A 71,290-nucleotide genomic window follows, 5' to 3' on the forward strand; every position below is an offset into this window, starting at 1 on the left:
TACTTTGTTGTCTGCCCGCACAACAGTCTAAGGCCTACATCACTAGGACCCATATTTGTAAGGGGAGACAACCACTATCCGCACACATGTACCCGACCTGCAGCACTTGGACCCGCTTGTCAGGTACCGACATGACCCTCCTGCGTGGGGCCGCCCTTTCCGATAGCCTCCCAGCATGCGAAGCGGACTAGACCTATCAGTACCATCAACATGGGCTCCACATGTTAGTTGCCATGCCAAATTTGTTTGTGCACGTGCGGTCACAAGTGTCCACCTGTCGTCAGTTCTTGATGTGTGGCCCCATGATGGCGTGTAACACACACGTTCGTTGGGAACCCCAAGAGGAAGGTATGTTGCACACAGTAGCAAGTTTTCCCTCAGAAAGAAACCAAGGTTTATCGAACCAGGAGGAGCCAAGAAGCACGTTGAAGGTTGATGGCGGCGAGATGTAGTGCGGCGCAACACCGGGGATTCCGGCGCCAACGTGGAACCTGCACAACACAACCAAAGTACTTTGCCCCAACGAAACGGTGAGGTTGTCAATCTCACCGGCTTGCTGTAACAAAGGATTAGATGTATAGTGTGGATGATGATTGTTTGCGAGAAAACAGTAGAACAAGTATTGCAGTAGATTGTATTTAATGTAAAAGAATAGGACCGGGGTCCATAGTTCACTAGAGGTGTCTCTCCCATAAGATAAATAGCATGTTGGGTGAACAAATTACAGTCGGGCAATTGACAAATAGAGAGGGCATGACAATGCACATACATGATATGATAAGTATAGTGAGATTTAATTGGGCATTACGACAAAGTACATAGACCGCTATCCGAGCATGCATCTATGCCTAAAAAGTCCACCTTCGAGGTTATCATCCGAACCCCTTCCGGTATTAAGTTGCAAACAACGAGACAATTGCATTAAGTATGGTGCGTAATGTAATCAATAACTACATCCTCGGACATAGCATCAATGTTTTATCCCTAGTGGCAACGAGCACATCCACAACCTTAGAACTTTCTGTCACTTGTCCCGGATTTAATGGAGGCATGAACCCACTATCGAGCATAAATACTCCCTCTTGGAGTTAAGAGTAAAAACTTGGCCGAGCCTCTACTAATAACGGAGAGCATGCAAGATCATAAACAACACATAGGTAATAGATTGATAATCAACATAATATAGTATTCTCTATCCATCGGATCCCGACAAACACAACATATAGCATTACGAGATAGATGATCTTGATCATGTTAGGCAGCTCACAAGATCCAACAATGAAGCACATAAGGAGAAGACAACCATCTAGCTACTGCTATGGACCCATAGTCCGGGGGTGAACTACTCACTCATCACTCCGGAGGCGACCATGGCGGTGAAGAGTCCTCCGGGAGATGATTCCCCTCTCCGGAAGGGTGCGGAGGCGATCTCCTGAATCCCCGAGATGGGATTGGCGGCGGCGGCGTCTCGATAGGGTTTTCCGTATCGTGGCTCTCGGTGCTTGGGTGTTTCGCGACGGAGGCTTTAAGTAGGCGGAAGGGCGGAGTCGGAGGGGTCACGGGGGCCCCACACGCTAGGGCCGCGCGGGCCCCCCCTGGGCCGCACCGCCCTAGTGTGGCGGCGCCCCGTGGCCCCACTTCGTCTTCTCTTCGGTCTTCTGGAAGCTTCGTGGCAAAATAGGACCCTGGGCGTTGATTTCGTCCAATTCCGAGAATATTTCCTTTGTAGGATTTCTGAAACCAAAAACAGCAGAAAACGACAGAACGGCTCTTCGGCATCTCGTTAATAGGTTAGTGCCTGGAAAATGCATAAATATGACATAAAGTATGCATAAAACATGTAGATATCATCAATAATGTGGCATGGAACATAAGAAATTATCGATACGTCGGAGACGTATCAGCATCCCCAAGCTTAGTTCCTGCTCGTCCCGAGCAGGTAAACGATAACAAAGATAATTTCTGGAGTGACATGCCATCATAACCTTGATCATACTATTGTAAGCATATGTAATGAATGCAGCGATCAAAACAACGGTAATGACATGAGTAAACAACTGAATCATAAAGCAAAGACTTTTCATGAATAGTACTTCAAGACAAGCATCAATAAGTCTTGCATAAGAGTTAACTCATAAAGCAATAAATCAAAGTAAAGATATTGAAGCAACACAAAGGAAGATTAAGTTTCAGCGGTTGCTTTCAACTTATAACATGTATATCTCATGGATATTGTCAATGTAAAGTAATATAATAAGTGCAATATGCAAGTATGTAGGAATCAATGCACAGTTCACACAAGTGTTTGCTTCTTGAGGTGGAGAGAAATAGGTGAACTGACTCAACATAAAAGTAAAAGAAAGGTCCTTCAAAGAGGAAAGCATCGATTGCTATATTTGTGCTAGAGCTTTGGTTTTGAAAACATGAAACAATTTTGTCAACGGTAGTAATAAAGCATATGTATCATGTAAATTATATCTTACAAGTTGCAAGCCTCATGCATAGTATACTAATAGTGCCCGCACCTTGTCCTAATTAGCTCGGATTACCAAGATTATCATCGCAATACAAATGTTTTAAGCAAGTGTCACAAAGGGGTACCTCTATGCCGCCTGTACAAAGGTCTAAGGAGAAAGCTCGCATTTGGATTTCTCGCTTTTGATTATTCTCAACTTAGACATCCATACCGGGACAACATAGACAACAGATAATGGACTCCTCTTTAATGCATAAGCATGTAACAACAATTAATATTCTCATATGAGATTGAGGATGTATGTCCAAAATTGAAACTTCCACCATGAATCATGGCTTTAGTTAGCGGCCCAATGTTCTTCTCTAACATTATGCATGCTCTAACCATTTAATGAGTGGTAAATCTCCCTTACTTCAAACAAGATGAACATGCATAGCAACTCACATGATATTCAACAAAGAGTTGATGGCGACCCCAGGAGCATGGTTATCGCACAACAAGCAACTTAATAAGAGATAAAGTGCATAAGTACATATTCAATACCACAATAGTTTTTAAGGCTATTTTGTCCCATGAGCTATATATTGCAAAGGCGAATGATGGAAATTTAAAGGTAGCACTCAAGCAATTTACTTTGGAATGGCGGAGAAATACCATGTAGTAGGTAGGTATGGTGGACACAAATGGCATAGTGGTTGGCTCAAGGATTTTGGATGCATGAGAAGTATTCCCTCTCGATACAAGGTTTAGGATAGCAAGGTTATTTGAAACAAACACAAGGATGAACCGGTGCAGCAAAACTCACATAAAAGACATATTGTAAACATTATAAGACTCTACACCGTCTTCCTTGTTGTTCAAAACTCAATACTAGAAATTATCTAGACTTTAGAGAGACCAAATATGCAAACCAAATTTTAGCAAGCTCTATGTATTTCTTCATTAATGGGTGAAAAGTATATGATGCAAGAGCTTAAACATGAGCACAACAATTGCCAAGTATCAAATTATTCAAGACATTTTAGAATTACTACATGTAGCATTTCCCGATTCCAACCATATAACAATTTAACGAAGAAGATTCAACCTTCGCCATGAATACTATGAGTAAAGCCTAAGGACATATTTGTCCATATGCAACAGCGGGGCGTGTCTCTCTCCCACACAATGAATGCTAGGATCCATTTTATTCAAACAAAAACAAAAACAAAAACAAACCGACGCTCCAAGCAAAGCACATAAGATGTGATGGAATAAAAATATAGTTTCGGGGAGGAACCTGATAATGTTGTCGATGAAGAAGGGGATGCCTTGGGCATCCCCAAGCTTAGATGCTTGGGTCTTCTTAGAATATGCAGGGGTGAACCACCGGGGCATCCCCAAGCTTAGAGCTTTCACTCTCCTTGATCATATTGCATCATTTCCCTCTCTTGATCCTTGAAAACTTCCTCCACACCAAACTCAAAACAACTCATTAGAGGGTTAGTGCACAATAAAAATTTACATGTTCAGAGGTGACATAATCATTCTTAACACTTCTGGACATTGCACAAAGCTACTTGGACATTAATGGATCAAAGAAATTCATCCAACATAGCAAAAGAGGCAATGCGAAATAAAAGGCAGAATCTGTCAAAACAGAACAGTTCATAAAGACGAATTTTAAAGTGGCACCAGACTTGCTCAAATGAAAATGCCCAAATTGAATGAAAGTTGCGTACATATCTGAGGATCACTCACGTAAATTGGCATAATTTTCTGAGTTACCTACAGAGAATTAGGCCCATATTCGTGACAGAAAGAAATCTGTTTCTGCGCAGTAATCCAAATCTAGTATGAACCTTACTATCAACGACTTTACTTGGCACAACAATGCACAAAACTAAGATAAGGAGATGTTGCTACAGTAGTAAACAACTTCCAAGACTCAAATATAAAATAAAGTACTGTAGTAAAAACATGGGTTGTCTCCCATAAGCGCTTTTCTTTAACGCCTTTCAGCTAGGCGCAGAAAGTGTAAATCAAGTATTATCAAGAGACGAAGTATCAACATCATAATTTGTTCTAATAATAGAATCAAAAGGTAACTTCATTCTCTTTCTAGGGAAGTGTTCCATACCTTTCTTAAGAGGAAATTGATATTTAATATTACCTTCCTTCATATCAATGATAGCTCCAACAGTTCGAAGAAAAGGTCTTCCCAATATAATGGGGCAAGATGCATTGCATTCAATATCCAAGACAACAAAATCAACGGGGACAAGGTTATTGTTAACCATAATACGAACATTATCAACTCTCCCCAAAGGTTTCTTTGTAGAATGATCAGCAAGATTAACATCCAAATAACAAATTTTCAATGGTGGCAAGTTAAGCATATTATAGATTTTCTTAGGCATAACAGAAATACTTGCACCAAGATCACATAAAGCATTACAATCAAAATCATTTACCTTCATCTTAATGATGGGCTCCCAACCATCCTCTAACTTTCTATGAATAGAAGTTTCAAGTTTTAGTTTCTCCTCTCGAGCTTTTATGAGAGCATTTGTAATATGTTTTGTAAAAGCCAAATTTATAGCACTAGCATTGGGACTTTTAGCAAGCTTTTGTAAGAACTTTATAACTTCAGAAATGTGGCAATCATCAAAGTCTAAACCATTATGATCTACAGCAATGGGATCATCATCCCCGACGTTGGAAAAAATTTCAGCAGTTTTATCACAGGCAGTTTCAGCAGTTTTAGCAGTTTCCGGCAGTTTTGCAGGCTTTGCACTAGGAGTAGTAGCATTGCCAACACCAATTATTTTACCATTGATAGTAGGAGGTGCAGCAACATGTGAATCATTAACATTACTAGTGGTGGTAATAGTCCAAACTTTAGCTATATTATTCTCTTTAGCAAGTTTTTCATTTTCTTCTTTTTCCCACCTAGCATGCAATTCAGCCATCAATCTTATATTCTCATTAATTCTAACTTGGATGGCATTTGCTGTAGTAACAATTTTATTTTCAATATCCTTATTAGGCATAACTTTCGATTTTAAAAGATCAACATCAGAGGCAAGTCTATCAACCTTAGAAGCAAGAATATCAATTTTATCAAGATTTTCCTCAACCGATTTGTTAAAAGCAGTTTGTGTACTAATAAATTCTTTAAGCATAGCTTCAAGTCCAGGGGGTGTGTTCCTATTATTGTTGTAAGAATTCCCATAAGAATTACCATAACCGTTACCATTATTATAAGGATATGGCCTATAGTTATTACTAGAATTGTTCCGATAAGCATTGTTATTGAAATTATTATTTTTAATGAAGTTCACATCAACATGTTCTTCTTGGGCAACCAATGAAGCTAATGGAACATTATTAGGATCAATATTAGTCCTATCATTCACAAGCATAGACATAATAGCATCAATCTTATCACTCAAGGAAGAGGTTTCTTCGACGGAATTTACCTTCTTACCTTGTGGAGCTCTTTCCGTGTACCATTCGGAATAATTAATCATCATATTATCAAGAAGCTTTGTTGCTTCACCAAGAGTGATGGACATAAAGGTACCTCCAGCAGCTGAATCCAATAGGTTCCGCGAAGAAAAGTTCAGATCCCGCATAAAAGGTTTTGATGATCATCCAAGTAGTCGATCCATGGGTTGGGCAATTCTTTACCAAAGATTTCATTCTCTCCCATGCTTGAGCAACATGTTCATTATCTAATTGTTTAAAATTCATTATGCTACTCTTCAAAGATATAATTTTAGCGGGAGGATAATATCTACCAATAAAAGCATCCTTACATTTAGTCCATGAATCAATACTATTTCTAGGCAGAGATAGCAACCAATCTTTAGCTCTTCCTCTTAAGGAGAAAGGAAACAATTTTAATTTTATAATGTCACCATCTACATCCTTATACTTTTGCATTTCACATAGTTCAACAAAATTATTAAGATGGGCAGCAGACATCATCGGAACTAACACCGAGAAAATTGCTCTCTCATAACAAGATTCGAGTAAAGCGAGGTTTAATTTCAAAGAATTCCGCTTGTAGTAGCGGGTGGAGCAATAGGTGTGCATAAGAAATCATTATTATTTGTGGTTGTGAAGTCACACAACTTAGTATTTTCAGGAGTACCCATTTTAGTAGTAGTAAATAAAGCAAACTAGATAAAATAAATGCAAGTAACTAATTTTTTTGTATTTTTGATATAGAGAACAAGATAGTAAATAAAGTAAAGCTAGCAACTAATTTTTTTGTGTTTTGATTTAAGTGCAGCAAACAAAGTAGTAAATAAAATAAAGCAAGACAAAAACAAAGTAAAGAGATTGGATTGTGGAGACTCCCCTTGCAGCGTGTCTTGATCTCCCCGGCAACGGCGCCGTGAAAATATGCTTGATGGCGTGTAACACACACGTTCGTTGGGAACCCCAAGAGGAAGGTATGTTGCACACAAGCAGCAAGTTTTCCCTCGGAAAGAAACCAAGGTTTATCGAACCAGGAGGAGCCAAGAAGCACGTTGAAGGTTGATGGCGGCGAGATGTAGTGCGGCGCAACACCAGGGATTCCGGCGCCAACGTGGAACCCGCACAACACAACCAAAGTACTTTACCCCAACGAAACGAGTGAGGTTGTCAATCTCACCGGCTTGCCGTAACAAAGGATTAGATGTATAGTGTGGATGATGATTGTTTGCGTGAAAACAGTAGAACAAGTATTGCAGTAGATTGTATTTAATGTAAAAGAATAGGATCGGGGTCCACAGTTCACTAGAGGTGTCTCTCCCATAAGATAAATAGCATGCTGGGTGAACAAATTACATCGGGCAATTGACAAATAGAGAGGGCATGACAATGCACATACATGATATGATAAGTATAGTGAGATTTAATTGGGCATTACGACAAAGTACATAGACCGCTATCCAGCATGCATCTATGCCTAAAAAGTCCACCTTCGAGGTTATCATCCGAACCCCTTCCAGGTATTAAGTTGCAAACAACGGACAATTGCATTAAGTATGGTGCGTAATGTAATCAATAACTACATCCTCGGACATAGCATCAATGTTTTATCTCTAGTGGCAACAAGCACATCCACAACCTTAGAACTTTTCTGTCACTATCCCGCATTTAATGGAGGCATGAACCCACTATCGAGCATAAATACTCCCTCTTGGAGTTAAGAGTAAAAACTTGGCCGAGCCTCGTACTAATAATGGAGAGCATGCAAGATCATAAACAACACATAGGTAATAGATTGATAATCAACATAACATAGTATTCTCTATCCATCGGATCCCGACAAACACACCATATAGCATTACAGATAGATGATCTTGATCATGTTAGGCAGCTCACAAGATCCAACAATGAAGCACATAAGGAGAAGACAACCATCTAGCTACTGCTATGGACCCATAGTCCAGGGGTGAACTACTCACTCATCACTCCGGAGGCGACCATGGCGGTGAAGAGTCCTCCGGGAGATGATTCCCCTCTCCGGCGAGGGTGCCGGAGGCGATCTCCTGAATCCCCGAGATGGGATTGGCGGCGGCGGCGTCTCGCAAGGTTTTCGGTATCGTGGCTCTCGGTGCATCGGGGGTTTCGCGACGGATGCTTTAAGTAGGCGGAAGGGCGGAGTCGGAGGGGTCACGGGGGCCCCACACGCTAGGGCCGCGCGGGCCCCCCCTGGGCCACGCCGCCCTAGTGTGGCGGCGCCCCGTGGCCCCACTTCGTCTTCTCTTCGATCTTCTGGAAGCTTCGTGGCAAAATAGGACCCTGGGCGTTGATTTCGTCCAATTCCGAGAATATTTCCTTTGTAGGATTTACGAAACCAAAAACAAGCAGAAAACAAGAATCGGCTCTTCGGCATCTCGTTAATAGGTTAGTGCCGGAAAATGCATAAATATGACATAAAGTATGCATAAAACATGTAGATATCATCAATAATGTGGCATGGAACATAAGAAATTATCGATACGTCGGAGACGTATCACCCCACATATCAGAGCTTGGTGGGCCTCGCAAGTCAGAACTTGGTGGACCCGACATGCCAGAGCTTGGTGGGCCTTGCATGTCAGAGCTTGGTGGGCATGTCAGGTCTACGTGGGTCCTAGGTGGCATTCCCGTTAGGCCCACATCTAGACGTGGGACCTACTGGATTCACTAGGTATCCCACCTATCAGCCACGCGTTGAAGTGTCTTTAGACCAGATTGGATGACTAAAGGCGCAAGGCCGGTTTATTTAGGTTGAAACAAGACACGCTGAGTAAATTAATCGGCCTATAGTGGCCCGTCTAGCGTGCGAATGTCATTTATTCGTGAAATTATTATGCGCTTATGGTGGCCCGTCTAGCATGCACACATCACTGGTCCTCTGATTGGGCCGCCTCAGCAGACTGGGAGCCACATCCACTATGCGGTAACTATCATGGACCCATGTGGACGTGTGACCTACAATATAGATTGATGGTCGCCTACCGTTGTGAGGATCTCAGGGTAACAAATTTACAAACTGGATTTTGAAAGATGTTAACTAATAGATGGTAATTAATATCATTAAAAAGATAATGAAATATATTTTCATACGATGTCTATACAATATCATACTACCTCCATCATAAGGCTTAAGACCTATATTTTTTCCAGAAAGTTAAACTATGTTAAGTTTGACTAAGTTTTTATCAAAAATCATTAACATGAAAAGTACAAAATCAATATCATTAGATAGATAATGAAATATATTTTCATATGGTACCTACAAAATATCATATTTGTTCATAAATTATTCTAAAAGTTTGGTGAAACTTTACTTCGTTTGACTTTTTAAAAAAATATAGGCCGGCCTTGGGATGGAGGTAATATTTGTTAGTAGATTTTTGTGAAAGTTTTGTCAAACTTCACTTGGTTTGATTGTTAAAAAAATATAAACCTTAAATTTTGAAATGAAGGTTATAACTTGCAACTTATATGCACAAAATGATGAGAGCAAGTACAAAAAGGCTAACTCAGCACGCTATAAGAATTAAAATAGTGTTGTTTTGCTTAGGTGGATGAGAGAGAAGTGGAGAGAGAGAAGAAAGATGGGCTCTCATGCAAGACCCATGCTTGCACGTGCTCACTTTGTGAGTATGTGTGGTGAGCCTTTTACACATAAAGTTATAAATCGTTAAAGCCAACTATTATACAAATTAGCTATAAGCTAACTATAGCTGACCTTGCCTTATAGCCAGCACCGGCTGCACTATTGGAATTGGCCTTATAGAATCAAACCGCGTAGGATTTCACGAGCATAAACTTAGTTCAGCTCAGAACTAACAAATCCTTACAAATATAGGTTGGAAAATATTAGTGTACAATATTAGCTAAAATCACGCTGGTCTGACCACTTTCTGCCACGTGGTAGCCTCGCGACAGATTGACAATGAGGCAGAAGTGCAGAACACATTACACAGATTACACGAAACCAGACGGGAGAGCGGCGCGGTCAATGCTTATCGCGCCAGCTCGCGTTGACCACAAGACGAGCACAGAGCAATCGCGCGGGCGCCGACGGGCACAGATCAATCGAGCGGGCACGCGCCGCCGCAGGCTCACTTGGCCTCGTCCTTGCGGCGACCGAAGTCGTGCACGGAGAGGTGGAGCTCGGCGGCGGCGACGAGGAAGTGCACGGCCTGCGGCGGGCGGAGCAGCGCCACGACGGCGCGCAGCGTGTCCATCCTGAGCCCGTCCGCCATCTCCAGCACCCGCCTCATCCCCTCCGCCTTCGCATCCATCTCCCGCTCCATCCCCTCCTCCGCCGCGCCGCCGCCTGCGGAGAGCTCCACCATCTTCACCGTGGCCAGCGACTCCTGTGTTTGCACATTGCTCGAGGCTTAGCTCCACGGCCAACGAATAGTTAACTGACCAATTGGTTACCTGCGCGCTGGCGGCGGCCTCGTCGATCTCCCGTTCGCTCCGGATGGTGCGGCGCTGGAGCTGGTCCGCGGCCTGGAGCTGGTCGGCGGAGAGGCCGCCGAGGTCGCCGTCGTGGAGGTCACCGCCGTCGAGGAAGGCCGGGAGCTGGGCCTCGAGCTGCGCGCCGGACTTGGAGTAGAGCAGCTGGAGCGCGGCGGTGGGGCGCCAGCCGCCGCACCACAGGTAGAGGGTCTCGGTGGCGGAGATCCAGGAGGGGGCGAACATGGGGAGCACGTCGTCGGAGGCGGCCGCGGACTTGGCGCGGTAGTAGTGCTCGTAGTGGCCGAGGACCCGGTCGACCAGGCGCCGGAGGCCGGCGTCGTCTTCGGGACCGGCCGCCGCCGCGGCACGGAGCGCGTCCAGGTCGCGGGACTGCTGCAAGATCCAGCACTCGAAGAACTTGGCGAAGGTCTCGGCGCCGTTGGTGGGCGGGGCCAGGGTGCCGTTGGCGTTGGCGTGAGCGGCGAGCTGTGGTCGCGAGGTGGCGGTCATGGCGATCCAAGTGGCTGCCTCTCTCGGTCGCTGGCTGGGTGTACAGGCGGTGTAGCGAGGTAGGTGAAGGCTGGAGTGAACGAGAGGGGCGGTCGGTTTTAAAAGTGGCAGGACGGAGGATACGCCAAGGTGGCTTTCTACATTTGGAGAGGTAGACGTCACAAAAATTAACACTTTACTAAGAGTGTAGTGTAGGTAAGAAAATTCGACAGAGTGACTCACACTTTTTTATCCTTTCGCATAAATAACACACTTTGTTAGTCGGTAGCCAACCTCACATATCACTGAGCTAATCGTCGTGTGTCATTTTTTTCAAAGCCAAAAGTGTGCGTGTGCCATTTTGTCAATGTTCGGTCCTATCAGGTACAGGGGTACAAAGTCTGTGATATTTTATTTAATTATAAGGCAGATAGACTATGAAAAACCAACTTTGCATCAAAAAGTAAATTTTGCCTTGTAACATTTGATTCAAAGGATTTTCATAAATTTTATGGAGCTTTCAAATCCTTCAAAATTACTCTACGATAGGATGTTTCATTCGTAGATTGTAACCCATAGAAAAAAAATGAAACACTTGCACTAAATTTTCATAGATAATATAACATCCACTAAATTTTCATAGAAAATTTGACAAATTGACTCACGCTTTTTAACACACTTTGTTAGTCGGTAGCCTGGTAGCCAACCTCACATGTCAGTGAGCTAATCGTCATGTGTCATTTTTTCAAAGCCAAAAGTGTGCGTGTGCCATTTTGTCAATTTTCGGTCCTATGATGGATGTTTGATTCGTAGATAGTAACCCATAGGAAAAAATAAATCATTTGCACTATATTTTCATAGAAAATATAACATCCACTCAAAGCATTTGTAAGAACTCTTTGCTTGCCCATAACAAAAACAAACAAGTTTCGATCAATCCAAAATCATGTAGTGCCGGAATGGACAGGATATCACAGTTGAGAACATATCTAGTGATACCACACCTTATTTGATACCATGATACCACTCTTCAAATTTAAATTTTAAATGTCAAAAAATTTAAAACCAATTTTTGGGGTTTTCACAAGATGCGTGTCTGCATGCCTTGTAACTTTCATAACCAAATTCAAAATACCCTAAGAGAAACAAAAATGTGAAATCAAGCATGAATAGTGTCACATAAAGACAAAAACACAAAATGCCACTATTCACATAGCATTTGTCTTTTTTGTTTCTCTTGGTGTATTTTAAATTTGGCTGTGAAAAATCTAAAGAATGTAAACACACATCTTGTCAACAACCAAAAATTTGTTTCGAATTTTTTGACAATTACAATTTAAATTTTATGAAGTGGTATCATGGTATCATGTAAGTTGTGGTATCACTAGATATTATCCAGTCATGCATTTTTTTCTGCTCCCACATCTTCGGAATCCAGCGAATCAAAGAGGTGCTAGTGGTTCAAGTAGATACCGTCCATCTATCTTGTTTCTTAAGGTGATCTCACAGGTTTAATGTAAGCATGGACGTTCACACTTTTGGGCAGGCTTAATGAAGGTGAAACAATTCTTTTTATGGCTTGGAACTTTTTCATTAAGGATGGGCCCTAGGTCAGGTTCTAGGAGGGCACTTGATATTTGATTGGAGTTGTTCAAATTGTAAGGAACAAATATGCCATATTCACCAATATCTAGGTGTCTCTCCTGCAAATGTTACCTTCAGAATTGATCTAATCGGTCCTTGATTTGTAGTGTGAAACCATTAATTTGTTGGCTCGACTAGAATATGTTGAAGGTGTAGATGAGTTTAGATGCAATCCAGAATGGAAAATCCTCTATAAAGTCTCACTACGTTGATCCACTTCATACTAACACTCACATGAATAGTTACAAATTCTGGAAGATGAATGCCCTATGAAGATTAAGATCTAATCTTTGGTCATAAAAAAATCTTTCTTTGGTAGCTTCGACGTGGTGTACTCTTGAAAAGGCTAATGCTGTGTTTGGATGCACTGAATTGAGCTCCGAATTGAATTGGCAATGGAATACCAAATCAACCAATTCAATGGAATACCATAATTGTTGTTTGGATGCGCATAGTATTCATCTGTATAATCAAAAGAGCAATGGAATTCTAAATCCTGTTTGGATGCACATTGTGTGGAATTGAATTGTTTTTTTAACTTTCACATAATAATCTTTTTCTTATTTCCTTTTTCTTTTCTCCTTTTATTTCTTTCCTTTTTATTTGCTTGGAAGGAACCGGAGGGATGGCCTACGGGAGGTTGGCGGAGCTAGGAGCGGAATCGGAGGGCCTCGCCGGCCGCATCCGGCGAGCAACGGAGGGGGCACCGATTCATAGGAGGCGGCGGCGGAGCTCGGGGGCGAGGAGGAGGTGGCGGCGGAGCTCGGGGGCGAGGAGGAGGCGGCGGCGGAGCTCGGGGGCGAGGAGCCAGCGGCGGCAGAGCTCGGGGGCGAGGAGCCAGCGGCGGCAGAGCTCGGGGGCGAGGAGGCGGCGGCGGAGCTCGGGGGGAGGAGGCGGCGGCGACGGAGCTCGGGGGGCGAGGTCAACTCCGGCGCTTCGGCGGCGGACGCCGCGGTCGGGCCACGCTGGCGGGGCAGCGGCAGCCAGGGGGAAGGGGAGGCTGGGGAAGAGGGGCGGAGGGGGCAGAAGAAGGCGGGAGGACGAAGGCGGCCGGAGGAGGAGAGCCAGGGCGGTGGAGCTTACCTGCGCGGCGCCGCCGGGGCGAGCTCCAAGCTCGTACTTTTTCTTCGGGAACGAACGGATGCGAGCTGGGACGGAGCACCGTTCAATTCCGAGCGAATACAGAGGTCTAGACCTCTGAATCGACCAAGGGGTAAGTTTGCCCCGCGCGGGGGTGGGCTCGGAATTGGACTACAATACCACGGATGAATACCAAAGACAACCAAACAGCAGAATTCGGGTTTTCAATTCTGAGAAGCCAATTCAGAGGCCAATTCCATGCAACCAAACACAACATAAGCGTAATTGGCGAGGAGAAACACAAAATTGTGTCTTCTGCCACCATGATGACCCAATAAACTTCTATTTTGTATTGGGCATTTGCTCGAGAGGTGTGGTCTATTTCTCATGTAGTTTCTAGTATGTTTCCACCTTATATTGTCTAAATTATGTTCCGATAATTCATGAGAAACATATCAATGGCCTAGAAGAAACACAAATGTGAAGACCAAAATAAATTAGTAATGCCTACTTAGGGCTGCATTTTTTTCCACCTGGAAATACAACATGTTTTAAAGAAAATTTTACAAGTTCGTAGAAATAATCTCCACGCATGTGAAACAACAAATTATATTTTTATTAGAACTCTTATATACGGAATACCATATGATTTTTTTATTATATATGCCCTTCTCAAATATGTTTCCTCTATGTGGTCAGTGGTCGTAGCAGTAGCCTATGCCGACGCTGATGGGCGATTATGCCTCGTTTCAGTGAAATACAGGTGTTCCATGCTAGTACCAATTCTTACATTGCTCTGCTGTTAGAGGATTTAGTTATATACTCCTCTGAGTAGAACTCAGGTTCATGGAATCTCTGGAGTATAACATAATGTAGCCCTAGCATCTTGCATGTCTCGATGAGGCTGAGCCTCCATGTTTGCAAGTGGACCTCAGCCAACGGAACAGCTGTGGATTCCTTGTTCAAAGCGTACTAACCTTTATCCACCAACGGCATGCATCTTTGTTGAAAAGAAAAATGAAATGTTATGGTGGGCAGAGTGCCACGCGACGGGTGACGAGTCGATTATCTTTAGCCGCGGCGCATGCAGTTGGCTGCCTGGGTCTGACTCTGACCTGGTGCACCGCCCCTCGGAGGCTGGGACGTACTATGTCGGCTCGTCGAGTTCCGCCATCACGTCTCTGGACGGACGCACCCCACGCGCGGAGCAAGTTGACGCCGGTTGTTCCTTTCCTTGGGAGCGAAGGCAAAAGAAGAGCTAGTAGATGCATCAGCGCGAGTCCGGGCTAGCTTAGCTGCGGCGCACACTGGTTGCACGGGCCCGGCTCGGGTGGTTTCCGGTGGGAGACGCGGTGGCACATGGTTTTCTCTTCCCTACGTACTCTCAGAGTTGGAAGTGGTAGAGCACGAATACCATACATGTACCATTGCCACTTCTGTTCCTATTAGTATATATAACTGCTGATTACATATACACAAGACAAGCTTAACGAGTCATAAACTCAGCTCGTTTGGCCCGTCTATAATAACGATCTAAAATGTTGCTCAGATTGGCATATGAAATTTCTGAGTTTTCCGTCCTGTCCTAATCAGGGAGGGTTTACGTATCCATCGATCAATAGTTTACATCATTAATTTTTTAATGCAAAGAAAAGGAGCGGAGATTTGTGGCTCCATCTATAATCAATCTCGAGGACTCGTCGGATTATTAGTCTTGAACTCGGTCTGTGAGAGGAAGTGCTCATAGCGGCATAGTGTGTGCGTACGTCTATACAAATGATTGTATGAGTGTATTTATGAACGTTTACGTTAGTGTTGTGTTTCATAATTTTTTTTTATTTGTGGTTCCAACATAGTTTCAAGTTTCCAAAGAAATGGGAATATATGTATGTATCCCAGGAACTGTAAAATATTAGGTTCAAATACTTTGTATTCGAAGCTACACAAAAATGGGAAAAAATTGTATTTGAGTATGCATACTTTCCAATGCAGAAATCTATGAGATTTTATCATTTTTTATGTAACCCATCATTTAAAGAATTTCTCATTGCGATTTTGCATGCTTGCAAAAAGAAATTATAGAATATCTCCATTTTTTCATATTTGAAAAAAACTAGTATATATTATCTAAAATTTTACAATACAGAGATCACCAGAGCTTGGGAACAAAGACACTTCTCGAAAGTTGGCATCGAATTTTCTGGCGGAGTACCATATATGTAGTGTGCGAAAAAATCGATACCGATACGACAATTCTAGTTTCTTCCGCCAGAAAATTCGATGCCACAATTTTAGTTTCACCTGCCACAAAATTCAAAAGTGCAGTTGAGGCTGTCTTCTCGTATAATAACTACTATATTATTTGGGAACTGACTTCATTTTTGTCATAATTTTGGGTTTAGTTTTCGTGCCCCTGTCCTGTTGACACGTGTTTTCATCTGGTCTGTTATTGTTTGGGGTGCAACTTTTGAGGCGTCTTGCAATTTTCATCTGATTTGTTACAATCTGGTGGTTCACATGGTGATGCTTTAAATTTTAGATCTGGGTGAGTGTAGCATATTCCTTTCTCTGGCTACTGTTCGTTTTGTTACTGCCGCACCGCTTTGACCCTCTAGAAGACTCCCATGGAGTTCCAGGCGCCATGGTCGGCTATACCTCCACCCATCTCCCCCTGCCCAGCAGATTCTCCTGCCCACACAAACCCTTCTGCGGTGTGGTTAGGTCCTCGGAGCAGCAGTAGGGAGGAGGCGCATCGTGGGAGGTTGAGCGTGCCGCGGGAGGCTCCGCCGGGTCGCCGCCGACAAGCGCGTCGCAAGGGGTTCCGCCAGGGCGCGTCCGATGGGCGCGAGGAGGCGCGCCGTGTTGCGGGAGGCTCCGCCAGGCCGCTGTCGACGAGCGCGACGAGGCCCGTCGCGGGAGGCTTTGCCAGGACGGCTCCGACGAGCAGCAGCGGGCGCATCGTGGGGAGGGTGGTTCCAGGCCGCCGTCTACTCCGCCATACAGCCGCCGACGAGCTCGAGGAGGAGGCGCGATGCGGGGAGTGTTGCACATGGGCTCCGTCGACTCTGTCGGGCCGTGAAGAGCAGCTACGATGTAAATGGCCGACTGCTCTCTCTCCCTCCCTCCCTCCCTCTACAGGCTAAGAAATCGCAGGCCCGAGGAGGAGCTTGAGGTGCAGCTTCAGGAGGATGGACTCCACTGATTTGGGTGTTCCTGTGATATTTTTAGGAGGAGGCGTTCCTGACGAGAAACACCCCTCGGGTATGCCACTTAATTTTTTGTCGCTCTTCTAGATGGTTTTTTTTCTCCATGCTCTTGATCTCTCCGTCTTGCAGGGCGCTGGTGCCTAAATGGATTCGATGGTTGTGGTGGTCTGTGGCATCTCTGTGTTTCAGGCCTCAATAAGAAGATGGGTCATGGGTAACGGTGACAAAAGGAAGAAAGAAAGGACGAAACCACGGATTTATTCACTGATATCATGGGTAGCGGTTTAGCACATGATCTTGTTGATCCCCTTATATCCATGAGGGACAATTATCTCCTATTTCTTCCATCATTTGCGTTTATACCAGTCCCTGCAAGTATTAAACCTGCAAGAAGTTTCCTTCATCACACTTCCACTTCAACTACATGCCTTTGCAGGTACATTTGTTATCTTAGATGTTAGCCCAATCCTTCATGGTCAATTGGCCATACATTAATCTTGTTCGATTAAATCAAGTTTAGCTTTGTTTATAAATAAGAAGGGTAGTTTATGTTTACCAATAGATGATACAGATTATATGTTTGTAATACTTGGGGCTGTGGATATTTTGCTTCACACATATTCTTCTCTGTCTAGATCCGTTTGATGCTCTATAAGGTTATATTTAACTACCGTGCCAACAGAGGAAATTTTCGCCCATTTTTCTCAATTGATCACATCTTCAAACCAGTTGTTGATTAGGGGGATAGGAGTGACTATAAACGCGTGGTATGCGACTGATGACTCGATTAGTTCACAACGCAAACCTGCTATGAGCAGATTGGATTGGAAATGTGCATTATGGTACTTCAACTAATTAGGTCTCAAGCAATATAGTTCTGGGTGCTGCACAGTTTTTATTTTGGGAAGCTCCACTGCATCCAACTTAATCTGTCAGTCTAAAAAAAATTATATCCATAACTGCTCTGACCATACACTGCAACTTCAGAATATTTTGGTTGTTTAGGTCGATACATGTATGGACTAACTAAATAGTATCGAAATTTGATGTTAGGTATAGAAGAAATGAGTTTACTATTGCACACACCTTTAGTCTTTGAACTATACTATTGCTCAATTACTAATTAGCAGTGTGGTTTCATCTTGCTACATCATGGTATGGGGACATGATCTTCTCTTGTTTGACAACTTAAACTTTTGTCTTCAGGGTTCTCTGGTGGTCTCTCCTTATGCTGCACACATGTTAGTCTGTAAAGGTTGAGCATCCATTTTTCTTTTGTCATTGCCTGCATCAGTTAATTTTGCTTCATACTATTGCGGCAGCAAGTACAGTACCGAAGCTTGCATTTCCGGATTACACTATCTACAATGTTAACTCTCATAACCATACAAAGGTATGCAGTCTGTTGTCATCTTCTTATAGTTTGGCTGCGATATATTAATCATTTTGTCTTGAGCACTGCATGTTTATGAAGTTGTAGACATTAAATAATCTAACTACATATGCGATTGTATTTATCGCGCCGTGCATTCATTGTCTCCTTATGATGCCTGGTCTTTTTCCCTGTAGGTACCCTACGAGTGTGCGTGGTACCGGCCGTCAGCGAGGCCGTACTCCTTCCTCGCCTTCTTCGGTTCCGCAGCATCATCATGGCCTCCAGGATGTTACTGCAGCCCGCAGTTTCTCTTTTTCCACCTGTGCCCATTGTGCCTTCGTCCAGGTCTGGTTCTCCGGTTGGTGTTAGGCCTTCATTACCGACGGTTGGGACTTCTTCCCGGTATGTTGGCCCAAGTTCTGCACAAGATTTGGTTCAGGAAGTGGCCTGAATACCATTGGATAATTTCTACAGAGTATTTGCATGTTCAGCTATTGCAAGAACTTTCCCTCATGTTTGGCAGAAATGGCTATTCTCTAGCATCCTTTAATATGTCCACAGAACTATCGGTACTGGAAGATTACTTCGCAATAGATTGATCCTAGAGGAGATACAGTATGATAAAGTTGATCTCAGAAATATGGCTCCATCAGAAGTTAGATGCAGAACAACATCGTTCGTTCACATGCAAGATCTTTTCTGTGGCTGTCCACCCTTGACATATTGTTGGATTTTTGTTATATGTACCTTGAACACTCAGTTGATCTACGCTGTTTATCACTGGTTTTTTCTCCTGCTGAAAACATCCAGTTTCCTGCTCATTCTAGCGGTGGAGTTCCTCATGGCATTAGGCTTTAAGATAACTAGCTCTGGAGTACAAGTGCTGCCAGTATTTTGTATTGGGGCCTTTTGAGATCATGTGTTATGTCTATAAATGCTATGGAGCTGTTTTAACTGGAATTATGTTTCAGTTTTAGCATATCATCAGATGGGACCAATTACTGAATTAGTGGTTTTTAAACACAGAATCATAGGCAAAACTGGAATTTTAAACACAGGATCGTCCAGCGCTAATAAGTAGAGAGGTGCTACTGATTGCAGGACCAAGACATTTCTCCGGTACCGAACTTCAGGGTATCTGCAGATGACAGATCCTTCTGTAATTCGCTTTCTTTTGCATGGTTCGAACTTGGAACATAATCAATATGTGTATTGGAGAACAGCTTGCACTTCTTTTGTTTCCATATTATCTTTTTGTTTTGCGAATTTGTTTCCATGGTATCTCTTACTGTTCTGCTTGGTTCCTTTGGTAGTAAGCTATGTTTTTCATATATAATTGGCTATTGCTTAGCTTCTCTAGATTTTATTTTTTTATGTACTGTTCAAAACAAGAATTGATCAATTTAGTAAAATTCAGAAGACCACGGTCACTTTTCCCCTGAAGCCTGTTCTCCTTTGTTTCCTATATATAACTCAATGGTACTAATTAATATGCAAACACTGTAGTTCTATTGTTAACATCGGAGTAGTATGATACTTTCAAACTGATAATCAAAATATACAGCTAACTTTTGAGATTTAGATAAGATAAGTTTTTCTCTTTCTCTGTAAACATTAAGCTTTCCCCGAAAACCCATGCTATTCTCTCCTGCCCGAGGAATGAACAACAAGCAGATTCCGATAGGGAGGAGCCATTCGTGCCTACCCATGGCATATCCTACCGAGAAGAAGAAAAAGAGTGTGCATAACCTGATCTAGAATAGTACACACCAAAGAAAATAGCACGTACCCCATCAAGGAGCCTACAAGGTACCGGCACAACAAGGGATATAACACCTTCATATACACCGCCAATAAGGAACCATTAATTGTCTCCTTGAACCAAGACCCATCCGTGCATCCGGCAATGGCTCAACAAGATCCTTCACAAAGAAACCAAGCCACCCTCCACGCCCACAGTCCTCAAGGAAGAACAAGGAATACATCATTATCCTTTCATCTGATGACGCAAACTGTAGCGCCAAGCAGTAGATCATAATGAAGACTTCTCCACCTCCGTAATGCACTCCACTCTCTCCTTAGTTTTTAGCATCTCCATCGTTTAATATGATATACACTTCATGTATGTTGTGTCCACACCTTTCATGTGCATTTCAGACATGTATTATTAGAGAATAGCAAATAAAGCTACTGGCCGAATGATATATACATTGTTAGTACAAACCCACAGATACTTATGACTACCAAAAAATTCCATCAGCCAGTCCCCATACTGGACCCAAAAACCTTACAAGAGCCCTGTTGTAGCACATAATTTATTTTTGGAAGATTATAGATGTGCATTGTGCAACCAACTCAAAATTGAGACAAAAGATCATTTGTTCTTTCAATATCCGTTTGCCTGGAGATGGTGGAAGTAATTTTCCTCCGATTTCACTGTATGTACAGTAATATTTAAAATATGTTGGCTTCCCTTTTCATATGGAAGTTATTACATAAATGGTCTGTAGTATCAGCTGCCGCAGTAAGCAATTCGTATACTGTTTTACCATCAAAAAGAAAAAAAATCTGGAAGTGGATATGGACCCTCAAAGGAGGGTAATTCACCTAGGCATAAACTGATTTTGCGCTTCAAGTATTTTTCTATTTTGTTTTCTTGATAGTTTTGAGAGAAGAATAAGAACTGCCTTTTCACTACTTTCATTTGTCCATACACACTTACACCTATACTTCTGTTATTAAGAAAAAATCATACATCCCATTTAGTTTGGCTTCCAAGCCATTGGGGGCTTGCAAACTGCTGTTTTTTGTTTGGATAATTAAAGACGCTATTTTTGGCTTGACTAACTGATGCAATTTTGCATGAACATTACTTTGGGTCAGGTGCTTTTGTCGTACTAAATATTTGCGGGTGGGATAAGTATGCAAGATAAAATTCTTGATACTTGGATGATTTTAATCGATATGGATTCATGTAGGTTGTTAGGTTTAGACTCACTGAAAGACATATACTATGGCTTCCTATTTTACATAGAATTATTTGTTCAAATTTTTCAGTAAAGGGATGATATTTGCATAAACAAGTTAGATGTTTTGTAAATTGCAAAGGAGAAGATATTTCCTGCTTATAATTTACATAGCAGGCCTCATAGTATTACATGAGTTATGGACAATTCTACATTGTTGTATCAAGAGTGACATCAAAGGAAGAGGGTTAAAAATACTCGCGGGGTGGAAACGGTGCACAACTACAAAGCTCAGAAATTTGGTGTACCAAATAGTTCTTGATTTGTTGAACATTTGTAATAATGCTCACCTTTTCCTATTCCGGTTATAACTTCAGGTATGCTCACACAACTTGCAATTTAGAGTTCTATACATATTTTATATTCCGTTACTTCGACCTTCTATATGCAAAATTTGACACTTAGCTCTTTTTACGTATCATCAATTTTGCTTATTGAGATTATGTTGTCCGTCTATGTGATACTTGTGTCTTTTAAACTTTCTAAAATACATGTCTTTATCATGCCAATGTTTTCACCTATTTAGAGCACAAATAGGGATGCACATCTCCAGGAGTTCTGATCGATCAACTTTTTTGAAATGTATAAACACGATTTGATTGACATCCATCGATTCGATCCTCTCAATCCCTGCTACTAAATAGGTGCTTTTGCAGTGTCTACACAAACTGTCAACATGCATTCGCGCACAAGTCTGCTCCATACTTGATTAGAGGAGTGCAGCCAGTAAAAAGGGGGAGAATGACTGATCTGACATGAAATGGAAAAATTAGAGAAACAAAGATGATATAGGTAAACAATCTCTGAGAAAAGGTTGGATTTTATTGAATCCACACCAAGAATTTCAAACCTGCAGCTCGGTAGCTCCCGAAGGATTCCATAAGCACACAAATATACTCTGTTTGGATCTTTCCAGCCTAATTATAAATTTCTCATATTTATTGTATAGAGTTAGTTAGACACCACATTCACAAAATTTTGTTCTGCATGTACGCATACATGTTATTCTTGTGAAATATAAAAAAGCCACTTACGATTTGGGAGGAGCAATTGTACAAACCTATAAAAAAGCACAATATTTCATAAATATTTGTGTCATTTAGAACATACTGACAAATTTAAATGCTTACAGTATTTTTAAAGGATTATCAAAAGAGTGTCACCACGGGGCGCGGCGTGCCGCCGCGCCAAAGCTTGCTAGTATATATAAATTGACAACAACCTTGTCTGAAACTAGGCCCATATGCCATTCGACATGGAAGCTTCTTACCCTACCATAAATTCGCACAAGCAAACCCAATACCTAGCGACGGGTTTCATGGCAAAGAGAGACACTTCTGACAGGCTCACGCATCCGCGCGGCGCGGCGCCGCGCCGGGCGGCCTCAGCCCTTCCCTAACCTCCCGCCCCTCCTCGGCCTACCCTCCCGCCACCGCTGCCCTGGGTGCCGCCGGGCAAAGCTCTAGTGGCGTGGCAGCAGCGGCGTCGGCGGTTACCTCGATTACGACTCGGCGCAGAGGCTCGTTCTCGTGATGACGTTAGTGCCCGCGCCTTGCCGGTGTCGACTGATACGTTTCCAACGTATCTATAATTTCTGATGTTCCATGCTTGTTTTATGACAATACCTACATGTTTTGTTCACACTTTATATCATTTTTATGCGTTTTCCGGAACTAACCTATTGACGAGATGCCGAAGTGCCAGTTGCTGTTTTCTGCTGTTTTTGGTTTCAGAAATCCTACAAAGGAAATATTTTCGGAATCGGACGAAATCAACGCCCAACATCTTATATTTCCCGGGAGCTTCCAGAAAGTCAAAGGGGGACCAGAGGGGGGCCCTGGGGCCCCACACGTGGCGGCGGCGCGGCCCAGGGGGGCGCCCCCCTAGTGTGAGGAGGCCCCGTGGCCCCTCGGACTCCGCCTCTTCGCCTATTTAAAGCCTCCTGACCTAAAACATCGACACCGATTGACGAAACCCGAGAAAACCTTCCAGAGCCGCCGCCATCATGAAACTCCAATTCGGGGGACAGAAGTCTCTGTTCCGGCACCCTGCCGGGACGGGGAATTGCCCCCGGAGTCATCTCCACCGCCGTCTCCACCGCCATCTTCACCGCCATCGCTGTCTCCATGATGAGGAGGGAGTAATTCACCCCCGAGGCTGAGGGCTCCGCTGTAGCTATGTGGTTCATCTCTCTCTCTTTGTGATCTAGTTGAATATCATCTATGTGCTACTCTAGTGATGTTATTAAAGTAGTCTATTCCTCCTCCATGATGTAATGTTGGCAGTGTGTGCATCATGAAGTACTTGGTATATGCTATGATTGTGATCTCTTGTAGATTATGAAGTTAACTATTACTATGATGGTATTGATGTGATCTATTCCTCCTTTCATAGTATGATGGTGACGAGTGTGCATGCTATGTTAGTACTTGGTATAGTTGTGTTGATCTATCATGCACTCTAAGGTTATTTAAATATGAATATCGAATGTTGTGGAGCTTGTTAACTCCGGCATTGAGGTGCTCTTGTAGCCCTACACAAATAGCGGTGTTCATCATCCAACAAGAGAGTGTAGAGTGGTTTTATTATGTGATCAATATTGAGAGTGTCCACTAGTGAAAGTAGGATCCCTAGGCCTTGTTTCCAAACATCGAATCTCCGTTTGTTTCATCGTTCCGTTGCATGTTTACTCGCTGCCATATTTCATTCAGATTGCTATTGCTACTCATATTCATCCATATCATTTGCATCTCACTATCTCTTCGCCGAACTAGTGCACCTATACATCTGACAAGTGTATTGGGTGTGTTGGGGACACAAGAGACTTCTTGCATTGTGATCGCGAGGGTTGCTTGAGAGGGATATCTTTGACCTCTTCCTCCCCGAGTTCGATAAACCATGGGTGATCCACTTAAGGGAAACTTGCTCGCTGTCCTACAAACCTCTCGCTCTTGGAGGCCCAACACTGTCTACAAGAATAGAAGCGAGCGTAGACATCAAGCTATTTTCTGGCGCCGTTGCCGGGGAGGAAAGGTAAAAGGTACTCACACTCCGGATCTCGGCTACTAAGCTATTTTCCGGCGTCGTTGTAAGTGCTCGAAGCTATTTCCTTTAGATCCTGCAATTGCATCTTTTTGTTTCTTGTTTACACTAGTTAGGCACAATGGACAACAATGAGCTTCTTATTCTATTTCCTAAGTTAAGACATGAATTGTGTGATGCGAAAATTAAAGAACCTATGGAACCGCATTTGCATGCTAGTAGCAATGTTATTATTATGAACGCAATCACTGCTAATGCTATGGAGAAGTCTAAGCTTGGGGAAGCTAGTTTATATAAAAATAATCTTTTTTGCTCCTCAGCTTTGGAAGAAATATTTTGCTCTGATAATACTTTATGCGATAACTCTAATGATGCTTGTGATATTTTAAATCCACCTACTGAAAGTATTCCTTTCAAGATACCCACGAAAATTATTGAACGTGTTAGGGATAACCCCTATGAAGGGGATGGAACTGTCCACCCTGGAGATCATTTAATGTTTTTGCATGAATTATGCGGGTTATTCAAGTGTGCAGGTATCTCTATGGATGAAGTGAGGAAGAAGCTATTCTCTATTTCGCTGTCTGGTAAAGCGGCGCATTGGTATAAATTGCTGAAGAATAGTCATTCTCTTGGTTGGGAGGAAATTATATCTCTCTTTTATTCTAAATTTTATCCTCCTCATGAAGTGCATATTGATAGAAATTACATTTATAACTTTTATCCTCGTGATGGAGAGAGTATTTCTCAAGCATGGGGGAGATTGAAGTCACTAATGCTCAAATGTCCCATTCATGAGCTCCCCCGTAATGTTATTATTAACAATTTTTATGCGAGGCTTTCAGGACATCACAAGGACTATCTAGATGCCTGTTTGGAGGGATCTTTCACAAGCAAGGAGGTTGAAACTATATGGGACCTTCTTGATCGGATTCAGGAGAATACTGAAGATTGGGAGAACGACAAAGGTAAAGAGTCAGGTATAAATTACGATTATGAATGCATTGAAACTTTTATGGGTACTGATAAATTTCGAAATATGAGTGCTACTTATGGTCTTGACTCTCAAGTTGCTGCAAATATTTATAAAGCTTTTGCCTCTCATTTTGAATTGCCTAGGAAGAATTTTGATAAGTATCATGAACCTTTTAAAGAGGCTTGCATGAAAAATGAAATTGTTATTAATGATTGCAATAAACATGCCCAAATTTCTGAAAATACTATTTCTTATAAGCATGTTAATTTTTGTGGAATGCATAGACCCTGTGGAATTAATCAAATCGAAGATGAATATTGTATCCACCATATGAATGAAAAAACTAGGAAGTGGTCTAGGGCTCTAGATGATCTTGGTAAAAAAGTCTGTGCTAGTTATTCTTTTATTTGTGAACTTTGTCATAAAGTGGGTCATTTTAATTTTCAATGCTCCTCCAATGATAATTTGAACCCCATGAGTGCTGCAAATTTGTATTGTAATGATGAAATTACTCCTAATCAGCATGATGAACTTACTTTATTTTTGTGGTGTGAAGAGCTATCAAGAAAAATCTCTTTGTTACATATGAGTGATCTTGATATTGATGATGTCCTGCATGGGTGTTTTTCTTATTGCATTGATAATAGCCATACAAACACTTACATACAAAATATTTTAGAAGATGACACCTTGCCAAAATATGATAGGACCGCTGTGTGTTTTGAACTTATTAATGAAAAGGAGGAATCCTCCCAAGTTTCTTTTATTGTTTCTGAAAGTAAATCAGGTTATGTGGACAAGCCTCCCTTCAAGCCTCTTCCTCCTAAAGAAGGGAACGAGGAGAAGGAAGAGAATAAGAAGAAGAAGGGAACGAAGAAGAAGAAGAATGGGGAATAAAAAGAAAGAGGTAACAGCATATCCCCGCGTATATGAGATAACGATAGGTAACCGTAAGTATGTTGCTCCTGATGATTATTATGATAATGAATCTGAATACAATGATCTTCCTATGCCCTTTACCTACATTAGTGATCACGATTTGAAAGAGCACACTACTTTTGATATTGCAAATCTCTGGGAAACTAATTCTGAAAATGATGATGTTAATAATTGCCATAGTATCAGTACTATCCATGCTTCCTCCCATAATGATATAGAAAGCTCTAAGCTTGGGGATGAGGTGTTTGAAAATCCTTTTGCTACTGATCATTACATGTTTGATACATCTCCTTCTTGCAACAATGATGGTATGGTCACAGATGAACCTACTATGAAAGATAACTATTCTATTTCTTATGATGACACTATGCCTCCGACCTTTGATGATTATTATAAAGAATGCTATGATATAGGTTATAACTATCCTTATGAAACTTGTCATAGTTATGATTGGATTGCCAAAAACAATTCCCTTAATATGCAACTTGTTTACCATGTTCAAATTCTTGATAATAATCTTGCTCCAAATACTATTAGCAAGAAGAACTCTTCTTATGCCAAAATTAATGATACTTCTATGCATAGGAACCATGATAAAAATGTTTTAAGTGATGGGTATATTGTGGATTTCATCGATGATGCTACTGAAAGTTATTATGAGAGAGGAAAATATGGTTATATGCATCTTAATAATATTAAGTTTCCCCTCTTTATGTTGAGAATCTTGAAGTTACTCCTGTTTTATCTTCCTATGCTTGTCACTTTGTTCTTCATGAATTCATTTGTGTACAAGATTCCTTTGCATAGGAAGTGGGTTAGACTTAAATGTGTTTTGAATTTGCTTCTTGATGCTCTCTTTTGCTTCAAATACTATTTCTTGCGAGTGCATCATTAAAACTGCTGAGCCCATCTTAATGGCTATAAAGAAAGAACTTCTTGGGAGATAACCCATGTGTTTATTTTACTACAGTACTTTGTTTTATATTTGTGTCTTGGAAGTTGTTACTATTGTAGAAACCTCTCCTTATCTTTATTTTATTGCATTGTTGTGCCAAGTAAAGTCTTTGATAGTAAGGTTCATACTAGATTTGGATTACTGCGCAGAAACAGATTTCTTGCTGTCACGAATTTGGGTTGAATTCTCTGTAGGTAACTCAGAAAATTCTGCCAATTTACGCGAGTGATCCTTAGATATGTACGCAACTTTCATTCAATTTGAGAATTTTCATTTGAGCAAGTCTGGTGCATCTAAAAAATTCGTCTTTACGGACTGTTCTGTTTTGACAGATTCTGCCTTTTATTTCACATTGCCTCTTTTGCTATGTTGGATGGATTTCTTTGTTCCATTAACCTCCAGTAGCTTTGTGCAATATCCAGAAGTGTTAAGAATGATTGTGTCACCTCTGAACATGTGAATTTTTGATTATGCACTAACCCTCTAATGAGTTGTTTTGAGTTTGGTGTGGAGGAAGTTTTCAAGGATCAAGAGAGGAGGATGATACAATATGATCAAGAAGAGTGAAAGCTCTAAGCTTGAGGATGCCCCGGTGGTTCATCCCTGCATATTTCAAGAAGACTCAAGCATCTAAGCTTGGGGATGCCCAAGGCATCCCCTTCTTCATCAACAACTTATCAGGTCACTTCTCTTGAAACTATATTTTTATTCGGTCACATCTTATGTACTTTACTTGGAGCGTCTGTGTGTTTTTATTTTTCGTTTTTGTTATTTTCATTCTCTGAATAAATGCTTGTGTGGGAGAGATACACGCTCCGCTGGTTCATATGGACACATGTGTTCTTAGCTTTACTCTTAATGTTCATGGCGAAGGTTGAAACTGCTTCGTTAATTGTTATTTGGTTGGAAACAGAAAATGCTACATGTGGTAATTGGTACAATGTCTTGAATAACTTGATACTTGGCAATTGTTGTGCTCATGTTTAAGCTCTTGCATCATATACTTTGCACCTATTAGTGAAGAAATACTGTAGAGCTTGTTAAAATTTGGTTTGCATAATTGGTCTCTCGAAGTCTAGATATTTTCTGGTAAAGGTGTTTGAACAACAGGGAAGACAGTGTAGAGTCTTATAATGCTTGCAATATGTTCTTATGTAAGTCTTGCTGCACTAGTTCATACTTGTGTTTGCTTCAAACAACCTTGCTAGCCTAAAGCTTGTATCGAGAGGAAATACTTCTCATGCATCCAAAATCCTTGAGCCAAACACTATGCCATTTGTGTTCACCATACCTACCTACTACATGGTATTTTCTGCCATTCTAAGTAAATACTTCGTGTGCTACCTTTAAACAATTCAAAATGCTTCTTAATTTGTGTCAATGTTTTATAGCTCATGAGGAAGTATGTGGTGTTTTATCTTTCAATCTTGTTGGGCAACTTTCACCAGTGGACTAGTGGCTTCATCCGCTTATCCAATAATTTTGCAAAAAGAGCTGGCGCGGGGTTCCCAGCCCCCAATTAATTAACTTTCATTAATAATTCTCTTCACATGTTTTGCTCTGATTCATCAGTAAGCAACTTAATTTTGCAAATAGACACTCCTCCATGGTATGAGATTGTTGGAAGGCACCCGAGGATTCGGTTAGCCATGGCTTGTGAAAGAAAAGGTTGGGAGGAGTGTCATCCATAAATAAAAACTAAAGTACATGTGTAAACAAAAGAGAAGAGGGGTGATCTACCTTGCTGGTAGAGATAACGTCCTTCATGGGAGCCGCTCTTTGAAAGTCTGATTGGCAAGGGGGTTAGAGTACCCACTACCATTCGTTGACAATAACAAACACCTCTCAAAATTTTACTTTTATGCTCTCTATATGATTTTAAAACTTGAAAAGCTCCAGCACATGATTTATCCCTGCTTCCCTCTGCGTAGGGCCATTCTTCTACTTTTATGTTGAGTTAGTTCACCTACTTCTTTCTATCTTAGAAGCAAACACTTGTGTTAACTGTGCATTGATTCCTACATACTTGCATATTGAACGTATTATATTACTTTATGTTGACAATATCCATGAGGTATACATGTTACAAGTTGAAAGCAACCGCTGAAACTAAATCTTCCTTTGTGTTGCTTCAATGCCTTTACTTTGAATTTATTGCTTTATGAGTTAACTCTTATGCAGGACTTATTGATGCTTGTCTCGAAAGTACTATTCATGAAAAGTCTTTGCTATATGATTCAGTTGTTTACTCATTACTTTTACCATTGCTTTGAATCTCTGCATTCATCTTATATGCTTTACAATAGTATTATTAAGATCATGTTGGTAGCATGTCACTTCAGAAATTATCTTTGTTATCGTTTACCTACTCGAGGACGAGTAGGAACTAAGCTTGGGGATGCTGATACGTCTCCAACGTATCTATAATTTCTATGTTCCATGCTTGTTTTATGACAATACCTACATGTTTTGTTCACACTTTATATCATTTTTATGCGTTTTCCGGAACTAACCTATTGACGAGATGCCGAAGTGTCGATTCTGTTGTTTTTCGCTGTTTTTGGTTTCAGAAATCCTACAAAGGAAATATTCTCGGAATCGGACGAAATCAACGCCCAACATCTTATATTTCCCGGGAGCTTCCAGAAAGTCAAAGGGGGGCCAGAGGGGGGCCCTGGGGGCCCACACGTGGCGGCGGCGCGGCCCAGGGGGGGCGCGCCCCCTAGTGTGAGGAGGCCCCGTGGCCCCTCCGACTCCGCCTCTTCGCCTATTTAAAGCCTCCTGACCTAAAACATCGACACCGATTGACGAAACCCGAGAAAACCTTCCAGAGCCGCCGCCATCGCGAAACTCCAATTCGGGGGACAGAAGTCTCTGTTCCGGCACCCTGCCGGGACGGGGAATTGCCCCCGGAGTCATGTCCACCGCCGTCTCCACCGCCATCTTCACCGCCATCGCTGTCTCCATGATGAGGAGGGAGTAATTCACCCCCGGGGCTGAGGGCTCCGCTGTAGCTATGTGGTTCATCTCTCTCTCTTTGTGATCTAGTTGAATATCATCTATGTGCTACTCTAGTGATGTTATTAAAGTAGTCTATTCCTCCTCCATGATGTAATGTTGACAGTGTGTGCATCATGAAGTACTTGGTATATGCTATGATTGTGATCTCTTGTAGATTATGAAGTTAACTATTACTATGATGGTATTGATGTGATCTATTCCTCCTTTCATAGTATGATGGTGACAGTGTGCATGCTATGTTAGTACTTGGTATAGTTGTGTTGATCTATCATGCACTCTAAGGTTATTTAAATATGAATATCGAATGTTGTGGAGCTTGTTAACTCCGGCATTGAGGTGCTCTTGTAGCCCTACACAAATAGCGGTGTTCATCATCCAACAAGAGAGTGTAGAGTGGTTTTATTATGTGATCAATATTGAGAGTGTCCACTAGTGAAAGTAGGATCCCTAGGCCTTGTTTCCAAACATCGAATCTCCGTTTGTTTACTGTTCCGTTGCATGTTTACTCGCTGCCATATTTCATTCAGATTGCTATTGCTACTCATATTCATCCATATCATTTGCATCTCACTATCTCTTCGCCGAACTAGTGCACCTATACATCTGACAAGTGTATTGGGTGTGTTGGGGACACAAGAGACTTCTTGCATTGTGATCGCAGGGTTGCTTGAGAGGGATATCTTTGACCTCTTCCTCCCTGAGTTCGATAAACCTTGGGTGATCCACTTAAGGGAAACTTGCTGCTGTCCTACAAACCTCTGCTCTTGGAGGCCCAACACTGTCTACAAGAATAGAAGCGAGCGTAGACATCATCGACTGTGGTGTCATGGATGGCGGCGGCCGATGGTCGACAGAAACAGGTGGAGGTGGTGTTCCGGGCCCCGATCTATGCCAAATGGGCCTAGACGGGCTGCGGGACAGTTGCTTGCTGCTTTGTGTCTCCCTCAAAGGTGGCTCGCAAATGATATGTCGGGCCATGCTCGTGTCACGAGGACGCTAGGGGCAACTGTCCCCGACATGGTGGTGATGGTTCCTTCTCTGCCGGAGGTGGTCGACCGGGTGGTCTCGCCGACAAGTTTGGGGTGACATGGCAGCCAGTGAAAGCCGCGCCTCGCCTTCGGTTATGGCTGACGATGGCGGCATCTTTTGGCCTCATTACCTTATCGAAGGCATCATCTTCGCTTGTCTTGTTATTCTCTTGGGAGCGGATCCTACAGGTTGTCGGTGGGTGGCGTGGGGGCTACTGGCTCGGTTTGAATAAAGAAGGCGGTCCTAGGGTCCCTCTCGAGCCTAGACGAAATTCTGCTTGATGCATGTATTTATTGATCCATGAAAGCTCCGCAGCTAATGACTAAGTCATGGAGATATAATCACATGTGAACGAGTCAAATAGCCTTGTCGGTAACGAGATCGAACTAGATATTGTGATACCGATGATCATGTCTCGGACAAGTGCCGGTATCGAATGAACAAAGGAGTAAGACTATATGCATAGGTTCAACCGACGATCATATCTTCGTGGAATTCATAGTGATCGCAATGGTTCTCCAGACCTCCCTAGTGATCATATGGTCGGTGACCTAGTCGCCGTTTTATAGCTATGTTATTCACAAACCGTAGGGTAACACACTTAAGGGTTCAACAAAACTACAGATGTTTTTGGATTCATCGGAGTTGAGAGATATATCTGGAATAGGGTCCCCGTGAAATCTGAAAGAGGTTCAGAATAGTTCGGGAGGTGTCTCAGATTACTAGACAATTAAGGATGTGTTAAATATTTGATTAGATGAATCATTATATTAAAATATATTTAATTATATAAATATATTAATTTATTTTAATTAAATGGCATCCCTATTTTGTTAGGCTCCCCGGAAGAAGCCAAATAAAATAAAAAGAAGAGGGGGAAAAAGAAAAAAAAAGGGTGGGGGGCTAGCCCGGCCAAGTGGGCCAGCCCACCAAAAGCGGCCACGAGACAAGGCTGCCACCTCCTCTCCTCCCTCCGTCCGACCTTGCCCCCTTATGAAACCTAGTACCCCTTTCCCCTATATATATATATAGGCCAATTGGGGTCAATTAAATACACAATTAATTGGAGAAGATCTCTCTGTAGTTTCCGACTCCGTGCGATTTCCCGAAGAACTGCATAGGTTGGAGACAACTCCACCCGATTCGCGGGAGCGCTGCCGGGATCTGGATCCAAAAGATCTACTTCCGCAACTTTGCTGGAACAGAGCCGGGAGCGTCGTTGAACACCGTACGTGTCTGAAACTACGAGGTGCTGCATTTGCGGTACTTGACGTCGTGGAGAGGACGTCTTCACGACCCTAAGGTCGGCGTCGCCTGTTCGACTACATCGTTCATGTTCTAGCGGACGTTTTCGATATCACACCCTTTACTGCATTAATACATGGATAGATCTTGAACGCATCAGGGTTTGCGTGTAGTTAGAATTATTTCTTGCTGCGAGACCCACTAGTTGCTTGGTTGCATGTTTTAAGTCAAAAAGGCACTTTTGTTTGTTTGCATGTAGTCAACCAACCCAAATGTTGATGGAGATGAAACTATACATGTATAGTACCATTCAGCAAGCGTAAGTTCACCTTTTCTTTACATAGATAACATTACCATACTATTACCTCCCATAACATGTAAATCACAGTTCATCAGTTGCACATTAACCTTAGCAGTTCATGAATTCATCGCTAACTACTACAAATGGTAGACCGTAGATCATAATCCTCAGCTACTACGAATACCAGTTTACCAGCGCAGGAAAGTTCAACAAAGAGGTGGTATTAAGACATGTACTGTGTAAGAACGCGGAGACGACCGGGCACCCAAACAGCTGAAAAAGTATGCCCCAATGCGAAGAGGTGCCCAGAATACCAAACCCGTCCGTATTAACTTCGCCGGCCGAGCGCGCCGTGTTGGCTCAACAACCACGAATCAACGATGAGCGTCCATGATTATCTATACATCTACCCTCTGCTCTTAGAGGCCCAGTCGGTTGTTCCTCACCATTCATTCTCGCAACTACCACCATGCCGCCCGTCGTTGAGCTTCGCTTGGAATTTGACTATGGAGGCGCGGTCTACTTCGCGCCGCGGGTCATCGAGATACTCAATTCGACGCTGCCCGTCGACGGCGCAAAGACGCCCGTCAAAGCCGCCGCCGCACTTGATGCCCTGTTCGGCGAGAACTACTCCGCAGAAGCCGATGATAGCGCAGAGGGTTTTCTGTGGTGGTTCTGGGCCCTGATGCACGACCTGTCGCGCCAAGTGCCATACAACAGCCCGGAGGCCGAGAGGCTGGCAAGGACGCTCCAGGCGCTGCACGATCTTCCGACGAAATCCGTGAAGCTCGGCAAGTCATGGGGCGGTGGAACCCTGGAGCAGTGGCGAGACATGCCCTTTTTCGGCCCCACCTACCGCGAGGCCCTCGACGATGGTAAGCAACGCGCTCTTTTCCTTGCTGTTCAGACTTCGATTTCGCGTGCGTCCACCATTGATGGGTGGCTGACCAAGCTCCGATCCTTGCGCGTGTGCAGACCCCGGAGCAGGAGATGAAGAGGGCAGGAAGCAGCGGTTCTTGAACCTGCAGAGTTACGCGGCGAGAGCGGCAGGTCTGGGAGTCATCGAGGTGGAGGGATGGTGCTTGTGGGCGCTGTGGACCCTGGTGGAGGCGCTCGAGGGCTCCATGACGCCGGTCAGAGGTGCTCCGGATGAGATCAACGACGATCCAGCTGCTGTGCAGGGCTACATGGTGAAGAGCGCCGCGGCATGGATCATCTTCGCCGGCAATCGTCTGTATGGACGAGACGAGGAGGTCGTTGGTGCCTCAGCCGGTCCACTCTGGAGACTCAGCAAGGAGGAAATAGTCAAGTTGAAGAGGAAGACGAAAGGAACAGATGGTTTTTGCCCGGAGCGCTGGAACCTGTGGAAGCAGAGATTCGCTCGGATAATGGACACGGAGAAATTAGAGGCAGATGTTCGGAGCGAGGCGGGCTGTGCGGTCACTGCAATGGAGGCGGCGGAGAAATTTCATACTCCTACCTAGAAATTAAGGGAGTAAACTGGAAAGGTCAAACACGGATGAAGAAATGTCAGCAAATGCCTCTGATGCTTGCTCGTTGGTACTATATTGTATATTGCGATAAAAATACCAGCGTCATGTCGAAATTGTCAAATAAGAATAGTATCTACTCGGCAAAGCTTACATACATGTAAGCGAGTTCTAAATAAATGAGGAAAGAAGGCAGCGGATGCGTATTTACTTTTGACGAATGCGCGTTGAGTCTCTTGTGTCAGAGTTAAGTTAGCGGACTTAGGGTACATTGGTTTAGACAATTTGGGTTTGTATAATTACTCCATGTCATATGCGTAGTATAAATAATGATATATACAATAATCTGCCTGTAATTTGTCTATTTTTAGCCATATCTACGTGTGAGTTTAAATTAAAGACGCCGTTCATACAACAACAAAAGTGATGTTTATAAGATATCCGTAAGAAGACTATAGACTGCCTAGAACTTTATAGCTCTCTCTTTCATCATTTTATTTCTTCCACATCATCAAAATCACCTACAACTACCCTTTGCAGAAAGTTAAATCATCACCATTGTAGATGTCTTAAGGGCATGTACAAGTCATAATGAGCTCTCTGTAAAATCAATAATTCCTCCTATAAAAGCTCCAAGACTACCCGGCCAACCAGGCTATCTGAAAGGGGCAAATCAATCTGGTTCGTCCAATCAGCATGCAACAGTAAGTCTTCAATCCCGCTTTTCACCACAGCCGTCCGATCAGTCAAATTTTTTCCCACTCGTTGAGCTTCGGAAAGACTCCATGACGGGTAGGACCTTCTACATGCGGGGCCCGACAGCGAGAGACAGTCAGGTTCGCTCGTTCGGTCACTTCCTTCTCATGTCCACAGACCAGCGGTGAAAACCTAGATCGAACGAGCTCCCCAATCCCGTGCGCTCGCCTCCACTCCTCTCCTCCCCAATCCCTCTAGACAGCGGCGGCTCGGCCCGGCCATGGAGACGGAGCTCAACGCGCAGGAAGGGGACCTGTCTCCTCGACCTCTCCTCTTCAATGTCGGCGCAGGGAGGCGGCCGTGCCGGCGTTCCGGCGAGGAAGGAGCGCACCGGGGCCCTGCGCGGCGCTCGCCTACGTCGCGGCCTATGGGCAGGACGGGGAGGCAGCCGTGGCGGCGTTCCAGCGCGGGACGAGCGCGCTGAGGCCGTGGACGCCGCCGCGCTGATCTCCGAGTTCCTCCCCGGCATGGTCTACATCTTCCCCGTCAAGATCTTTGGTGGAGTTCGTCCCCAGTTTTTCCTCGGTCAGCGGCAACTCGCGGCGGAACGAGGGCTCCCAAGACGGTGGCTCACGCCTTGCGGAGGATCTGGGTCGAAGTCGCTGCAGCGGGGAGACGCCGCCTCCACTGAGGCAAAGAGGTGCCTGAGTGGGCCGACTGAGGTGGGGACGGGGAGAAGATGCACAAGGAGGATGGCACACAGGGGCGTGCTCTTCCTAGCTGGGAGGAGAGGATGCGGGAGGAGGAGCACGGAAAGGGTGAGGGTGCCCACGTCCTGCTCGGCCGTCCTACCTCCGGCGACCTCACCATCTTGAACGGATTTGCAGGTATGGTAAATCCTCCTTTCCTTTTTGATTTCTATGCAATGTCAATCTCCTCTCCAGTGCATATGCGATGCCTATTGTGTGTGGTTTTTAATTAAGATACAAATTTGTTAATTTCCTGATCAAATATTAGATCTGATTTTCAAAAGGATGTGGTTCAGCCTGCTGTAAAACAGGGTCTTTTATCATGTCCGATACAACAGCAAATGGAGATTCTCACAGAGAGCAAATTCGGTTAAATATGAGGGCAGCGCACAGTGTCGAGGGTACTCCTCGCCAATGCCCTCCGATAGGGGCTTAGGGTTGATGGAATCCTGTAGGCTAACACGAGACATCGGTTCACAGACAAGCGGGGAGAGCGATTTACCCAGGTTCGGGGCCCTCGATGAGGTAAAACCCTTACGTCCTGCCTGTCTGTTCTTTGATTATGATGACAATGGGTTACAATGGGGTGCCGAATAGTTCGGCTGAGATTTAGTCGAGATTGCTATTGCTAGGGTTACCTAGCTCTAAGCTTTTCCTGGCTAAGATTGCTAAGATTGTTCCTGTCCCTCGGCAGCCCCTCTCCTGACCTTTATATAGGAGGCCAGGTCTCAAGGGTCCTAACCGAGTACGACTGGTGTTTACAGTACTTTTAGATCTAATCTTTCCTTGTTGACTGCTTCCTTGTCTTGCCCGCCAAGGTTTCCTCCGGTGCGCTGTCCAGGTGGCCCATCTAGCCTTCGGGTGTCTTCATGGGCCTCCAATTAGTCAATACAGGATAGGGCAACATCGGTTACTCGAAGGGTAGTGCCCACGTCAGTAGCCCCCGAGTGTCTAGCCGAAGATAATTCGGGTAGAGACTAGTGCATGTCTTCTCATGATATTCTTCTCCTTCATTGTTCTTGTTCATCTTGAATCTGCTTCATCTTCTTTTTATCGGGTGCGTGTTAGCGCTCCCGATGGGAGTAGCCCCCGAGTCTAGGTACGGATGCTTGTGATCCGTGCGTAGACTCAAGTTGTATTACTCGAATACTTTCCTCTACCGAGTTTATCGCAAGTCTTCGTAGGTCATCCGATACATTTTCTTTATGCAAAGGATAATGAGTAACGTGCCCAACTTTTGTTGGTTAACTGCCGATGGCAAAACAACGTTACCCTACACAGAATCAAGTCCCCGGGCATGATCCTGGAGTGTAAAAAACTTTTAACGGGTGTGCACCACGTCCTCCCGATGGGAGTAAATGTCGAGTCTGGATACAGACTCAAACCTTATTCCTTCGACTGTTTATTCTGTCGAGTCCTCTTTTATCGAGTGCGCGTCAGCGCTCCCGATGGGAGTAGCCCCCGAGTCCAGGTTCGGATGCTTGCAATCCGTGCGTGGACTCAAGTCCTTCATCCGATGACTTTTTATGTTTCCTTCGAATGCTTCCAATTTATGACGTCATTGTTGACGTGTAACTGCTGCGGGCTGATTTGACGGGTCCTGACATGACGGGCTAGCCCTAGCTCTGTGCAATCAATTTTTTTAGGGCTTGACCACTATACGCGTAACGATCGAGGTGGCTCCTCGATTTTTGCGCAATCGTGGGCGTAGTGGGCCGTCAGTTCCTCCCCTTCCTCAAGCGCCACGTGCTTACTTAACTCTTAACTTCTCCTCAAAATCTCCAAAGGGCAAAAAATTCCCAATCTTCTCCACGGTTCCCGCAGTATCTCCTCATTCTCCCCCTTCTTCCTTCTTTCGCCATTGCCGCGCCGCCACCACAGCTTTTCCAATCTTCCTCAGATCCCACGATGGTGAAGAAGAGGAATCCTGCCGCCGCCGCTAGCTCCACCAGCGGAGGTGCCGCCGCCAAGTCCTCCTCTTCTCTTCCGAAGGGGAGCGCTCCGAGCGCCCCTTCCCCAGCTCCGGCGCCGCCAGCGCCATCGAGCTCAATGGTCAAACCTGGAGACTGGGTAGCTTCAACCGTCACCAAGCGTGACGAGAAGAGGTCCCGAAGCTTAGGATTGATATCCTCCGATGCGGGAGATGTGATCCTTCCAGGTGCGATTTCTCGGCCTGATCCTCCTGCTGGATTTACTGTGATGTTCTTATGTTTTCTTCACCGAGGCCTTTTGCTCCCCACTCATGGATTCCTCCTCCATCTCTTGCGGATGTATGAAATCCAATTATGGCAACTTACCCCCAACTCAATCCTCCATGTTGCTGTGTTCATCACCCTTTGCGAGGCGTTTTTGGGTATTGAACCTCATTTTGGGCTGTGGAAGAAGATCTTCTACGTGAAGAGATACAGCAGTAGTAATGGGTACTTTGTTACTGGAGGAGTAGGCTTTGTTGCTCGCTCAGAAGTCAATTATTTTAATTTCCCAATGAGAGAGTCCGTGCAAGGATGGAGGCTAAAAATGGTTTTACGTCAAGGACTCCTCGTCACCCGAGTGTCGGCTCCCTTGCTATGCCGATGTTTCTGAAGCCAAGCCCAAGAATTCTTGGAAGAATATTCTGTCAGCCGACGAAAGGGCTTCAGCCGAAGAATTATTTGCCAAATTCCTTCGAATCAAAGAGGCTGATGGCCGGACTATGATTGGTACGAGAGGTGGCAGCGGTGTTCCCGAAGCGCCGAATCCAGCCGAGTCATGGCCGAGTTCACCCGATGTGGTTGTACTCAGGTCCAAAGGATGAAACCAGGATCAATGCTGCCGATCTATCAGAAAAGGAGTTGCTTGATGAAGTCCGTCGCCTTACTTCCTTCAACCAGGAAGATTCGATTCCGCTGATCTCTTCTTACGCTCCCCTTGACGTTGATCATCCACCATCAGGGGTATTTTTCTCCCTTCACATCTCTACTATGCCTTTTTTCTTAGCCGACACAATTACCTATGTTTTTACTTATCATTTTTTTTCGCCAGATCCCCATGGCTTCTGAAAATACACGTGATTCACCGGATGATACTTCTGAGGGTAGAGGCTCCTCAATCCCCGTAGATTTTCACACCACCGAGCAAACAGGTCTAGAGGATAATGGTCCGATGGATCTTGAAGTTGCCCACGCTGACTTTCCCTCCTCAGCCGATAACACTTGTGTCGCAGATGGATCAGTGCGTAACATCGACACTGATCGTGATACTTTTGTTGATGCAGCTGCGGAAGGGGCCAGAGCTTCTCCTGCGAAGAGATCAACCGGCGGCTTTGCCGATGAAGATGATCTCTTCGACATGTAAGTAGTTCTTTTCTGAAAGTTATGCTTTGCCTTTTTTACTTTTCACACCCTTTTTATAATCATAGTCGACCATTCTCCTTTGCAGTGACGAGGGCTTTATCGAGCCCCCGCCTAAAAAGGCCAAATCTGATGCTGTGTCGCCGGTTGTGGTGGCTTCCGAAGCTTCGGCTCCTAAGGCTGCCCCTATGGCTCAAGCATCGACTGCTTCTTCCCTTTCCAAAGGGAAGGATATTTCTCCAACTGCTGCCACCGCGACTCCTTTTTCTGTAAGTCCTCTTCTGATTACAATACAGATCTCTTGGAGCGTGCTTTGCTTAATTGTTTTTCTTCCTCTCTTAAGGACCTGTGAGGCGTTATTTCTTCTCTGGAGGTCTTTGCCTCCCGATTCACTTCTCTAGAAGCTGACAAGGCTCGGCTACAAGAGGAAGTCGAATCTTCTTCCTCGAAATTGGATGGCGCAGTCAAGATAGCTGCTGCGGCTCGCCAAGAGATTGATTCTTTGAAGGAGGAACTGGTCAGGCTGAAAGAGAAGCTGAAGGAGGAGGAAGCATCCAGGCTGGTGGCTGAGGCTCGGGCAGCCGAAAAGGATGAAGTCCTTCGTCAATCTTCTTTGGCCTTGCTTGGTAATTTCTACCATACTTCTGCCGAATGATGGATTCGAACTTTTTGTCAATGACTGAATTTTTTCCTTCCTTTTCACTGCAGAGGCAGCAAACATCCCTATCGATGCCCTGGAGAGAGTTCCAAATAACTCCCCAGCGAATGTTGTATCAACGATTCTTGCTTCTCACCAGCTTACACAAGAGCTTCTTGTGAATGGGAAGGGTGCCCTGGCGCGGATGCACTCGATGATCTTCCCCAAGATCAAGCAAGAGAAGACCCTGGGACAGCTGATCGATACCTTCGCGGTTGACACCAAGGAGGTAATCGAGGTATTCAAGTGTACATCGCGCACTTTTGGTGCTGTCCTTGCCTTCCAGCTTATGATGGGTTACGGCCTTAAGGGTGACATCGAGGAAATGACTAAGGGGCTTCCAAAAGAGCAAGACGGGCAACCTGTTGATTTGAGAACCTTTAAGGCGTCTGCTCTTACTTGTGCCCGTCAGCTTCTTGAACTGTTTTCATCAAGGAAGTCATCGGCTGGCCCCAGTTTATCGACTCAAACCCAGCTCCCTTGATTCTTGTAACAAACTTGTGCCTTGAGCTGATGCAAAATATTGCTCTGCCGCAAAACTCATGCTTTGTAATAAACTCCGTGCTAGCAGTGCTGTTAGCACACTTTTGTTATGATATCACTTTCTTGCACTTCTGATGTCTACGGGAGCTTCTATTCTTGTAGACAGTGTTGGGCCTCCAAGAGCAGAGGTTTGTAGAACAGCAGCAAGTTTCCCTTAAGTGGATCACCCAAGGTTTATCGATCTCAGGGAGGAAGAGGTCAAAGATATCCCTCTCATGCAACCCTGCAACCACAAAGCAAGAAGTCTCTTGTGTCCCCAACACACCTAATAGGTGCACTAGTTCGGCGAAGAGATAGTGAAATACAGGTGGTATGAATGTATATGAGCAGTAGTAACGGCACCGTGAAAAGTGCTTGCCGGCGTGTAGTTGATGGTGGTAATATTGCGAGCGAGAGAAACGCAAGTAAAACAAGTAAACAAGCAGCGATAGCAGATATTTAGGAACAAGGCCTAAGGATCATACTTTCACTAGTGGACTCTCTCAACATTGATCACATAACGGAATAAATAAATAGATAGATGCTAGACTCTACACTCTCTTGTTGGATGATGAACACCACTAACCGTGTAGGATTACACGAACCCTCAATGCCGGAGTTAACAAGCTCCACAATATTCGATGTTCATATTTAAATAACCTTAGAGTGCATGACGGATCAACATAACCAAACCAAGTACTAACATAGCATGCACACTCGTCACCTTCACGCTACGAAAGGAGGCATAGATCACATCAATACCATCATAGCAATAGTTAACTTCATAATCTACAAGAGATCACAATCATAGCCTACGCCAAGTACTAACACGATGCACACACTCGTCACCATTACACCGTGCAGGAGGAATAAACTACTTTAATAACATCACTAGAGTAGCACACGGATAAATTGTGATACAAAACACATTGCAATCATAAAAAGATATAAATAAGCACTTCACTATGCCATTCATAACGAGTGAATAAGTATTCCGTGAAATATAGCCTAAGAGACCCACACGGTGCACACACTCGTCACCTTTACACATGTGGGACAAGGAGTCTCCGGAGATCACATAAGTAAAACCCACTTGACTAGCATAATGACATCTAGATTACAAGCATCATCATATGAATCTCAATCATGTAAGGTAGCTCATGAGATTATTGTATTGAAGTACATAGGAGAGAGATGAACCACATAGCTACCGGTACAGCCCCGAGCCTCGATGGAGAACTACTCCCTCCTCATGGGAGACAGCAGCGTTGATGAAGATGGCGGTGGTGTCGATGGAGGAGCCTTCCGGGGGCACTTCCCCGTCCCGACGGCGTGCCGGAACAGAGACTCGTGTCCCCCAGATCTTGGCTTCGCGATGGCGGCGGCTCTGGAAGGTTTCTCGTACCGTGGCTTTTCCGTCTCGAGGTTTTAGGTCGAGGGGGCTTAAATAGGCGAAGAGGCGGAGTCGGAGGGTCGAAGAGGCGGCGAGAGGGTAAGGCGGCGCGGCCAGGGCCTGGGCCGCGCCGGCCTACCTCCTGGGCCCACCAGGGCTCCCCTCTGGCGACTCTCGGGTGTTCTGGAAGCTTCGTGGAAAAATAGGATGCTGGGCGTTGATTTCGTCCGATTCCGAGAATATTTCCTTGCTAGGATTTCTGAAACCAAAAACAGCAGAAAACAACAACTGGCCCTTCGGCATCTCGTCAATAGGTTAGTTCCGGAAAACGCATAAATATGACATAAAGTATGCATAAAACATGTAGATATCATCAATAATGTGGCATGGAAAATAAGAAATTATCGATACGTCGGAGACGTATCAGCATACCCAAGCTTAGTTTCTGCTCGTCCCGAGCAAGTAAACGATAAACAAAGATAATTTCTGGAGTGACATGCCATCATAACCTTGATCATACTATTGTAAGCATATGTAATGAATGCAGCGATCAAAACAATGTAAATGACATGAGTAAACAAATGAATCATAAAGCAAAGACTTTTCATGAATAGTACTTTCAAGACAAGCATTAATAAGTCTTGCATAAGAGTTAACTCATAAAGCAATAATTCAAAGTAAAGGCATTGAAGCAACACAATGGAAGATTAAGTTTCAGCGGTTGCTTTCAACTTGTAACATGTATATCTCATGGATATTGTCAATGCAAAGTAATATAACAAGTGCAATATGCAAGTATGTAGGAATCAATGCACAGTTCACACAAGTGTTTGCTTCTTGAGGTGGAGAGAGATAGGTGAACTGACTCAACAATAAAAGTAAAAGAAGGGTCCTTCAAAGAGGAAAGCATCGATTGCTATATTTGTGCTAGAGCTTTGATTTTGAAAACAATAAAGAGAGCATAAAAGTAAAATTTTGAGAGGTGTGTGTTGTTGTCAACGAATGGTAGTGGGCACTCTAACCCCCTTGCCAGACAAACCTTCAAAGAGCGGCTCCCATTTTATTTTATTTTTGTGTGGCACTCCTTCCAACCTTTCTTTCACAAACCATGGCTAACCGAACCTCGGGTGCCTGCCAACAATCTCATACCATGAAGGAGTGCCTTTTTATTTTAGTTTTATTATGATGACACTCCTCCCCACCTTTGCTTTCTCAAGCCATGGCTAACCGAATCCTTCGGGTGCCGTCCAACAATCACATACCATGGAGGAGTGTCTATTTTTGTTAATTAATTTGGGACTGGGAATCCCATTGCCAGCTCTTTTGCAAAATTATTGGATAAGCGGATGAAGCCACTAGTCCATTGGTGAAAGTTGCCCAACAAGATTGAAAGATAAACACCACATACTTCCTCATGAGCTATAAACATTGATACAAATCAGAGGTGATAAATTTTGAATTGTTTAAAGGTAGCACTCAAGCAATTTACTTTGGAATGGCGGAGAAATACCATGTAGTAGGTAGGTATGGTGGACACAAATGGCATAGTGGTTGGCTCAAGTATTTTGGATGCATGAGAAGTATTCCCTCTCGATACAAGGTTTAGGCTAGCAAGGCTATTTGAAACAAACACAAGGATGAACCGGTGCAGCAAAACTCACATAAAAGACACATTGTAAACATTATAAGACTCTACACCGTCTTCCTTGTTGTTCAAACTCTTTACTAGAAATTATCTAGACCTTAGAGAGACCAATTATGCAAACCAAATTTTAGCAAGCTTTTCTTCATTAATAAGTGCAAAGTATATGATGCAAGAGCTTAATCATGAAAACAACAATTGCCAAGTATCACATTATCCAAGACATTATAGCAATTACTACATGTAGCATTTCCCGATTGCAACCATATAACAATTTAACGAAGAAGATTCAACCTTCGCCATGAATATTATGAGCTAAGAACACATGTGTTCATACGAACCAGCGGAGCGTGTCTCTCTCCCACACAAGCATTTATTCAAACAAAAACAAAAACAAAAGCACACAGACGCTCCAAGTAAAGTACATAAGATGTGACCGAATAAAAATATAGTTTCAAGAGAAGAAACCTGATAATTTGTCGATGAAGAAGGGGATGCCCAAGGCATCCCCAAGCTTAGATGCTTGAGTCTTCTTGATATATGCAGGGGTGAACCACCGGGGCATCCCCAAGCTTAGAGCTTTCACTCTTCTTGATCATATTGTATCATGCATCCTCCTCTCTTGACCCTTGAAAACTTCCTTCACACCAAACTCGAAACAACTCATTAGAGGGTTAGTGCATAATCAAAAACTCACATGTTCAGAGGTGACACAATCATTCTTAACACTTCTGGACATTGCTCAAAGCTACTGGAAGTTAATGGAACAAATAAATCCATCCCACATAGCAAAAGAGGCAATGCGAAATAAAAGGCAGAATCTGTCAAAACAGAATAGTCCGTAAAGACGAATTTTAAAGGGGCACCATACTTGATCAAATGAAAATGCTCAAATTGAATGAAAGTTGCGTACATATCTGGGGATCACTCACGTAAATTGGCATAATTTTCTGAGTTACCTACAGAGAATTTTGCCCAGATTCGTGACAGCAGAGAAATCTGTTTCTGCGCAGTAATCCAAATCTAGTATGAACCTTACTATCAACGACTTTACTTGGCACAACAATTCGACAAAACTAAGATAAGGAGAGGTTGCTACAGTAGTAACAACTTCCAAGACACAAATATAAAACAAAGTTACTGTAGCAAAATAAACACATGGGTTATCTCCCAAGAAGTTCTTTCTTTATAGCCATTAAGATGGGCTCAGCAGTTTTAATGATGCACTCACAAGAAATAGTATTTGAAGCAAAAGAGAGCATCAAGAAGCAAATCCAAAACACATTTAAGCCTAACATGCTTCCTATGAAAAGGAATCTTGTAAAGAAACAAATTTATGAAGAGCAAAGTAACAAGCATAGGAAGATAAAACAAGTGTAGCTTCAAAAATTTCAGCACATAGAGAGGTGTTTTAGTAACATGAAAATTTCTACAACCACATTTTCCTCTCTCATAATAACTTTCAGTAGCAACATGAGCAAACTCAACAATATAACTATCACATAAAGCATTCTTATCATGAGTCTCATGCATAAAATTATTACTCTCCACATAAGCATAATCAATTTTATTAGTAATAGTGGGAGCAAATTCAACAAAGTAGCTATCATTATTATTTTCATCATCAAATATAGGAGGCATATTGTAATCATAATCAAATTTATCCTCCATAACAGGTGGCACCAAAAGACTACTATCATTATAATCATCATAAATAGGAGGTAAAGTATCATCAAAGTAAATTTTCTCCTCAATACTTGGGGGACTAAAAAGATCATGCTCATCAAAACCAGCTTCCCCAAGCTTAGAATTTTCCATAGCATTAGCAACAATAGTGTTCAAAGCATTCATATTAATAACATTCCCATTAGCATGCATATAAAGTTCCATGGGTTTTTTAATTCTCTCTTCAAACACATCATGTCCTAATTCAAGATAAAGTTCATAAAGATCTCTCATATTTTTGTTGTTTTCCATTATGCCTAACTAGTGTAAACAAGAAACAAAAAGATGCAATTGCAGGATCTAAAGGAAATAGCTTCGAGCACAAACACAATGGCGCCGAAAAGCATCACGTTACACGGAACCGGAGTATGAGTGCCTTTTACCTTTCCTCCCCGGCAACGGCGCCAGAAAAGTGCTTGGCGCGTAGTTGACGAGGGAGGAAATGGTGTAGCTTTCCTTCGTTCCCGGCAACGGCGCCAGAAAAGTGCTTGATGTCTACGGGAGCTTCTATTCTTGTAGACAGTGTTGGGCCTCCAAGAGCAGAGGTTTGTAGAACAGCGAGCAAGTTTCCCTTAAGTGGATCACCCAAGGTTTATCGATCTCAGGGAGGAAGAGGTCAAAGATATCCCTCTCATGCAACCCTACAACCACAAAGCAAGAAGTCTCTTGTGTCCCCAACACACCTAATAGGTGCACTAGTTCGGCGAAGAGATAGTGAAATACAGGTGGTATGAATGTATATGAGCAGTAGTAACGGCACCAGAAAAGTGCTTGCTGGCGTGTAGTTGATGGTGGTAATATTGCAGGAAGTAGAAACGCAGTAAAACAGTAAACAAGCAGCGATAGCAGTATTTAGGAACAAGGCCTAAGGATCATACTTTCACTAGTGGACTCTCTCAACATTGATCACATAACAGAATAAATAAATAGATAGATGCTAGACTCTACACTCTCTTGTTGGATGATGAACACCACTAACTGTGTAGGATTACACGAACCCTCAATGCCGGAGTTAACAAGCTCCACAATATTCGATGTTCATATTTAAATAACCTTAGAGTGCATGACAGATCAACATAACCAAACCAAGTACTAACATAGCATGCACACTCGTCACCTTCACGCTACGAAAGGAGGCATAGATCACATCAATACCATCATAGCAATAGTTAACTTCATAATCTACAAGAGATCACAATCATAGCCTACGCCAAGTACTAACACGATGCACACACTTGTCACCATTACACCGTGCAGGAGGAATAAACTACTTTAATAACATCACTAGAGTAGCACACGAGATAAATTGTGATACAAAACACATTGCAATCATAAAGAGATATAAATAAGCACTTCACTATGCCATTCATAACGGTGAATAAGTATTCTGTGAAATATAGCCTAAGAGACCCACACGGTGCACACACTCGTCACCTTTACACACGTGGGACAAGGAGTCTCCGGAGATCACATAAGTAAAACCCACTTGACTAGCATAATGACATCTAGATTACAAGCATCATCATATGAATCTCAATCATGTAAGGCAGCTCATGAGATTATTGTATTGAAGTACATAGGAGAGAGATGAACCACATAGCTACCGGTACAGCCCCGAGCCTCGATGGAGAACTACTCCCTCCTCATGGGAGACAGCAGCGTTGATGAAGATGGCGGTGGTGTCGATGGAGGAGCCTTCCGGGGGCACTTCGCCGTCCCGGCGGCGTGCCGGAACAGAGACTCCTGTCCCCCAGATCTTGGCTTCGCGATGGCGGCGGCTCTGGAAGGTTTCTCGTACCGTGGCTTTTCCGTCTCGAGGTTTTAGGTCAAGGGGGCTTAAATAGGCGAAGAGGCGGAGTCGGAGGGTCGAAGAGGCGGCGAGAGGGTAAGGCGGCGTGGCCAGGGCCTGGGCCGCGCCGGCCTACCTCCTGGGCCCACCAGGGCTCCTCTCTGGCGACTCTCGGGTGTTCTGGAAGCTTCGTGGAAAAATAGGATGCTGGGCGTTGATTTCGTCCGATTCCGAGAATATTTCCTTACTAGGATTTCCGAAACCAAAAACAGCAGAAAACAAGAATCGGCCCTTCGGCATCTCGTCAATAGGTTAGTTCCAGAAAACGCATAAATATGACATAAAGTATGCATAAAACATGTAGATATCATCAATAATGTGGCATGGAACATAAGAAATTATCGATACGTCGGAGACGTATCAACTTCTCCCGATGGGAGTTATTTTGGATGTTCGGCTGTACCATATCCATCACCCCTTTATAATCAGTATTTTCTGCAGGTCTTCCCAGTACCCTCGTTTGCAGACGACTCGTCGGGTGCCCTTCCTGAAAGCGATCGGATCCAGCGCATGAAGGACCGGGTCACACAGATGGAAAAGGACTTATGCAGCACTTATGCCTTAGCTGCCATCATCAATAAAAAGAGCGAGATTGCAGCCGACGTGGAGCGGTACATTCTTAGCGAGCTGCATAAGGCTACCGAAAGTTTAAACTGTAAGTTTCCTGATCCTTTTGCCTGTTTGCTAGCAACTTCTTGTCTGAGTCTTTACTAATTCTTTTGGCAGTCATAGCTTTGAACCATGCGGAAGAGAACAAGCGGATACACGAGCGAGTGCATGCTTTGACTCAGCTTTCCTCATCCGAAGAGATTTTCTGGCGGGAACACTCGAAGGCCTCGGCTGTCGTCAAATTTCAGGATCGAGTGCAACAGGTCCACCAGTTCTTCGACAAGTGCTATAAGGCTATGAGGGTAGTTTGGAAGACGATGTTTCCTCTGAATGCAGTTCCCCCTACTCTCTTGACTTTGATGTCTGAGTTTGGAAATGCCAAGAAGGTTCGGGAGCTAGTAAGATCTCAAGTCTTTGCAGGGGCCAAGTGCACGCTTGCCCTTGTGCTTGCTTGTTATCCTTCAGCTTGCTTGTTATCTATCACCAATGCAACTGGTGATTTCGAAGAGCTGTACCCGAAGGTTTTAGCACCTGCCCATATAATTGTCGATAGGCTTGAGGAGATGTCAAAGGTACCTGAGGAAAGGGAAACTCCGCAAGGGTGATGTTAAGGTGTAAAGTTACTTTTGTAAATTGTATTGGCTAGTCCATCCGAGTGTTAGGATTTTTGAGCCGAAACTTTTTATCTGGTTGATACATGAATATGTACTTTTACCATGCCGTTGGCAAATATTTAAAGGAGCGAAGCTTAATTGCCCGTTGGATGTATGTGTACTAGTTGGTTAGCAAATCATTATGAGTGATCAGCTCGTGTTGCAGGTTTTGCTAAACCTGTTGTATGCGCAACTTTGCTTTCAACCGTTTGTAAATTTCGACAGTCATTCCCGAATATTTCGGGTGTAATGATTCTGCCGATGAGCCCGTTGCTCTCTGATATTTCCATATCGAGCGTGGGTTGTGTGTAAGTTTTCCAAACTCTTGCTTTGTACGGCACTCGTAGAGGCATCTGAAGCAGAGGGGAGGATTAATGTCCTTATTCTTCTTTGCAGTGCTCGTAGAGGCTTTTGCCCTGGGCGCTATCTTCTGCCGCGCGTTAAGTTATGCCGTTACTTGGCGGCAGCACGGTCATAGATACTTTAGATTACTGCAATACTTTAACAAGAATCGAAACTTAAGTGCTTATTGATAGGGTAAGTACGAAACTGGAGGGCGAAAACAAGAGGCCCTGTGTAAAGTAAAGGAAAAAAATTTAAAAACTAAGGAAGTGTTTTATCAAGGAAGGGGTTCTTCTCTTCTTCAGAAGCATCTTCCGATTTCTTTGCCATGCTGGTGGTTGCTGCAGCGCTATTGATTTCGTCAGGTGCCTGGGCAGTGATTGTTAGCATCTTGCCGCCTCCTATCTCTTCTGCTTTGGCCACTGCCGAAACTTTTTCCGCTGATGCTTTTGCTGCTGGTGCTTCAGGAGTTGGCTTCTTCTTGATCTCCCTGTCGAGTTTTTCCTCCTTGATTTCTTGTATCGTCAATTTCGGCGGGGGGGCGACAGTCTCTGGCCGTGGCCCAAACTTTGCAGCAATCCTTTGGAAGTCACGATCACAATTGTCCGAGCGCGAGAAGCTTCCGTAGACTGTGATGTTTGTCCCGTTGTTCCCTGGCATCTTCAGCTTGAGGTATGCATAGTGCGGTACAGCCATGAACTTGGCATAAGCTGGTCTTCCGAGCATGGCGTGATACTGTGATTCCCAATTCACGACTTCAAACTCGATCTTCTCCTTCCTGAAGTTGTCGGGTTTGCCGAAAACGACGTTCAGGTATGCTTTGCCAAGAGAGTACGCTGGTGAAGTAGGGAGTATCCCATGGAAGCGGGTATCTGAGTCTTCCAACATTCTCATGGTGATCCCCACACTTTGAATTGTGTCAAGGAATATCAAGTTGAGTCCACTTCCTCCATCCATGAAGACTTTGCTCATCTTGAACCCTCCTATCTGTGCTTCGACCACTAGGGCGGAGTGCCCTGGCTTTGGTATAGTCATCGGGTGGTCCATTCGACTGAACGTGATTTCCGAGACGACCATTCGACATATTCAGGAATGTTCGCCATGACGCTTTCTGCCAGGTTGATTTCTCGGGTGAGCTTCTTCATCTCTCTCCTTGAAACACCTGTCCTGTGGATCATATTCATTTGCCCACGCGGTGGTGGAAACGCCTCATTTGGTTGATGAGGTTGAGCTTGCTGGACTTGATGCTGTGACGGAGGTGGCGGTGGTGGTGGTGGTAGCTGTTTCTGGCCTGCCTGCTGGATGAGTTCATGCATATCGAGGAACTGCCGACAATCCCTGAGCAGGTGGCTAGACTTTACTTTACCATCCTTGGAATCGGTATATGAATGCAGGTAGCAAGGGGCGTTGATCTGTTCAGCGTAAGGCAATTTGGGAGTTCTCTGTGGTCGTGGTTTATAGTTGCCACGGTTCCCAGAGTCGTTCCGATTACCGTCGTGCCGATCGTCTCGCCTGTTGTCGTACCGATCATCCTGCCGATCAGAGTAACCTGCGGCCACCAAGTTATTGTCATCGTAACTGCGATTCTTCCTTCTCTTGTTCCGATCCCTTCGACCACCCGAATCATTTTTTGGCTGGTCATCCTCCTCATCGTCACTGCGCTGTCGTGGCTTTCGGACGTTGTCTTCACCATCGGCCCAGCTGTTGGCGATTTCCATTAACTTGGTTATGGTTTTCGGCTTCTTGCGCCCAAGCTCTTCTATATAGCTTTCACGTCGGATGCCATCACTGAAAGCGTCGATTGCTCTGTCGACGGATACGTCTTCCGCAGCATTCAGGAGTTTGGTGAATCTCCCGATATATGCGCGCATCGACTCCTTCTGCTTTTGCTGACAGTGCCGTAACTCCTCGATCCCGACGGGCCTTTTGTAGGTTGCTTGAAAGTTAGCGACAAAAGCTTCTACTAGGTCATCCCATGACTTGATGGAACCCTTCGGCAGCCCTCTAAGCCAGGCTCGTGCTGAGTCCTTTAGGTAAAGCTGCAGGCATTGCATTGCTGCTATCTGATTCCCTTTTTGCAGAATTACTGTCTGCAGATAGTCCTCTATCCAGGATCTTGGTTCCTGCTGCCCATCATATTTGGCGGCGTCGGTAGGTGTAGGTTTGAACTTCTTGGGTGGCATCGCCTCCCGAATTTTGTAGCTCAAACAATCGGCTCCTCTAAGCTCGCCGTCGTTCTCCTGGGTCTCGTCCGAAGAATCACTGTCAAGTTCTTCTCTGATGGCGCGTCGTCGCCTTGCTTTGTCGATCCTGCTCTGTGTGATTTCGTCCCGAGCGTCTTTTGCGCGATGCTTTGACCCGCTGGCATGCAGGGTCTTCTCTTTCGGTGGAACTAGATTATGTCCTAGTATCGCAAGACTTTCCAAGGCGCCACGGTGGGCCTGAGCCATGGATCCTTCGGGACGCTGGTTAATGAGGTATGCTGCAAGATTAGCTGTTGCTCCTGCGACGGTTTTTGGCCGTGGCATGCCCGCGGTGTCCGTGGTCATAAAAGACTTGGTCAGGTTTGATGTTATCTCCCTTGCGTCATCTTCCGAAAGCCTGGACATTCTCGATCGATGTTTGCCTCCTCCGTGGGTACTTCGAGAGGCACTCCCTGCGAGCCCCTTCGTCGCTCGCCGGACCGGTCTCGCCGCAGATAGGCGTCTCTCGAGGGTGGCTTGCTCCTTAGACAGGCGCTCCCGATTTTTCTCCAATATGGAGCGGTAAGCATTGAGTGTGCCAACCGTGGTTCCCGCCGAAAGCGGTGTGTTGTTGAGCACGGCTGCCTTGGCTGTTGCCCACTCCTCTTCTGTAATGGTGTGGTCGCTATTGTCATTGCTGGCGCTATCCCCAAAACTAGCCCGCCTGCTGGAGCGGGGGGTGCGTTCTCCGTCTCCCCTATTAGCGACGTAGACTTGGAGGGGCGCCACTCTTCGGGTGTCTCCTCGGGAGATGCTATCGATGATGTCCTCTCCCGACGAATAGTAGGCGTTGCAGATGAATGGCGTGTCGCTTGACCCTAGTCCATGCCTGGTGTCGCAGTTCACGCAGTAGTACGAGCTCAGCTCCGAGGGTACGGGGTCATCAGATCCAACCGACATGGAGGATGCCGAACGAGGGATTGATGGCGCGGACGGACTCGACGGGTTTGTCAGGCCAGCCGAAAGGTCGGGTGTCGATGATGCGCTTGGGCTTGTCGATCTGGAGATAGGAGATTCCAGTAGCCGGAGGATTCCTTCTGAGTTGACGTTGTAGTGGACGCTCCCGAAAGCCATCTCCATGTTGCCTTGCAGACCAGAAAAGGTCGAGCGAGATGATTCGCTGTGCGGGGTGAATTCGTAGGAGCCAAAACGGATCGGGCTTCCCAGATGAGGCGATGATGGTGCTGATGAAGCTCGCTGATGACATGACGGGTTCAGCCGATGTCCGATCTTGTGCCGACAGGGTTCCCACAGACGGCGCCAATTGTCGAGGGTGCTCCTCGCCAATGCCCTCCGATAGGGGCTTAGGGTTGATGGAATCCTGTAGGCTAACACGAGACATCGGTTCACAGACAAGCGGGGAGAGCGATTTACCGAGGTTCGGGGCCCTCGATGAGGTAAAACCCTTACGTCCTGCCTGTCTGTTCTTTGATTATGATGACAATGGGTTACAATGGGGTGTCGAATAGTTCGGCTGAGATTTAGTCGAGATTGCTATTGCTAGGGTTACCTAGCTCTAAGCTTTTACTGGCTAAGATTGCTAAGATTGTTCCTGTCCCTCGGCAGCCCCTCTCCTGACCTTTATATAGGAGGCCAGGTCTCAAGGGTCCTAACCGAGTACGACTGGTGTTTACAGTACTTTTAGATCTAATCTTTCCTTGTTGACTGCTTCCTTGTCTTGCCCGCCAAGGTTTCCTCCGGTGCGCTGTCCAGGTGGCCCATCTAGCCTTCGGGTGTCTTCATGGGCCTCCAATTAGTCAATACAGGATAGGGCAATGTCGGTTACTCGAAGGGTAGTGCCCACGTCACACAGGATACAGGCTCAGCTTATGGTTGTGTTAACAAAATAGACAAGATCCAGCGCTTCTTGGTAAGATAACATCTCGCTGTTAATAATTGCGTGTCACATTTATCCCTGCTTTGTTGCAAATTACAAATTTATTGCATGAAGCCTTGAACTCAATTTTTGCCCGAAGTGAGGTCTATGATATAGGATGTTGGCCATGGTTGACTGTTGAACACAGTTTAGACCGTTAGACCTTTTTTCCTTATATTCTGTTCTGGATATTATCTGTTAGGTAAATTAGTACAACAAGTTATTTTGGCTTCCATCGATTTTTCTTCTAATTGCTCCTTTTCTGAATTGACAACTTAATTAACTTAATTTTGCCTTTTTCCAGTGTTGTTTTAACATTTCCAAAGGTTATTACTTCGCGTGGAAATTTCTCGATAAAAAGAATTTATACAAAGTTCTTTTGAGATGTTGCTTCACTTGCTTGTTCCCATTCTCCTTCGTGGTCGAGGCGTATCTCCCCTGAAAATGTTCCCATGATGATTTTGTATGTGAGTCAAATAGATTATTTGGTCTGATTTTGGTTTCGTAGTCCAAACCTATTTATCTGTCTATGTGTCCATCTCTGAATTTATCATGAGGATGTAAAGAGACCTGGCAGCTAATCGTTAAGGCAACCAACGGTTGCCAACTTGTGGGCACTAAATGTTATACTAATGAATGCTATTCCGTAGAGAACATGATACTGCATTGTTTTTGCTAGAAAAAATTGATTGGTGTTCTATATTAGTGATCTTTATTTAGGTAATTAACAAGTTGTTTAGGAGGAGGTATGCAATATCTGATTTTGTGCCAGTTTCCATGGGTTCCCAGCTTCCTTTGTAAACTGATGGTACTGCTGTTCCTCTTGCTGCTACCTAAACCATTGATGTTTGGGAAAATTTGCTACAGGACACCGTTATTTTTTGGCATTTGCTGAAACACACCGCTCGATTGTGTCTTTGCCAGGTACCATTAAAATTTTGTGGCATATTTGCCAGAACACACCACCTGGCTAATAAGGGAAAGGTTTGCACTTTGTTTTCAAAACCAGTCATCACAGGCAAAAGTGCAAAACTTTCCGTTTTTTGGCTGGTGGTGTGTTCTGGCAAATGTGTCACAAAATTGTAATGGTACCTGGCAAATACATAATCGGGCGGTGTGTTTCAGCAAATGCCAGAAAATAACGGTGTCTTGTAGCAAATTTTCCCTTGATGTTTTGTTTCTGCAAAACTTCTCAGAAAGTTTTTGATGTGGTTAGACTTGGTTCTTTGATGGAAACAATTCGGTGGTAAGCTTCTGTAATTTTATTCGGAGAAGAACAATAATAGTTATACCATCATATTGGCTTATCAGCTTGGAGACAATTTTGTTGGGTGAAATTCGGCAAATGTTGCAATTTTCTTGTTCGTGCAAAATTTATTATTGGTGTTTGTGTACTGATGTTTCAAGTTTATTTATACAATTATGGAAAAAAGAAATACATTATTGCATTTTTAAAGAAAAACGAATAATGCAAATATCAATAGTGGTGAATTAACGGTAATCTGTAATTACCTTGATAATATATCTCAACTCCTATGTATAACAATTCATTTTATAGGAATTTGAGAAGATTTGTGCGAGAGAGCCTCGTCATGGTTTCATGGTCGAGCTCTCAACAATTGTTACCTTCTTTGTGGCTTGCATCTATGTTTTTACTTCCGTTTGATGGGGAAACTATTTATGGTGGCATGGAAATTCGTTATGTTGGTATGCACCTCCTAACAAAATTTGGCGCTCAGCCTTGAAACAAATAATTTATGTACCTACAGCTGCTTATTGTGAACTTGTGTTTATGCTGCAGCGCTATTGTGAAAGATAATTAGTCTATATATCTTCTAAACATAAATTTGGCGTGCGTGTAGGGGCTGGCTTGGCCATGTCAGAGAGCAGCACGACGTCGCGATGCCGCTGCGATCGTTGTGGAAGCCGTATGACATGATGGTGGTGGATCCCGCCGGATCATGGGCCGTGAGGTTTCCATGGTTAGAAACACGATCAAAAGCCCCAAGTGAATTCCCCTGTTCTTTGATTTAATTTATTTTGTCTCTGTTTCTATGGAAGAGTTTGGAGTGGAGGTTTGTTTCTCTGCAACGAATGGCTTGCAGAATTGGAAAAGCCAATTGCTTCCGCTATCAAATCTCAAGTTTATTACACAATGAGTAGGATGGACTTATTGGCTCTTTCTGAAGAATGCTTTTGTGATGATAGCTTTTTATATGCCACATTTTAATAAGCTCAAGATCTGAATTATAATAGGCATCGTGAATTACAAAGAAATATTTTTTGGTATAGAGGTACAACATGCAACTAGGATTCTATTCTGTAATGAACTAATGGATGATAGTTTATTGTGAGTTACTGCCCCCATATTTCTGTTTTGTCAGTGCCATATACCTTCTCTTAGTAACTTAAACTGCATGCCAGCTTGGTTTAAGTGAATATTGTATAGGGTACTTCCGTTCCATTGTTTAACTCTCTTATCCGTTCAAGAATTAATATTATTGCCATACTGTTGCTGCAGACGTGCATAGTTCATATATGTGATGATTCAAGGAGATGAAGAATGTCGTTGCATAGTCTATATTAACCTTATCACATAGCTTAACTTGTGTGGTCTCAATTACCTTGGCGGTTATATTCGTTAATAACTAATACTTGTTTTGTTTTGGACTTTTGGTAGATACTTGGATGATTACAATTGTAAACCATGTCTTACCAGCTCTTAAGTGTACATGAACTTTTGTTTTACTGGTTCAAGTTCTTATGCTAAATATTTGATGATCCTGATTTTTTTGATAATGGTGTTGCCTTTTTGCTGTTGATAGGTTATATATGAAGCAAGATTTGTCAATCAAAAATTGTATCAACCACAAAATATCATCAGAAAGTAACTAGGAGGTCTCCACAAAGTGATTATCTTTCTCCATCGATGTTCATTATGTTCTGAGAAAAATTAGGTGATTATGGGTGAGGTATATCAAGCTCGGCAGATGAAGGAGGTTTGAGGGCATGTAGATCAGTAGATGCGGCTCAGTGAGTGTTTAGGGTTTTAGGTGGTCTTGGTGCATTGATGAGTTACGGGGGATCACATAGATGAAAATTTGACCCTTGACAATTTCAGATGAAGGTGAGCTTATGCAACAGTATCAAGAGTTACATCTAAATATGACTTGCAAACACTATTGGGTAGGGAGACCTCACATGATACTCTTGTTGTTAATTGTGTAGCTGAATATCCATAATTTTAAAATTCTCAAATATGTTGTATATTCGTCAAAACAGTTCAGATTCGTGATGCTCTAAATCCTTTGTCAGATAATGTTGCTCCATGTATTATGGATGATCTCTTACTTAAATTTATACTCTGGCTAATAATTTATAAGTGCATTTATAGCAATATCACTAACAATATTCTACTTAACATGCACATTATATTGTCAAGCAATTTGAATCTTCTTTCTAACCGGTTCTTTCTCCCTCTAACCTGCAACTTTGTAGCATGGGACGTAACATATTTGATGATGCTTGGAACTTTGGGATCAGTTCAGATGTTACTGGGATAGATGAATAGCCCGAAACTATGAGAGGATGCTATGGATCTTCTCCCAATCCTAGGTGAGCACCCAGATTCTGAGTACCGGCTCTTCAGCGCTGTTTTACTATTTTTTAAAAATAGGAGCAGTGTGATTTCGCTATCTAGAGACTCAAATTGAATAAAAGATCCTTTTGGTACTGTCTATTACTCTTCGTGGATAACAGATGCAACAAACAAAAATAAGGATAGCCTAGCCTTCTTAATGTACTTCCACGACGTACATCCTATTTTGAGTCTGACCAGTCCTCAGTGCTCACTTTTATATGATTGCTTTTCTCTTTTTGGCTTAGTGAAATTGTTTTTCCTGTATGCGTATACCTTGTGCTGATTTACGAGGATGAGACATATATCCTTAAAAATATTGTGCAGATGGTTTAGTTCCTATACAAGAGTACCAAACTTGTATACTCAGTAATCGTTGAGAGATTGATGTTGATATTATATTATGAAGTAGATACAATGCAGCTCTTTCTCATGCTGCTAGAATTGTACAACTGTACTTACATTTATTTTCCCCAATATAATGCAGCCATATATTCTTCACCTGTGCTGGTTAGCTTTTCATCGAAATTAAGATTATAGGCTTTATAGCAAACAAAAGGAGCTACCACTGCATTTACTAAACTGATATGCTATTCGTGGAGCCTCTAGAATGTTTTGCTTTGGATTTTTTTGCCAGATCTAGGCTTGAAGAGTTTCGTTTCAGGACTTTGGGTAGAGTTTTGTGTGCTATTTGGGAGGGAGAACATTTTGTTCATTTGGCCCTGGCTGCCAATGTCAACTTCTCTGATTTTGTGCCAATTTCTCTTGTGTTGAGTGTTTCGTTGAATATCAAAATAGTGTTCCTACATGTAGGAATAAATGCACAGCTCACGCTCCGGTTATTCATTAGTGGTATTTTGCACACAATATTAGGTGAACAAAGCAGGGTGAAAATCTTGCTAGCAACTGAACAAAGTGGTGTTTTAGCTGATCGATATCCTCTTGCCCATTAATTACTTTGTCCAGTGAAATATGGTAAACTGGAACTTTTGCTGCAAAATAATCCTAGATAGAATCAATCTGTACTAATGAAAATTTAAGCCAATCAGTTCATATCCAAGATGTTTTATGTACATGTTCAACGGGATTATTTGGACGTTGCAAGAGGGACTATTTTCCTTTTGCAGTATTTTCCTTTCGTAGTATTGTTCGACTCATATCTTTTTATTTTACAAATTTCAGCATTTTCCGCTTAATCTCTGCCATTTTTGGATCTTGGTAAGGTTTGGGGTGTATCAAACCTTTGCATTTATGGTAACCCTTTTAATTACTAAAAAAATAATGGAGTTTTCCATTCTGCGAGTTTCTATTTTTATTTCCCCGTGTGTATTGGATCTTATTAGTAGGTGCTTGTCTCCCTGTTTTCTAATTGCATTTTTACAAGATATCATGTTCACTGAAGTCAGTAGTTTCACTGAAGTCGGTAGTTTCACTGATGTCATGTTCAAAACCTGGTTTCATATCTAGCTAGAGTGTTAGTCGGTGAGTGAATTGTCAATCGCATTTATATAGTAATCGGCGAATGAAGCTCGTTGTATGGTGGCCGTGATGCATCGGCGAATTTCATCTCGCTCTCTCTATTTGTAGCATAATGCTCGTGGCATGGCTGCCTTGATGCATTGGCCAATTGTGTTAATATGATATCCTTCTCTATTTTTCTATTCAATTTTGTATGCTCCTTGACTTTTCTTATTCGTTTCATGCAGGCAAATGGTTTGCTGCAGCACTGCCGTATGTCGAGGTAGTTTTGGTGAGGCCGGATCAGGCCCGATCCATTGCCTCGTTCATGGTCCGTAATACTAAAATAAGAAAAAACTAATAGTTTAAATTTTAACCTGACTCCGCCTGTGCGCGATGTATATCTTAGGTCTTGTTGATTGCATCTTTTCTCTTTCGATCTATATCTCAGATGTTCTGAGACTTACATACTACGAAAACCTCTTGGATAATTAGGTCTTGAAACTGAATCTAAAAGAAGGTTAATGTCACCTACCTATTAACCACTTCACATATAGGATATAGTAGTCATTGTTGATCCTATTTTTTTTAGGAAGTTAGATGTGTTGGCTACTGTAAGCGTTACTTGTGCCATCACCACCAGCACAATTGACATGGTGGCTGCAGAATCAAGGGCCATAAGGGAGCCTCGTGTTGTTCAGAAGACAACCAAGGTTGGCATCTTTTCAATTCTTATCGTTGGTGCAATTACGTTTAGAAGGATGCTAAGGGAAATCCAAATCCAAGGTCAGTTCAATGACTTCACGTGTCACTCGGTCTTCAGACACTCGGTTTTCAATTGCTAACAGATGTTTTTCTAAACACGATAACACGATGTGTGCAGGTTTGAGGAAGAAGAGAAGAAGGAAGTATCAAGAAGACCAAGGTAATTTCTCTCTTATGAATAGAAGAATCTTAACCGCAATGTGTTCGTAGGAAACCTACTCCCACTGACATGGTGAAATTCAATATAGATGGGGCATTTCGTGATGAGTTGGAAATCGGAGGTTGGGGTACAATTGCCGAGGACTCAACGGGTTATTAGGTTTTTGTTGCAGCAGGAATGGTCAACTCACTTGTGCATCACAGACGACACTTGTGCATGCAATTCAATTCCATTTACTCTGAACAATATTGTATTAGTCAGGCTATTTTTTTTCTATAGACTGATTCTCAAGCGGGCAATGGATGATCTCTCAAGGTTGGGAGTGCTCACTCTTCAAGCCAAGTTCTTGTTGAATCTCTCTTTTATCAAACATAGCTTTGAGTATGTATTATGAAACTGTCACAAGTCAGCTCATGCTCTGGAGGCATTACATGTGGGAGGTTGTCCTGGCAATCATAATGTATGGGTTACAATTTTTCCTTGCGATGCACACTGTTTGTTGCCAATGATCTGGCAGTGCCATAAGGGAGTACATGTGTTTCATCTGTAAATATAAGATGTAACTTTATATGAACCGAATAGAGTAAACTATTCAGTGTGCAAACACAAAGTATTCCTTAGTACAAATCATAGATAATTCCATGGATAAAGCTTATGGTATAATATTTTTTTTGCTTGTGTCTTTGTGCCCGGGCCCTGTCCTGTGCTACTTCTCCTATGGGTTGTTTGCTAAGCTGTTAAGATAATGTGATGCCGTACCTATCTGCCTTTGCGCTGCCACCTGGTTTATCTTCTCGGTTGTGGAATCAATCTCATGTGGTAACTACGTCAGCTTTTCTAAGTAGAACCTTATCAGATAGGGGAGAGTTCCTGAAAAGCCACCCGCTGACAACATTTTATTTATTTCAATCTTTTGATTAACTTCTCCTTTCTTCATAAGGTACACAGGTTGTATTGTTATTGACATGTAAGTTGGTCAAAGCAATCATATGTTCTTCAATCATGGCCTACATATTATGTTCAATGTGCGTCTGCTTATGGCTTAGATATAAATCTCAGACATATATAATATCATGGATAAAACTTATGGTTGCAATATTGTCTTGTTTTTGTTGTTTGCCCGCAATGGGAGATAAAGAATAAAATAAGGCTAAAGATAGGGAATGGCCATCCATTTAGATCAAGTAACGAGCTAATTTAAAATAAGTTATCGTAGAACTTATGACTTGAATATTGCCTCGCTTGGGTTTTAGGATTTCCTACTATTTCTATAAAAAAGTATCATGTTAGGATTCTGGAATGACAACATATTGTCTTAGAATTCTAAAATGGTAAATCTTGGGGCGAGCAACAGAAGGCTGATGGCGTAGGTGGCTGATGGCGCGGGTGACTATGGTTGATGGTGTGGATGGCTGCGACATAGTACTTGGTCAATGGATTAGATGGCTGGAGGAAATGGAGGGAGGTGTAGCAAATCAAGGCAGAGGGTAGGGAGATGGGTTAAGAGGAAGAGGTTGGGCCGTTAACGCAAATCGCAATGGGATGAGCGGAATTACCTGCGAATAGAGGTGGAAATTATTTACGCGAGGCAAATATTTGCAATAGTTCCTGGTTCCGATGGTGTCCGTTAAGGGGCTCAAAATCTCGAACCGATTTTTTTTTGTCTTGCTACTCACAGTAAGTAGAAACATTCTTCTTGAAATTAGTAATTACCCTTTTATGATTCTTTTTATGATGCTACCTCTTTAGATGCAATAAACATAATTGATGGGAGAGCCTATACAAAACCATAAAAGCTGAAAAAATAGTGCGAAATTGTACTAAATTGTCATATCTTACTGCAACACCTCGATGGAATGGTGTGTCTACAGTTATACTAAAGCAGCTAAATTCCAAGATAATTCTTAATACTAAAATAAACTAAAACTTATAGGTTAGATTCTGCATTTGCGCGATAGCACAACGGGTCATCTAGTATAGGAAATCTGACCGACGTGGAAGAGAGAGAGAGAGATGAGAGAGAAGACGCCCCGTCCGTATAATTACAGTCAATCTACTCCGCAGAAATTGCTGCCTTTAGACAACCTTTTCCCCGTTGTACGAAGGACGTCGCGTATCGTGGCTGAGATAATCTCGTTTCTTCCAAGGTAGTCGAGAGAGATCAAATCTTCAACCTTTACTGAAGGCTTATTTTACAGTACCTTTTACCACTCCTAATTAGTGAGAGGTATGATTTGAAGCAACGATCAGGATTAAGCGAGACAGATTAGGCCCGGCAGCCCAGCAAGGCGTAGATAATGGGGAAAAAAATCAAACTAGTAGTATTCGGCCCAGCCACGCATTGGTTGCCCAAGGCCGCGACGCCACCAGCGAGCGAAGCCGCCGCCGCATCGACACACGCCGTCAGCAGCTCTGCCCCGTCCAACGTCGCCAGCGACCGACGCCTCCACCAGCTCAGCCCCGTCCTACATAGCCGGCGACCGAGGCCGCCGCAACATTGAACGACGCGGCCGACACATCGAGCGACGCCGTCAACAATCTCGCCAGATACGTAGACCCGAAAGGATCCTGGGAGAATGTATACTAACCCGATGCTAACTCCATGGGATTCTGATTCGCGGTGTGTGTTCTTGCGTTCCGATTTGCAGTAACAGTAGCTGGACGCAAACGCGTTCCTCTTGCAATGTGATAGGTAAGTCCAACCGAAATGTGTCTTGGGCTGGGAACATTATTTGGGTCAGGCCCGGTTATGGCCTTTTTCTATTTCGTTGTGAAATTTGGCAAAGGTAGGTAACATAGGCCAGTCCTATACACCGACCAGGTCGGTGCCGATGCGGGTTGCCGCACACCCCTGATCGGGTATTGGGCCTGGCCCATTTAACTTTTTCGCTTTCGTTTTCTCTTTTTTTTTCCTTTTTTCTTTTTCCGTTTTCTGTTTTATTTTCTTTTTCTTTCTGTTTATTTTTTCTTTTGTTCAAATTAGAAAAGTTTTTATTCGAAAAACGTCAAATTTGAGAATTACGAAAATTCGAAAACTGTTCAAATATGAAAACTGTTTAAATTCAAAATTTGTTCAAATATGAAAATCGTTCATATTCAAAATTTGTTCAAATTTGAATTTTGTTCAAATTTGAAAATTGTTCTAATATGAAAATCGTTCAAATTCGAAAATTGTTCAAATATAAATTTTGTTCAAATTTAGAAATGTTCAAATTCGGAAATTGTTCATAGAAAAAAATACATTTTTTGTTCAAATTAAAAAATGTTCAAATCTGAAAATGTTCAGATTTTTTAAAAAGTGATTTATTTTTAATTTGATTTTTTTAAAATTTTTACAAATGTTCAGATTTTTAAAAAAGATTCTTTTAAAAAAAGAAAACAAACAACGAAAAAAAAAGAAACGAAAAAGAAAAAACCAGCTTACCTGATGTTGGGCTGCGGCCCAGTTTAGTAATCCGGGCGCGGGGTGTGCGGCAACCGGCTTCCGCGCCGACCAGCTCGGCATACAGCAGCACCCGGTAACATACCTCTCACGTTTTGGAGAGTGGTATGAAGTTTTTTGGGCCTTCGGATGGACGAAAATGGAGGGTTGTTATTTATTTGAGGGTACCATAAAAGAACTCTTACTGAATCTCCTTAGAGCATCTCCAGCCGTGTCCCCCAAAGCGTCCCCCAAACCGCGCCGGATCGAGCGTTTGGGGGACGTGTTTTGTTCGTGCCGCCTTTGGGGAACGTCGCTCCCCAGCCGCGTCCCCCAAACGCCGCCCCCAATCAGAAATTCAAATAGATGCATTCAAAAGAGATCGTTCCCGCCGATTCGTCGCGATTAGAGTAGCGACGATCGATCAAAGTACTGGGCGCGCGATCATATTACGTGATCGACGCCTGCGTCTTCTCAGACGACGCAGCGTCGGCCAAGGCGGCCTTGGCAGCCTTGTTGCCAGTAGGACGCCCTGTCGAAGTTGCCAGCGGCGCGTCCAGATCAATGGCGTCCTTCCCCTTGGACAACGACAGGCGCGTCAACCGCCATTTCTCATTCACTTTGAGCTTGCTATAGCAATGCATCAGCGCGAACGGCTTATGCCCATCTGAGTTCCTCGCGTAAACCTCCATGGCCCTATCAAACTAACCAAAGGAAGCAGAGTCATTTCATCGAACACAATGTAGGCGCTACGGATTATGGAAGAAAGAGTCGTACCGGTTAGGCGACGTCGGCGCGCTCGTCGCCTCTGGTCTCTAAGTCCCGATGGTACCCATGGAAGGAGTTCACCGACGCCCGGATGATGGCCCATCGCGTCGACATTGCCTTCTGGCTCCTCTTCATTGGCACTTTCTTGTACTCACTGTTGATGAGCTTGCGCTCCTCGAACTCGGCCTTGATCCTCGCCCAATACTTCCCGCCTTTTTGGTTGGCGCCGATGATGGAGTCATGGCTCACCGTCGCCCACGACTCGCACAGACAAAGATCTTCCAGAGGCGTCCACTTCGGGCCTCGTGTGCCCGACGCCTTCTTCTTCTTCTTCGTCCTCACGCCGTCCGCGTCTACCTCCACGAGATCATCGTCACCGGCACCCTCGTCGTCCTCTTCCTCGCCGCCCTCTTCGTCCTCATCGTCGTCCTCCTCGTCGTCCTCCACCCCGTCCTCTTCCTCGTCGTCCTCCTCCTCAACCCCGCCGTCCTCCTCAGCACCGGCGCCGTCGTATTCGAGCGGACCCCTGCGGCCGGTGAAAGGGCCGCCGTCCGGACCGGGTCCTGGCTCGCGCTGCTCGTACACCGGGGAGTAGAGGTTGTTGGGGTTGAAGCCGCCGTGCGGCAGCGCATCCTGGTAGTGCGGCGACAAGTTAGGCGTCACGCACCCGGGAGTGCCGGAGGGGCCGTCGTTGTAGAAGGCGGATGACGACGGAGAGAAGACTCCCGGAACGTACACCGGCACATTCGTACTATATGGGCTCGCGTTGGTGGCGGCGATACACCCGGCCAGTATGTGCTAGTGCTGGCGCGCCGCCAGAGCCTTCTTCTCTAGCTCCACCGCCCTCCGTCCTTTCCGCTCCGCCGTCGATAGCTTCCGGCGCAGGCAATCTTGCTGCCATTGATCGTCGGTCCATCCTTCAGGCTTCTTCTTCAAAGCCGGCGCCTTCCGCGGCCTCGCGAACGGCGCTGTCGCCCCTTTCGTCCCATTGCCCGGCGGCTTCTTGGCCGCTTTCTTCGCCATCTTTTTGGGGGCTATCGGCGGCGCCATGTGGAGAGGGTAGCGCCGGCGGGTGGACGGCGGGATAGGAGAAATGAATTGGCGACGGGATATGTTTTGGGAGGCCTGAAATGCGCGGCGGTATAGGCGCGATTTGGTGGGAGCGACGCGATTTGGCGGGAGTGTGAGACGAATTTTCCCTGTGCCACTGACGGGTCGACCCCGCCACTCCCCGTCTCGCTTTTCGTTGTGTCCGGCGTCCCCGGTGCGTCCCCTGTGGGACGGGGACGGGCTCGGGGCGCCGGACACCGTATGGGGGCGCGCCGGACAAAAATGGGCTTTGGGGGACGCGGCTGAAACGCATTTTCTGTCCGGCGCGCCCCAAATCCCTTTGGGGGACGCGACTGGAGATGCTCTTATATCACGGTTCTTACCGATGGCCAATCAGATGGGTTGTTGTAATAGAACTTCATGTCATATATAGACAATAGTATAGACAATGTCTACAATGATCTGTCTGTAAGCTATCTATTTTTAGCCATAATCATGTGTGAGTATAAGTTATAGACACCCTTCACACAACAACAAAAATGATGTCTATAAGCCGTCTGTGAGAAGCCTACATACCGTCTATAACTTCACATACAGCCTCCGTCCCTCTCTCTTATCATTCTCTTTCCCCCACATCACCAAAATCACCTATAACAACCCCTTGCAGATAGCTCATTACCATTGTACATGTCCTTAGGCTAACAAGCTGTTAGCTTTGCCATTAAGCTAACTACCTTGCAATTAAACGTCAATCAGCTCTGCTCGTATAACAAACGCTGCCTTGTAAACCAGACACAATGAGGCGGCTTGCTGACCTTAATATATATGTTATGATTCAAAAAAAAATGCTGCCTTGTAAACCGCAATTGATGTGGGGCTATATATATCCCAACAGTCAATCAATAGAATCACTCTTTCCACAGATATAGGTATACGGACACAAAAAAAATCCAATTTTTTTTAATATTTACTTTTATGTAAAGAAAGCATGTGTACATGGGATTAAAAGTGTCGCAAGTGTTGCAAGCGGATCACTACTGATTTTTTTTCCAGTTGTAAATGAGTCGCAACTGAAACTTCTCCAGTTACAAGTAAGTCACAAACGAGTTTTTTTCCAGGTGCACGTGAATTGCCGCAACTGTAAAATAATGTTCATGACCATTGGATTTTATGTCGTGATCTGTGATCATGGGAGTTTCAAGTGGATTGTAACTGAGATTTGGTTGAGTCATTTGGCCGAAGCTTCAACATCTCTCATAATGTGTTAAGCTAACTCTCCGTTGACCCTTGGTTTCATCAATTCGTGTAGTTCTACATAATGTGCAAGTTCGGGTATATCTCAAAGTCATGTCAATGCATGGCTAATTCTCCAGGTTTCATCAAAGTTGTACGTAAGTTTGGTTTGCAAGTTTGGGTTTCATTATTAAGGGTCATGAGTTCCATGTTTCAAATGAAAAAAAAGGAGTGATGTTTTGGCACATGGGAGTTTGAAATGCATGTTAGACATATTTTGAAATGTTAAAAAATTTGAAACAAAAATTTTGCACGTACATCTTCATGTGCTACTCGCTCACAAATTCGTTTCATGAAAAATTGACTTGTCGTGTGACGTGTGGAAAAAGACAAAATTCAGTGCTAAAACAAAGACTTGTCACAAATAATTTTTTTATCTTTTTCATGTAGACTACAAATTTTTTTTTTCATGAAACTTAACGAACACACATATATTATGGACATATACATGTAAGTTTTTTTGTCAAAAAAAATTAACACTTGGAAATATATTTTTATGTTAGAGAGATCATACGCAAAAGGGAGCCAAATTGAGTTTCTAGAAAATGAATATGTACTTTGCCACATGAAAGCTATAGAAAAATGAAACTTACTCAATATATTACATAAAAAATTGACAGTAATAACGGATTCACTTTGCATGCCCCTGGCAATAATAGAGTACGGTGATATTAATGATGTGGAATAAGCAAAAAAAGAAAAAAAAAAGCCAACAACTTCAAAATGTGCCCAAAAAATATCGATGTGGATCGAGACGTCACGTACGACTACCATTTCACATCTGGCGCCATCACAGACCCCACCAGACCCACGCCAACGCAAGAACGTGCGCCACCGCGACGCCACCCCCGGTGACCACCCTCACCGGCGCGGGCGACACGTCCGTGGACGCCTCCGCCTCGGGTGCGTCCGCCACCGACGACGCCGGCGTCTTCCCCTTGGTCTTCGTGGGTGCGAGCGGCGCCGGGGCCGGCGCGGGCGTCCCGGCGATGGCCATGGGCAGCAGCACCTTGCTTACCTGGTACACCACCAGCTGGTCGCCGGTGTACAGCGTGTTGTCGACGGTGGCGTTGACGACACCGGTGGAGATGTTGACCTGCTGCCCTCCCGTGGAGGTGACGTTGAGCGGGTACTCTCCCGGCGAGCTGCTCCCGGCCTGCGTCCGCAGCGGGTTGCTCACCGTGTCGAACTGCGACATGGGGATGGCGGTGGAGAGAACGTGGTACTGGACCAGCGCGTTCTTCTGGCTGTCCGAGAGCGAGTTGAGCGTGCCGGAGGCGAGCGAGGTGAAGGCGTTGTCCGTGGGCGCGAACACCGTGAGGCCGTTCCCGGAGCTACTGTTGAGCTGGCTGTCGATCTGCGTCGCCACGCCCGTCGACCGCAGCAGCCGGATGAACGTGTTGAACTGCCCAGCCTTGGCCAGCACCCCCGTGATGTTCGTCGTCCCGGCCGCCGGTGCCGGGGCCGCTGGGGTCGGCGTTGTTGGCGCCGCCGGGGTCGGTGTCGTCGGGGCGGCGGGCGCCACCGCAGCAGGGCCCTGCGCCGACGCCGTGATCGCCACGGATAGAATGAGCAGAACAAGTCTCTGCATGGCTTGCATGGTGTTAGTTACAGTTAAACGTGGATGACGGGGCCAGGAGTGCAGCTCTCAGGGCGATTGAGTGATCTGAGAGACGGCGTGCATGGCTTATAACAAGCTGGTCTAGTTGGGAAGGACGAGAAAGAGTGAGGTATAAGCTAGGTGGGTGTAGGGTTTGTGGGGGTAAGTGTCGTCGCAGTTACAGGGCACCAAACCCTGATGAGGTGTGAGTTGCCATGGTGGAACAGGCTAACTACCTGATAGCTAGCAGCTCCCGGCCCGGCTTGCTTCAAGGAGCAGCAAGCAAGAGTATCAAGATCTGGTTTTCCTATACTTTTGACAATTTGAGCTGCGGTGATGGTGATCTTGGGCTGGATATATAGTCTAGACAATATTTTTAATGCAGGTTTATTAATTTTGACAGCGGGAGGGGCTAGGTTTGTTCTTTCAGTAGGACCTTGTGCCATTAATATAGTTTGTTGAGGAGGTCATCCAAAATGGTCACACAAATAATGCAAAAGCTTGAATGTTCAATGTTGGATCGTAGCCCAGAAGGTGATATTGTTAAGAGTGGGTAATACATTATCACTTAACTAACAACAAGAGCCATTCAACCTTAAATAGTTGTTTGACCAAGCTTTTGCTCAAGGAAAGGACAAGATAGATGCAAATTTGACAATTTTATATTTTTCAATTCAGCACCTTTGCTTGTGAGAATGTGAAGTGTCATGTATTTTTTTTTTCGAACAACTGGCAGAATCCATGCCTTTTCATTAAGTAAAATTAAGCAAAAAATCGATACACCTGCGATGCACACAATCTAGCCCTGAGGTTGCACACCGGTCGAGCTGACGACTCTATCAACCAAGCAACCAAATATGATATCCTACAACAGCACAACGGTTTCCGGGGGCCGTCAGTCCGGCTTACTGAAGCCTTTGCAACGCACACTCACCGACCCCATGACCTCGCAACAACCGATCCAAATAACCCTACCACCCAAGCAACCCAATCCGACGCCATACAACACAATGACAATTTATGCAGCCACTGCTAAAGCAAGCATCCTAGGAAACGGTATTTTGACAATGGGCTCAACCCCACACTTCTTGAATAGGGTAGTTGATCGCTAAAAGTGATCATATAATTTATTATCGACAAGGAATGGTATGAAATTGGGAAGGGGAATGGATTACTGTTTTTTTCCTAGCCTTAGGGTGAAGGTCTAAGATCGAGATCAATGGTCTAGTTCTTTGAGCATACATAGGTAGGATGGAACTCCTATACCTTCATTCCAAAATACATTGCACGAACCTCCACCCTCAGCCCCGCCTTTATTTCCTCCCTCGTAAAATCTCAATTTTCAATGTCCTCGGTTGGCAAAACAAAACTATGTGCAAATTTAATTCAAAAACTCGAAGAGCTCTCCAGTGGAGCAAGGGTAGGCACACATGGTTGTGAACCTACCCACCTTGGTTCGAGAACTCATCTCGCTTAAATGGAAAGTCACATGAAACTTCTTACCCCTTAGTCTAGAAAAAAGTCTTAGAAAATTGCACGTCTAGTCTCTAGATCTCACAATTCTCAACTTGGTCTCCTAAAAATTATAAATATTTCGGTTTGTATTACAAAATACGGGGTTGCTAGTTCACGGTCGATCTAGTTATTAACTTAGAGCTCGGTCAACTCGAGAGGCACTGAATTTTCCTTGTGATTCACAAACCCAAGAAATTCAAATAAGGTTGCACATGTAGCAACATCAAAATATTGCACATAAACTGCACATGAAATAGGATGATGACATCTAACTAGAATTAACTTATTTTTGGTCCACCAAAAATTAGTTGCGTCCTAGAAAGTAACATATGGTGTGTATGTTCTCTAGCGCCTCCCGGCTTCCTGGGAAGACAAGAAAAGGCATGTTCACGCTTTTTACAGTAGAGGAAATTAACCAAGGAAACGAATATATACAGCTGGTGCATATCTTTCAGACACAGGAATAGCTGGTGATGGTTCTGGAGAGTAAGGTGATCTGCTTCTTTCCAGTCGAGAACAAACTACACGGCCAACTGATGGACAGCGACGAAGGATCCATATATCATGCAGACAGGAGGGGAGGATCGGTATACGTATGCTTTTCCCTGCCGCCGATGTAAACGTTAGATCCAATTCAACCGCGCACATCTCTTTCAGGCCGGTGGCGCATCCACCTACATGCAATCGTCAAGCAAGTAGTAGAGCTCTTTGGAATCATGGTTGCAATCCAGCTAAATACCCTGCTGTCTTAACCTGCGGCGGCGCGGCAGGCCAGCCCAGGGTGTTTGTTGCGCGGGCGACAGGGGACAGCTCCAGGAGGAGCTGCTGTTTGCCGTTGCAGGCCACGATGCCGCCAATCTTGCTGTGGACAGGCTCCAGGGTCATATCCAAGATGAGAGCGCAGCCCAAGAAAGGCTCACACCAGGGGCCTGCGGCGTGATCGCGTACAGCGGCAGGCTTGTAGTTGGAGACACCAACTAGTTCTCAAAAAAAAAAAAAAAGTTGGAGACACCAACTACTACGTGCTATCGGCCGAACACTAAGAGCAACTCCCAAACGGCTCTGGGGAGCAAATGCTTATTTTGCTTCTAGTAGATCTCCTTAAAGTTTGTTTTTGGGACTGTCTAATTGTCATCTAGCTGAAATTGCAATTGGCCGTAAGTCACATTTCCCCCTTAGTAATATTTATTCCTGCATTCCTCTGTCCGCTTCAGTATTCATTTCGATCAGCTGAGAAATAACTGTTCAATATTTTCGCCTGGTTTTTATCCGGTTTTTTGAATCGTGACTGGCCTAGCTCCCGAACTCATCACCGTACGCAGCGCCCCTTAAAAAAGCAAAACATGGGCTAATTTACACACTATAGCCACATCTGGGTATTTCTGGGCCTTACATAAAGAAAAAAAAACAGGGCCTTGTACTTCTTGACCCGTTCTATCAACTACACACAAGTCTGCAATCCCTGTTCTTCCTCCTCACACCAGCTAACACACCGGCTCAGCACAACAAGAACAACCAAAGGATCAAAGAAAAAGAGCGAGAGGGACGAACACAGAGAGAGATTAATGACTGATGGAATGAGAAAAATAGAGCAATTTTTTCCACTAAAGGCAATACAAGATCATCCCACACAAAGAAAAAATATACAGAGATTAATAAATGATAAAGGACAACACTAGAAAAACATTCACTGACTGATATAAGCAAATTGGTAAGGCCACGGTCTAATTCTCAAAAAACAATATGGAAACAAGCATAAGTCTCATAACTAAACAAATTCACATCACACAATACTACTTCACACGAATTTCAGGATCACCAAGGAAATAACAACAGAATAATTGGGAGATTCAAGTCGTTCTGTTCTTGGGGAGGAGCAGCAGCGGGTGGTCTTGAGAAGAAAGTCGCCGCCGTTGAACCATCGATGAAGATGAGCAGCACATCGATGACTGCTGGGATGGAGCTGCACGGATACATGTTACTCATTAGAATACAAAAGTAGGTCTAGGTAGAGAATGATACTTTGAGTAAAAAAAGGAACCAAATAAGCAACATACTAGCGCGATACACCCGCTGCTCCACTCAACTTGCTCCACCCTAGCATAACCACCGGCTAAACTAAAAATAAAACAAGAAGACTGGAGAATAAAGATTAAGACTGAAGAATGATAAAACTGATGATTAAAACTGAACTAAGACTAGATAAATTGTTGCTTGGACTGAACCAAAGAATAACTAAAATCAATACTGAAGAAAGACAGTGAACCAAAGAACTAAAATCAGGACTGAAGAAAGAAGTACCAAGGAATAGATAAAATGTCGCTTACAGACTGAACCAAAGAACTAAAATCAAGACTGAAGAAACACACTGAAATACTAAAACCACGAAAATAATTAAGAATGAGAGAAACTGAGATAAATGAAGAAAGAGGCACATTGAAGTACTAATACAACGAGTGAGATAAAAACTTAGAAATAGAAAGAGACATAGAGAATGAAGTACTAATACCGAAGAAAGAGACAAACAAACAAGACAAAGAGTTAAAGAATAACTGAGAAAAATAAAAATAAACTGAAATGACTCGCAAATGAAGCTACACAACGAGATACTGAAGGCTGAAGAATAACTGAGAAAATAAACTGAAGAAAATACAGAAATACTGAAGAAAGAGTAAAATAAGTACCAATAACAAGAAAGAGTGGCAATTACTGAAGAAATAGAGAAATAAGAACTGATAACAAGTGATAGAGGCAAAGAATGATAAGACTAAAATAATGATGAAATAATGATGAAATAATGAAGAGAAACTGAAGAAATTAATAACAAATATTAAGACTGAAGAAAGAGTGACAGAGAATCTCGAGAAAGAGTGACAAAGAATGAACTACTCAAGAAAGAGCGACCGAGTAATGATAAGATTTAGGACATAGAGAAACTAAAAAAATTAAGATAAACTGTAGAAATTAAGAATAAATACTGAGAATTTGAGCTAAAATAAACACTGAAGAAATTAAAATGAGTAAATAAGACAAAGAAAAAGGAAGAGATAAAATTAGGACTGA

At 43.8% G+C, this 71,290-nt stretch overlaps 4 protein-coding genes and 1 long non-coding RNA gene across 7 annotated transcripts in view; 2 read left to right on the forward strand and 3 right to left on the reverse strand.

Moving 5' to 3' along the window:
- Window positions 1-10,071: 10,071 nt before the first annotated feature.
- On the reverse strand, window positions 10,072-10,927 carry LOC124664664 (protein DOG1-like 2). The gene is made up of 2 exons (XM_047202129.1): window positions 10,397-10,927; window positions 10,072-10,329 (listed from the first exon to the last, which is right to left on the reverse strand). Exons 1-2 carry the CDS (start codon window positions 10,925-10,927, stop codon window positions 10,072-10,074), a joined length of 789 nt encoding a protein of 262 aa, XP_047058085.1.
- A 5,656-nt stretch (window positions 10,928-16,583) lies between these two features.
- LOC124667531 lies at window positions 16,584-19,433 on the forward strand. Of its 2 annotated transcripts, none has more exons than XM_047204801.1 (5): window positions 16,584-16,891; window positions 16,966-17,272; window positions 18,043-18,077; window positions 18,159-18,229; window positions 18,406-19,433. In XM_047204801.1, exons 2-5 carry the CDS (start codon window positions 17,109-17,111, stop codon window positions 18,808-18,810), a joined length of 675 nt encoding a protein of 224 aa, XP_047060757.1. In that variant the 5' UTR covers window positions 16,584-16,891; window positions 16,966-17,108; the 3' UTR covers window positions 18,811-19,433. The 2 variants fall into 2 exon arrangements, with proteins under 2 accessions (XP_047060757.1, XP_047060758.1); XM_047204802.1 differs by having other exon boundaries at window positions 18,168-18,229.
- A 13,592-nt stretch (window positions 19,434-33,025) lies between these two features.
- LOC124664788 lies at window positions 33,026-34,452 on the forward strand. Of its 2 annotated transcripts, XM_047202226.1 has the most exons (3): window positions 33,026-33,115; window positions 33,171-33,620; window positions 33,721-34,452. In XM_047202226.1, the coding sequence occupies exons 1-3, from the start codon at window positions 33,037-33,039 to the stop codon at window positions 34,227-34,229; spliced, it is 1,038 nt and encodes a 345-aa protein (XP_047058182.1). In that variant the 5' UTR covers window positions 33,026-33,036; the 3' UTR covers window positions 34,230-34,452. The 2 variants fall into 2 exon arrangements, with proteins under 2 accessions (XP_047058182.1, XP_047058183.1); XM_047202227.1 differs by lacking the exon at window positions 33,026-33,115 and having other exon boundaries at window positions 33,146-33,620.
- Window positions 34,453-65,689: 31,237 nt separating this feature from the next.
- On the reverse strand, window positions 65,690-66,736 carry LOC124667967 (fasciclin-like arabinogalactan protein 11). The gene has a single exon (XM_047205184.1). It carries the CDS (start codon window positions 66,710-66,712, stop codon window positions 65,903-65,905), a length of 810 nt encoding a protein of 269 aa, XP_047061140.1. The 5' UTR covers window positions 66,713-66,736; the 3' UTR covers window positions 65,690-65,902.
- A 3,069-nt stretch (window positions 66,737-69,805) lies between these two features.
- The window catches only part of LOC124666280, a 6,883-nt gene continuing 5,398 nt past the window's right edge, over window positions 69,806-71,290 (reverse strand). The window contains exons 2-3 of the long non-coding RNA XR_006990848.1: window positions 70,285-71,290; window positions 69,806-70,190 (exon numbers count right to left, since the gene is read on the reverse strand). The exon at window positions 70,285-71,290 is cut by the window's right edge and continues 400 nt beyond it. This is a non-coding gene — a long non-coding RNA (uncharacterized LOC124666280). The remainder of the gene's footprint in view (window positions 70,191-70,284) is intronic.

This window comes from Lolium rigidum, chromosome 6 (genome assembly GCF_022539505.1).
Source record: "Lolium rigidum isolate FL_2022 chromosome 6, APGP_CSIRO_Lrig_0.1, whole genome shotgun sequence".
In the NCBI taxonomy this organism is placed as follows: domain Eukaryota; kingdom Viridiplantae; phylum Streptophyta; class Magnoliopsida; order Poales; family Poaceae; genus Lolium; species Lolium rigidum.

What these genes read in the sequence shown, in the direction of transcription:
- LOC124667531 (XM_047204801.1), top strand. Translation starts at nt 17,109, where the DNA reads ATGGGTAGCGGTTTAGCACATGATCTTGTTGATCCCCTTATATCCATG. An exon ending in TCAACTACATGCCTTTGCAG is followed by an intron (nt 17,273 to 18,042) that starts GTACATTTGTTA and finishes TTTTGTCTTCAG; the next exon opens with GGTTCTCTGGTGGTCTCTCC. An exon ending in ACTCTCATAACCATACAAAG is followed by an intron (nt 18,230 to 18,405) that starts GTATGCAGTCTG and finishes TTTTCCCTGTAG; the next exon opens with GTACCCTACGAGTGTGCGTG.
- LOC124667967 (XM_047205184.1), bottom strand. Translation starts at nt 66,712, where the DNA reads ATGCAAGCCATGCAGAGACTTGTTCTGCTCATTCTATCCGTGGCGATC.
- LOC124664788 (XM_047202226.1), top strand. Translation starts at nt 33,037, where the DNA reads ATGCGAAGAGGTGCCCAGAATACCAAACCCGTCCGTATTAACTTCGCC. An exon ending in CCGTGTTGGCTCAACAACCA is followed by an intron (nt 33,116 to 33,170) that starts CGAATCAACGAT and finishes CTGCTCTTAGAG; the next exon opens with GCCCAGTCGGTTGTTCCTCA. An exon ending in CCGCGAGGCCCTCGACGATG is followed by an intron (nt 33,621 to 33,720) that starts GTAAGCAACGCG and finishes GCGCGTGTGCAG; the next exon opens with ACCCCGGAGCAGGAGATGAA.
- LOC124664664 (XM_047202129.1), bottom strand. Translation starts at nt 10,927, where the DNA reads ATGACCGCCACCTCGCGACCACAGCTCGCCGCTCACGCCAACGCCAAC. An exon ending in AGGCCGCCGCCAGCGCGCAG is followed by an intron (nt 10,330 to 10,396) that starts GTAACCAATTGG and finishes GTGCAAACACAG; the next exon opens with GAGTCGCTGGCCACGGTGAA.